The sequence below is a fragment of the Melospiza georgiana genome, chromosome 4 (assembly GCF_028018845.1).
Source record: "Melospiza georgiana isolate bMelGeo1 chromosome 4, bMelGeo1.pri, whole genome shotgun sequence".
In the NCBI taxonomy this organism is placed as follows: Eukaryota; Metazoa; Chordata; class Aves; order Passeriformes; family Passerellidae; genus Melospiza; species Melospiza georgiana.
In genome coordinates, this window is record NC_080433.1 from 22,284,264 (window position 1) to 22,345,211 (window position 60,948).

At 43.3% G+C, this 60,948-nt stretch overlaps 4 protein-coding genes across 5 annotated transcripts in view; 1 reads left to right on the plus strand and 3 right to left on the minus strand.

The window, feature by feature from the left end:
- TTLL1 (TTL family tubulin polyglutamylase complex subunit L1) overlaps nucleotides 1-2,455 on the minus strand; it is a 17,108-nt gene extending 14,653 nt beyond the window's left edge. The window contains exon 1 of one of the 2 annotated variants that reach the window (XM_058023511.1): nucleotides 2,390-2,455. The gene's annotated coding sequence lies outside the window, so the exon portion shown is untranslated. The remainder of the gene's footprint in view (nucleotides 1-2,389) is intronic. The other variant, XM_058023510.1, reaches the window with a different exon arrangement.
- Nucleotides 2,456-20,797: 18,342 nt separating this feature from the next.
- On the minus strand, nucleotides 20,798-23,258 carry MCAT (malonyl-CoA-acyl carrier protein transacylase). Its single transcript, XM_058022409.1, has 4 exons — nucleotides 22,815-23,258; nucleotides 22,631-22,718; nucleotides 22,149-22,366; nucleotides 20,798-21,876 (listed from the first exon to the last, which is right to left on the minus strand). The coding sequence occupies exons 1-4, from the start codon at nucleotides 23,256-23,258 to the stop codon at nucleotides 21,454-21,456; spliced, it is 1,173 nt and encodes a 390-aa protein (XP_057878392.1). The 3' UTR covers nucleotides 20,798-21,453.
- A 254-nt stretch (nucleotides 23,259-23,512) lies between these two features.
- Nucleotides 23,513-33,031, plus strand: TSPO (translocator protein). The gene is made up of 4 exons (XM_058022821.1): nucleotides 23,513-23,578; nucleotides 29,281-29,481; nucleotides 31,173-31,311; nucleotides 32,061-33,031. Exons 2-4 carry the CDS (start codon nucleotides 29,294-29,296, stop codon nucleotides 32,235-32,237), a joined length of 504 nt encoding a protein of 167 aa, XP_057878804.1. The 5' UTR covers nucleotides 23,513-23,578; nucleotides 29,281-29,293; the 3' UTR covers nucleotides 32,238-33,031.
- Nucleotides 33,032-33,877: 846 nt separating this feature from the next.
- TTLL12 (tubulin tyrosine ligase like 12) lies at nucleotides 33,878-60,009 on the minus strand. The gene is made up of 14 exons (XM_058022511.1): nucleotides 59,866-60,009; nucleotides 52,888-53,063; nucleotides 50,687-50,885; nucleotides 49,348-49,507; nucleotides 48,644-48,774; nucleotides 45,850-45,926; nucleotides 41,706-41,822; nucleotides 41,348-41,542; nucleotides 39,719-39,830; nucleotides 38,474-38,625; nucleotides 38,320-38,401; nucleotides 37,811-37,879; nucleotides 36,204-36,342; nucleotides 33,878-34,382 (listed from the first exon to the last, which is right to left on the minus strand). Exons 1-14 carry the CDS (start codon nucleotides 59,983-59,985, stop codon nucleotides 34,231-34,233), a joined length of 1,881 nt encoding a protein of 626 aa, XP_057878494.1. The 5' UTR covers nucleotides 59,986-60,009; the 3' UTR covers nucleotides 33,878-34,230.
- Nucleotides 60,010-60,948: the final 939 nt, after the last annotated feature.

A 60,948-nucleotide genomic window follows, 5' to 3' on the forward strand; every position in this document is an offset into this window, starting at 1 on the left:
CTCAGAGCAGGGTTAGCTACGAGGTGTGGACAGTTTGCTCAGAGCTTTACCCATTTATGCTTTGAAAAGCCCCAAAGACACAGCACAGCTTCTCTGGGCATCCCATCCCACTTCCTCACTAACCTAATGGGGGTAGGGGGTGGTTCTCCCCATATTTTTATTATTTTCCCTACATTTGTTATTATTACTTACATTACTTTCCCAACAACAACACTCCCCGTGCAAAGGAGTGGGGGAGAGCTGGGTTATCACACACCCACAAGCAACACCATCTACTGCCCCTTCTACACGCAACTTTCCATTGAAAAGTAAATTAAAACATAAAAGCACCTTTACAAAATGTAGTAATGTAATTAATGAATGTTAATTCAATTTAATAATAATGCCATTTCTGCAAGTAACATGTTGGACTGGAATGCAAGGGGTCTTCATTTTCCAGGACTAGACATGGAAATGTACATTTGCCACCAAGCTCAGGCCCCTATTGTTTCTTTCTGGGAGGTATAACCCATATAATCCCACACAGACTATTTATCCTGTCAAATCCTACAAAGCCAAAATGTTTACTAACAAACTTCAATTTGAGAAAGTTTAGAACACATATATTTTTATTCATGTTGGTAAGCAATGTGAAATCAGGCTTAGATAGAAGAGAGTATACAAAGGCTCAGGGTCTGTCTTCCTGTGTGTGGACCTTAGTTCTACAGGGCCATGATCTTTCTCTGGGCCTTTCAGATATTACCAGAACAAAAGCAAATGAAACAATTAATTTATTTGTACTGAAGTTGGCATAACCCATCATCAGTGACTCAGTAATACCACACAGCACCTTGTTGTGGTTTTAAAAGTTCTGGGATTAGTCTGCTGCGATACAATTGTCCCTTCAAAAGGAAAAGCATTAAAGGCTACAATGGCATTAACCAACCACAATGTAAACTTTTCAAAAGGCTTTAAACCAACATTCTTCACATCTCCAAGCTACCTCAAGAGGTTCAGCCAAAATTCAAACCTAACATTATACCTGTTTCTCTGACTCCTTGAGCAATTCACATACAGGTAGGTGAGCTGAAATTAAGCCAGAGCTAAACACTGGAGACAGCTTCTACCAGAAATAAAAAAAAAAATTCACAGGAGAACAATTCTTTTCCTATTTTGAGATCTTGGTGCCTCACCTACCCTTCCTGCTACAGAGGAATCAAAGGCAGACTGAAAATTTGTCCTTGGTTTCTGGAGAATTTAATCAATCTCAGATGATGTTTAAGTGGCCTGTAAACAAAATCTTCCAATTTTGTACAAATTGATCGCCGAAACCCACAAACAAGAATGCACAACAAATAATATAATTTTAATACAATTTACTTTTCTAGAGGAATCCTCTAATCTGGAAAGAGGTACTCTAGATAACCCGATGAGATTGCACAAGATAGATGCACACATTCACATCACAAAAGATACACACATTCAAACTTCTGGCCAGCTGAGACCCTTAGTTTACAAAACATCAAAGAAGAGCTGCATAACACAGCCGTAGCCTACATATTTCTATTAAGTCAAATCCTTCACGAAACACCAGAGCTCCTACTCAAGAGACAGCAGGCATGTGACAGAGGTACAGCAGGCCCGTCACTTCTCCAGAACAGGGCCTTTCCTGCCCAGACTGCTCCCACGGGCAGCAGGGAAGCCTGGCAGCAGCCTAAGGCCCAGGTGAGACCTCTGGCTCTGGTACAAATTGATGATCTGAGACCCAAAAGCAGCCTGGTTGGTATCACAGCCACTCTAAGGAGCCCGTGGTGCTGATGATGGCAGACTTCACACCACAAAACAGGGGTGAAGCTGCACCTCCGGCATGCGACCCAGCAACCCCTGCTTCCTTCCAACAGTACAAAATGTAACTGTGCTTCATTATTAAGTTTACTACTGGAAAATCCACTTTGGCTGTGCCATCAGAGGAGGCCAGGAGGGCCTGCTGCAAGATTCCCGAAGCGTTAGGGAGGAGAAGGAGCCCAAGACTCAAAGAGCCACACGGCTGTGTGTGCGCGGGTGTGTCTGGAGTGATGGAGGGGTGCGCATTTCTGTGTGTGCGGTGGTGTGTTTGTGTGCATGTGTGGGGTGTGTACGTGTGCGTGTCTGTGTGGATGTCTGTGTGTGGGGAAGGAACGTGTGTGTGTGCGCGTCTGTGTCTGTGTGTGCATGTGTGGGGTTTGTACATGTGGGGATGTGTGTGGGGTGTGTACATGTGGGTGTCTGTGTGTGGGGTGTGTATGTAGGACAGGTACGGGGCTGTGGAGGAAGGGGATGGGACTGGGGATGTGTAGAGACGCTGTGGGTGTGTAGGGGGGATGTCGGGGAGGGGACGGACACCCACGACCCGCCCCGGCCCCGCGCTCACCTGCCCGCGGGAGCGCGGCCGCCGCTCCCCTCAGCCCGGGCCGTCCCCGCCGGACGCCGCCATCGCCCCGCCCGTTCCGGCCGCGCCCCGGGGCGGGGCTGCGGGGCCGCCGCCGGCCATGTTGTGTGCGGGGCGGGCCGCGGAGCCCGGCGAGGCCGGGGCCGGCCCTTCCCCGAGGGACGGGAACCTGCTGCAGTCCCCGACGGGGAATCCCCGAACCCTGCCCAGCCACTTCAGGGCTGTCCCTACTGTCTGGGGCTGTTTTAGTCTAAGCGTGTGCGACTTGGGCCTGCCCCATCCTCAGGAAACAAGTTCCTAGCAAACATCAGTCCATCAGTAAATGGGGGTTTGTTAAAGGCCATTGCGTGACAAAACCTTCTCGGATGTTTCCAGAATATAAAACCCCCAGGGACACTCGGATGCCAAAGCTCAGGTTCGCATTTGAGCCTATCAGGTGCTAAAATGTTCCTCACCCTACAGCTGCAGGAATAGCTGCTTTTGTACGGATGCTGTTCAGAGGAAGCAGGCAAATTTTCACCCAAAAATTTAATCACAGAACCCCAGACTGGTTTGGGTTAGAGGGATCTTAAAGCCCGTCCCACTCTGCCCTCTGCCTTGGGCAGGGACACCTTCCACTGTCCCAGGTTGCTCAGAGCCCCGTCCAGCCTGGCTTTGGGCGCTGCCAGGGCACTGCCACAGCTGCTCTGGGCACCCTGTGCCGATGAAAACAACGCTGTGGTCAACAGCTCTAATTCACTCAGTGCGAGCTGAGTGAGAAAAATAGTGCCTAAGAAGATATGTTTTAGTTCCTGTGCAAAGAAGCCTGATCTACGTATACAAAAATCCTTCCAAAAAGAGATTATTAAGACACCTGCCATATATGAAGGTCACCAACATTCTGTGATGGGCTTGATACAAAACGATAAGATACTACAGAGTGAGCTCCAGAGATCTGAAAAGTCATTGAGGGAGACTCTGTAAGACAAATTACATGTAATACTTGATTTGTCTCTGAAAGACAAAATTACCCATTAAAAAATAGATACATAAAGACAGTAGCTGAAATAAACAGTTTGCAGTGTGTTGGAATACAGCAAATTCATAAGAGCCTTAATTCCCCAAATAATCTGAGTGGAATAAATATACATTATGATTTCCTGGATGATGCTACAGTAATAGGCTGTTTCAAGGATGCAACTACAAGGAAAGAGTTAATTTAATAATTCATATAACCAGAGCTATTAAATATTCCCTAGTTTAGCTATGAAAGCAGCTGCAAAATGCAGTGTCACGTGCATGGCCACGTGCAATGGAAATTTCCTAGCACAACAATACCTCTGGCAGCAGAAGAGAGCAGCCTTCACAGCCTTCCTTCTATCCAGAAGGTATGTCTGCTGTGGCAGCTGACAGCTAGAAGAGTGAGCCTGCTTCTTCATGCTGGTCAATCCTTTATGTTCCTGCATCTATCAGACTTCAGAGGAAAGATGAAAGGAAGTTCACTTTTTAAATGTATTAAATATTTCATTAAAGACAGAAACAGTTGTTATGTTGGTGATTGTTTTTTGGGGGGGAGGGGGGTTTGTTTGGGTTTTTTGTTTGTTTTTGTTGTTGTTGTTGTTTGGATTTCTTAATTATAAGAATTTTTTAGCTTAATTCAGCAGTTTTTAATTGATGTTACAGTTCCATAGTATTAGATGTTGTTTTGCTGTCTCTCTGAAATTTACACTGACAGTATTACATCACAGCTAATAATAGATGCCGTGGTTTTCAATATTAAGGCATCTCCACTTTTTAACATTATTGTTAAAAAAGGGAAGTGGGGTGTAATTTGAGAGCAGCTCAGTGGTGCTTACTATTATTGTATCAGGAAATGCAGTGGCAGCCCTGGTGTGCTATCTTTGTGATGGAAATGACTCCTATGATGACATTTGGGTATTTTATTTTAAGCTTGAGGCAACTCACAAGGCTACCTGTATGTGCAAAATTCACAAGTGTCAAGAGAGGAACTATTATTGAAGTGGTAAATACAAGAATGGAAATATCAGAACTGATGAATAGAAGAAAGTCGTGGCAAGCAGTGACAGTGCAGAGGTTAATTTACCTTTTATTATATTGTACCTTCGAGGCAATTTTCTTCCAGCATGTGCGAATGTAAACACTGCACAGTCCTTGGCATGAGTTGGAAGATAAGCTTTGTAATGTTCACTTTACAGATGAGTAAACCTCTTGTATGGTGCTTGAAGGGGGGAGACAAGGGGGGGTCTACTGCACAGTGCTGAAAGAAGTGGTTTGCATAAGACACACGGACAAAACACAGGCAAACACTTTAATACATTTAAAAACTTAGCCAGGAAAGTCTTAAGGGCATCCCAGGTCCAGGTGGAGTGATGTATCTGTGTTGCTGTTCTGCTTCTCCTGGTGTTTACCTTCACTCAGAGAGATGAAATCATACTATAAATAGAGGGCAAAGTCCGCTCTCAAACATTACCTGGTGTAGTCTGCTGTTTGACATGACAATAAAGCGTGGAGCAATAGGGGGGTTGGCTCTTTAGAGCTCTTTTGCAGTACACTGTGCTCTCTAGCGATGGGTGATACTGACTGAATCACAACACTGCTATCACCAGCACAAAAGAAAAACACCGAAAGTCCCATGACCTCACTAAACCTTTTGGGCAAGGTGTCAGTAGCGTTTCAGCAGATCTCTCTCTTTAACCTTTCAGTAACTCTGCATTGGCTGTGCTGCCAGGGCTTCTGTTCTCAGCTCCACGCCCTTACCTCAGGTGCCCTCGAGACAGCCGGGGGTGCAAGTGTATTTTTGTTGCTAAGCTGAACTAAGAGGAAAGCCTGCGCCTCCCTGTTTAAAAGTGAACACCACCACATTCCCAAACCAAAGCCCTGCGCGGGTTCCAGCACGCTCAGCGTACTGTAAAAAAAACCCCACACGGGCCCACTGAGAGACAAGGGCAGCCATTTGGAACAGGGCTCCTTCTGCAAAAGGTGTCCGCAGGGCCTGCTCACGCCACTTGGCATCTCCATCGGTGCGGCAACGCTCACGCACGCCGTGATGGCCAGGGGGCCGTGGCGGCAAGGGTGCCGCGGTGACCAAGTGCCGCGGTGATCAGGGGGCCGTGATGGCCAGGGGGCCGCGGTGACCAAGTGCCGCGGTGGCCTCGCAGGGGTCCATCCCACCACGGCCGCTGTCCCAGCGCGGGCGGTTCTCGCCCGGGGCCATCCCGCCGCACGGGCTCCCCCCGGGGCGCAGGGCGCAGTCAGCCCCGCTCCCCCCGCGGCGCTTCCCGCGACGCCGGCAGCGCCAGGGCCGGCGGTCGGAGGTGGCGGTGGCCGTGGCGGCGGTGTCCCGGCGGGGCGGGGCGGCGCGGCCGAGCCGGGGCGGGGCGCGGGCGGACAAAAGGCGCCGTCGGGCAGGATCACCGCCGAGAGCGGCCGGCGCGGGGGGCGCGGGGAGCCCCCTCTGCTGACGCTGCCGTGTGCCCGCGACGCGGCGGGGACTGCGGGCCCAGGTGAGCGGCGGGGCCCGGCGGGACGCGGGCGGCGCCTTTCCGCGCGGGGAGCGGGGGGAGCCCGGCCGCGCTCTCCGGGCAGACCCAGGCTGCGCTCCTGGGGCGCTTCGGGGTGCCGAGGGCTGCCGGCGGTGCCGGGACCCGCCGTCTCACCTGTTCCCCGGCCCCGCGGCGCGCCCCGGGCCACTCACGGGCAGCACCTCCGCGTCTGCGGCTCCGGGAGGCGGGATCGATGCCCTGTAGCGAACGCGGCGGGCGGGGATGGACGCTGTGCCCGCGGGCGGGAAAGCGCCCGGCCCCGGCTGCTTGGCCCCGGCAGGGAGCCGCGTCCCTCCGAGGATGCTGCGAGCACCCGTGCGCTTTGTACTCAACTACGGTGTTCTAAGCAAATGAAGAGCGGAGTGCCTGTACTTTCACTCTTAGCAAAGCAGGAAATGAGCTCTCAAAATAAGTCCAAGATATTTAGCAAAATATGCCAGAGTTACACATAAAATATCCCTGAATAACTCGTTTACCATGTCTGTGTACGTTTAAAACGGTGCTGTTGATGACAGGAATGATCTGCAACAGCAGAGATAGAAAGAAATCTGTACAGCAATGTATACTCAGTCGCGTTTAAGTCATTTCACAAGGAGTGATTTCATCAGCGTGGTGAGTTCTGTGATTAAACAGATTTTGAGGTGTTTAATTGGAAAGTATTAGCCTGAGGTTGCTTCTTAAGGCCATAGCAGAAAGACACACGTGTATAACAGGAAGACAGAGTAGATTACATTGTCATTTTCTGTCACAGATACATGGACAAAGTTATTTTGAATTAAAATATTGTGGACACATTAATTTTTTTCATTTAATGCATAATGGATGAGAGTTGGCAGTGAGTATAATGAAGAAGAAAATCAGTCTTTATGCAAGGTGTTTGATATCTTCTGATGTAAAAATGTCACCTCTGTGGAGAACACAATCTCTCTGAAAAAAAAAAATTAACAAAATTGCCGACTTCTTCTGTTTAGTAGGTGTCTGTAGTAGTTCTTTTTAATGATTTCTGTATCAATAGGCTATTGACCATAACACCATTTAGAACAGACTAAAAAAAAGAAATTTGAATGTACTCAGCTTCTGCAGGGTAACAGCCTGCTGGGCAAAACAAGAGCTGGTGGGAGTAGAATAGGAACTGTGAGCTTGACACAATACAGGAAATCTAAGTAAAACTACAAACAGCATGGCATTTGAATTCTCTGTACTGATGTTCAGAACAAGGACAGCATCAATACTGAGATAAATTTGAGTTCTTTGACTCACAGTCACGCTGTTCTTGCATACCAACAGTTTCTCTCACCTTCCCAACGTGGCAGCAGTGACTGGGATTCCAGAGGCACCTGTAGAAGATGCCACCAAAGGTCTTAGAAGATGATGAGTTTTCTGACCACAAGTCCAGTAAAGTGTCCCCAAATGGGACGGGCTGGAGGTGCAAGGTGACAGTGTGGGTGCTGTGCTGTGCAGTGCTCAGGGGACCAGGGATGGAAAATACAGCCCATGGCTCTCCCAAGTGTGCCAGCTTTTTAATATTATGAATTATCAGGTTTAAATTAAAAGTGTTATTTGGTCCATTAAAGCTCAGCACCTGCCCCAGTATTTTTATAGGTTATGACCTTGGTGGCCAGCATCCTTGAATTCTACATTTAATATCAAGGCATGAATCCCATAATCTATCTGCTGAGGATGCAAGCAGGTTCACTGCAGGTACTTCACCCTCCAAGTGGATGGAGTGGTTGAACAAGGTCTCAAAAGTACATCAGATTTTAATTTTTAATGTGATTGAACACATCTTAAATTTAAGACTCAGATTTTACTATGTAACTGCATTAATAATTATGAGTTTTCCACAAACTTTTTTGAACACCAATAATAACTTTTCTGTCTGAATAGTTTATTTTAGGAGCTTTCAAAATTAAAAAAATCTAAGACACAAAATTTTGGAGTAAATGTGAACAAAGAAACATTTTTCCATTCATAGATTATTGAACCATATATATTGTCATACTTACCTCCAACAACTTGGCCATACAATTCTATAATCAATTTTAAACAAGTTTTTACTTATTACATAACAATCTTGACCTTTTGGTGAGATAGAAAGGTACAAAGGGCAGAAGATGTTTTGAAAAGGAAATGTAAATGTTGGGGCAGAATCTGACTCAATCTAACCTTAAGTCCTTATCAGCAAGTAGATATCCCTGAGATGGGTGGTGGTGTCACAAAAAACCCCCAGAACAGAGCCTGGCAGAATATGTGTGTGGTTTCGGGTTTTTTTACTAGAATAGTTTCACTGTGGTATCAATATATTCTTATTGTCAAGGTTCTTAGCCCTTCCCATGAAACCTCTTGGGAACTCAGTGTGGTGATTTTGATAGAAGCAGACACTCGTTTCTTTTCAGTTTAGAAGCCATTGAAATAGGTTTGTGAGAACTGAAGGAGTCCATAGACTCTTTAAGGAAAATGATACTTTATAGGCTTATCGAATGATGGCTTTTCAATGCAGACATACCTGTGCTTTCTACTCTTTAAAGTGGAAATCTCTTGTTCCCTACAGTCACAATCTCTGTCACAGTAAGGACTGGGGCTCTCTGAGTGCTCTAACAGACAACATGGAAATGCTGATGATACATAAAAATCTTGAAGTTCTTGAAGTCTTGACTCACTCAGAGACCCTTAAACATTTTCAGTAAAGACTGAAATACAAAATATCTGTATGTGCTCTTTGCTGTAAAAGGTTTCCTCCATTTAAAGTCTGCTGTATGCATTTCTCTTGCTACTGAGGTTACAGAACTTGCTTAGGAACACTTTTTTTTTATTTTTAAATATAATCAAATGCTTAATTCCTATTCTCTTTTAGGGTAAGAGAATGTCTGTTACATTCCCAGTGGAGGCATGTTATCATACTAACTTACTGAGCATAAAACCAGAAATTAAGTAAAATGTAAGAAGTATGTGTGTATTTTTTAGATTTACAAAGTGTCCCTTAATAGCTGTTTGAGGCAATATTAAGAAGTGTTTTGTGTAAACAGACTCCAAGGTCATGTTAAGCTGACTGAGAACATGGTAGGAGACAAAGAATTAATTTATCTTTGCTCCTTGACCTTATACTGATTTAAGAGTTCATCTAGCACCCTGGGTTAACTAACCTGCACAAAATGAGTAATGATGACTTAACCTCTCATCTTTCTAAGAGAAGCTCAGGTTGCTGATGGTTACATTGCAAGGTTTTGCCCTGAGCTGTGGTGGTTCCCAAGGCAGGTGTCCCAGTGAGGGAGGGGCAGGATCTCTTGGTGCCCATGGGCTGTGTGCTGCCCATGGCTCACAGTGTCTGGGCTGCCAGGGAAGAGGCCAGAAGTTGAGGGCAACTGCTGCTCATTGACAGAGGTCACAGGAGAGCCTACAGAAAACCAAACAAAAAATACCCGAGATTTTAAAGTGTATATTCCTGCAAGCCAAATATTGCTGTTTCTCTGAAACCTTAACTAGCTCTTAATCTTCAGTTGCTATGTCAGAGACTTGTCCTTGTAAAATAGCACAGAGATTTGTGCTTGTAGCCATGAGGATGATGTCATGTTTTGAAAGAGGTGGCTATGGATTGAAGATATACATGCAAACAACCAAGCCTCTATTTGTTTTTCATTTAAATTTAGTTTGCATGGGCAGCTGGTAGAATCTGAAGCAGTTTGAGATAGGCTTTGATACAGTGGGGGTAAAGGATGAGGGTCCTGTCTGTCAGTCCATATTTATGTAGGCAGGCACTGGGAATTTTGAGCCTGGACACTGGAATTAGATTATCAGTAGTGGTTTTCTGTTTTCATAACCAGTTTTAAAATATAGTAAATAATATGTTGGTGTATTTCTAGCTTTACGGTGTCACATCTACATAAAATATGTCAGGTTGTATGTGTAAGACATAAAGTGCACATAAACTGCATTGATAAGTTGTGAAATACATAAGGATAATATATAAACTATAACTAATGCATTCAGTGCATTGTAGTAAAGAATCATTGTGCCTGTCTTTAAAATCTGTTAACACAGCAAATCTAATTGAACTGACTACAAGTAAATTTCAGATCCTTTTATTTTCCCCAACTCACCTGCTGGCTTGCCTGGTTTAGCAATGTTCCTTTTCCAAGAAGATTTTCTGTTCTCTTTTGCTAGATTAAAAAACACCCTCACAAATAAAACCAACCTGACTATGCAAAGTAAAGACATCATCAACATAATCTTTCTACTGAAGATGCTTCATTATTCAATCAGTCTTGTGTTCATAAATTGCCATAATTTCCATCATATAATTAGGCATTTGGAGAGCTGTTTTTAAAATTTGGATCTAGACGTCTTTTCATCAGAACATTATGTATTTGACTTGAAATACATTATTTATTCTGCTGAAGGCATTTTACCATTGAAACTAAGGTTTAAGCACGCTCAGTCAAAGCTTTACAGGGAAGTTTGAGCTTTTTTGATCGGGTTGCTTGTTTGGAAATGATCTCTGTTGCTGTCATGGGGTCATGCCAATGCCTCCTCAGAGGTGTTGTGAGGTGGACACTTACTCTCTGAATCACAAGCAATTACTCACAAACATGTACAACCTCTTTGGTTTCTGTATACCAAAATCAGTTTGCCTTTTCTTCCTGTATAAATGAGAGAAAGAAGGGAAGGGTGAGATGGAGTGGTGGAAGATTAACACATCCTGCTGTGGAGAAGGATAGACACTCCTCTTGATCAGCTCTGCACAGATCCAGACCTGAGGAACACAACAGGTCCATATTAATGTAGCTTTTCTGTGCATTTCTATATTACACCTGTAAGTCCAGATTTTTTAAATGATGACAGAAATCAGTAAATGGCCTGAAGACAGCTAATTCTCAAGAAGATAATTGCTAAGCTTTGCTCTGAATCTAAATTAGACCCATCCTGTACACCTTCAAGACAGTGACCCTCCCAGACTACCTTTGCCTCAGTACTGCCCATCCTGTAAAATACATTTGAACACCCCTGCTTGCTGGATGGGCCTTGCATTGAGGCAGCTTGGTGGGCAAAGCCAACATACAAGGCTGCAGCTGAGCTGTGGAGAGCATGATCCAACAACTCTTTTTTAGCCTGTGGGAGGAAGGTATTATCATGGTAACAGGTGTGAGGTAGCATATGTTGCACTTTGGGCTTTTGTTGTGGTATTGTATGGTTTGTTTACATGTCTGAGTTCTGTACTCTGTTGACTTATTATAGGTCTTTTTCAGGACGCAGTTTTCGTCTCACACATATATAGACATTTCCGTTGTATGGCCCTGTGAATGTGAAACTAACATCGAGTCTAGAAATGAAGAAAAAAAAAGAGAAAAAGAAAATACTTTTTTTAGTACTTTTTCCTCCTCACTATGTTGTTGTGAAAGCTAAAAATAGTAATATATGTGCAGGAGACAGGTGACCTTTTGTGCTTGGTCTTAATACATTTTATCCACTACAGCACTTGTTTTACTAGATAACTTTTAACAACTCTCTGAACTGTGAAGAAACACAATTAATACATTTCTATTGGCACCCACAGGCTACAGGAGTACACCATGACATCCCTAGATGTTTACTTTGTACATGTGAGCCAAACAGTTGGCTTGTTAAACCTCTAAAAGTCCAGCACTACGTGCTTTGACTGTTTCTCTGTGCAGCCTACTGAGATTAACTGCATCCAGAGAACGGACACTTTAATTGTCCAAGGGAGTACTTCAGCATCCCTGGGATCCTCCAAACCCTGCTCTGCCATTCCCCGTTTCCCATTTATGGATCTGCAGGACGCCTTGGAGCTCCTGCCCAAGCTCTGGTGGAGTTCTCAAACCAGGAGCTGCCCTGTGTCACCCAGGCCGTACTGCAGTAGTGTCACACTGGACCTTGCACCAGAAAGTGACAGGGATGTACTTGTGGGAACGTGATCAGCCCTTGGCCTTCACTAACACTCAGTAACCCTCTGGTCTAGATGTTGGTCTAGATGGGAAATGGAAGATCTGTTCAAGTATCTGCTGCAGTGAATATGGAATGATTTAATGTGACACAGTTTCACTCCGGTGCGTGTATGAATCCTTGGCTCCTGATTCAGAGCTACAAAGCCCTTGGGGTGACTGGGTATCTGGAAATCAGGTATGGTGCTGGAATGCACAAAGTTCCTCTATGGACATCAACCTTTTTTTCCCCTGACTTTTTGTTTTTTGGATGTAAGAGAGAGAGACACAGCAATACATAAAGGAACAGGGCATCTTTTGAAGGAAATACAGCACCTAAAACTACTGTCTCTTTTTAAAAAAATATTATCTGAATTAAAAGAGCCCTTTAGCTCACCTGTAAAATACATTCAGATAGGTGTTGTCTTGGAAGGAAGGCTGTGGTATTTCCCCTTAGAAAGAGGGTTGAGTCACACAACTCCCCTCAAAGATGGTGGATTAAAATTCAGAGGACCTGATCCCAGCTTCTCTTTGTCATGGCTAAAATCACACAGCTTTTCAGAACTTTCAGAACTCTGGACATATTTTAAACCCTAGATTCTAAACATCTTTGTAAGTAAAGCAGAAATGCTACAGATAGAAGGAAAAAAAATCCAGAAGATGAAACTACAAACTGTATAAAACACAATATCTGCCAGCTGACACTGGTCTGTAACATGCTTTTCTCCAGCCACATTAACACCACTGTCCACTGTAAGAGGATCCTACCCTTCTGTAAACCAAACCTATTTTCATTTATTTAGTATCACATTTTTGTGAGTTTGCTTATGCAGTAATGTATACACATTAGTTATGAATAATTTTGCTTTGTGGAAAATGTAAACTTCATCTAAATATTGAAAGGAGATCACAAAGGCCCTAACCTCATCCCAAGTGAAAAATTTAAAGGTTTTAACAAGACTGCAGCAACGTAGCAAACCAAATTCATACCAAGCAGCATTTTGACATTACCTTCTGCTTGGTTTAGTTTAATTTCTGAGAATATTTTATTTGCATTTTATTCATTTGACCTGCTGAGAGAGTGTTTAAAATGAGAAAGAAATCAAGCCAGCAGAACTTCTCTTTGTTGCTGTCCAGGATCACTCCATCAACAAAAGGGATCCATTTTTTAATGATAGAGCCAGGAAGCAAAGAAACCATGAAAAAGCTGGCCAAACCCAATGCCAGATAAAACCAGAGCATCTCCAGAAGGTTGTCATTAAGTTCCTCATCAGGCAGAGCCTTCCACTACAGCAAGTGTCCAAGGACGTGTGTAATTGGAATAATCCCCATCCACAGCTCTGATGTTGTTTGCCTTGATAAACCAAATAAAACAATCCTAATGACTACAAAAACATCAGCTCTGCTCTCCAAACACTGCTCTCTGTGTTACACAAATGCTTGCAATATTAGACACAAGCCACATGTGCTGAAACCTGTTAAATTTTGACATTGATTTTGTGGTACTGGTTGTGAATAACTTTCCCATTGTACAAGCAAGCAGCTCTGCTGATTTTACTGGTTCCTACTGTCTGCTCCTTCATGTGGAAAGCTACTAATGGGTTTAAATCTTTCTTATATTTATTTCTGTGGTGAGTTGCTTGTAATTTCCATGTTGGTAGCCTCCAGCTGAAGAAGATATGTAAATTTGGACCTGAATTAGACTTAGGAAAACCTGTTCAAGTTTGTTTTAGGTACTTTTCTGCCTGGGGTTCTCCATGGGTTAGAGTGATTTAATGCCAGGCAGGTTGTTGCAAACAGCATAGGAAAGCATCTTGTACTAAGTGAAACTACTGAGAAACTATACTTGTCTACATTAGTTATATTTATAGAGATTTTCCAATTTCTGAGCTGTTTTGAGCCAGTATAAAGTAGCAGCCATCTAAATGCTGCTTGTTTGATTTGCTGGACATCTGCTGGGTCACTGAAACTTTCCTTTGACTACTCTTAAAATAGTAATCTTAGAAATACTCATGTTCTGACTGGAGAAGTAAAAAGAGTAACTTTAATAGCACTTTAAACGATTTCCACCTAAACTGAAAGACCTTGCACAACATGAAGCCCTGAGGTTGTCTTTCATGACTTGTTGCAGAGTAAGATGTCTCAAATCAGGAGAAGCCCCAGGCACTTTGTCCTCTCCAGCTACCCCAATGGAGCACCAGAAGAGGAAACCTACAGTAACCTCCAGACAATTCCAGACACCACAGAGCAAATGGAGTTTGATATCAGGTATCACACTATATTAATACCCCTTCTGTCCTCCCCAAGTACAAAGTGCCAGACTTTCCAGAAAACTGCTAAGCCAAGTAATCATAGTGCATACTACTGGAAGTGGAATAGATGCAAGTGTAGATAACCTGTGGTGCCTAACATGGACTATGCAAGATTATGCTGCATTAAATGTCTGTAAGTTTTTATCTTGCACAGGGGCACAGATATGGCTCTTTATTGGAGACCCACCTGTTACAGCAAGCAGCTGAAGAAGCCATTTTTACATAATTCTCCAGGCGCCACTTACCACAAACTAGTAGTGTTGCCTTGGGTTTTTCTTAATCCCATACATACATTTTTTCCAGTACAAGAATCAGGGGTTGCCTTTCTCCCCCATCTGTGAAAATTCCTTTATGTGGTTTTTCTGGTGGTTTTTTGTAGGTGGACTGCCAAGCCCAAGGGGTTTTTTCAGCAGACTCTAGAATTAAGCTCTTAAGCCTACTTACTATTTTGCAGATCTGGTGAACAGATCTCAGCAGAAATGCAAATTAAAATAAAAATGTATGTTTGTATTATTTGTCTACCAGAACAAAATCATGTGTCTAAGAGAAGCTAAATCTAATGGGAAATTTTCATCAGGAAAGCATAACCAGTGTTTAGCATCAACATGTGCCACAGATGTTCAAGTTTCTGTATATCCCAGGACCTCCTGAAAAGCCTTAAGGTTTTGTGTCAGTTTGTACCTGGGCACCACCCAGTAGCTGGAGACCCACACTGCACAGTGGAACTCATTGGAGTAAATCCATTGGATGACAAAGCCAACATTTTAGTAAGAAGAAATATCTTGCAAGGTTTGAAGTGAAGGCAGTTTCAATATTTTGACTTGGTGGGGAAGGGAGTAGGATAATCAAAAACCCCAAACCAGAATCTCATTGTCTTATATAAAGAAATGAAACACCTAAAAAATCAACATGTTTTTTCAAAAGTGCCAAATATGTAACTTCATGTATGGGCCTAAAATACTTAATCAATAAAGTCATAAATAAAGGGAAACAAACCTCCTGCAACATTTCAGTTTTACATTCCCAGTTAGCCCAGCTGTTGGGGGAATTACATTACCTGACTTTTGCAGAGTGCTTTTAGAGAATTGCTGTTGCAGGTTCTCCTCTAACATGCACATCCTGCCTGCCTTGCAGCTCAGCTACTCAGGTTGGCCGTCAGCTAGCCCTGATTGGAGATGAATTTAACAGGAGGCAGCACAGGACATTAGAAGAAACACTGCTTCACCTGGCACGAGTGTAAGTTACCTTATTGGCAGATCCTTTTAATAATCATGTTAGACAAACAAGAATGTTTCTGTACACAAAATAAAAAATTTATTGCTGCTACTGCTGCCTCATATAGAACATAGAAAAGCAAAGCAGCTTGTTTTACAAGGAAAGGTTTTGTAATAATGTAAAGTGTAAGTTGTTTCAACATATTACAGTCATTTAAAGTGGAAAGACTTAAATAGTGTCTTGCTATTTCAAATTCCTCAGAGGCACAGTAACTTTAGACTCAATTTTAAGCACAACTGAGTGATGAGAGACTTGTAGCCCAGTGTGGGATTAACATGCTACTGCATGTACAATAACTTACCCACGCACATCCAAGAAAACATGGCTGGAACTAGTTGGAACTGCCTTTCATCTGCTGTGAGCTGAAGGGTTCTCCTGCATAGTTATTAACTGACATGCAGCAGTGTCCTGACATGAGATATTCAGCTGTGTCTGAAGTCCCAGGCATTCTACCTTATTTTCTCCTTGCTTCTGGGAGGGGAAGGTCACTCATTGCAGACCTAACAGAATGCAGTTCAATTACAGCTGTGTAACATAACCTGTAAATATATGTGTATATAACATTTGTATGCACCTTCCACCTCAGCAAAGCTGGATTCACACCCCAGAGAGAGCCTGTGACACTGCTGTGTCAGTCTTGTATTGCTGTCCTGATTCATCAGACACGAACGTCTCTCGTTGGGTTGTGCTCTATGCTCTTCCAAGTTTGAAACAACCACAAAGATTGTCACTTTATCACTTAATTCTGAACTTAAATTATCTTTAGATTTCAAAGGTCTTCTTCCTGAATATTTAGAGAAATGTATATGTACACATACAGTTTAGGAAGGAACATACTAAAGGTTTTTGTTTGGGTTTTGTTGGTTTGTTTCCTAAACATTGCTATTTTATTTGCCACTTTTTAGAATAAATGTTATATCCTCATACTTTCTTTGTTTAAATCATCAGGGTTGCTATCAGTGTTTTCCAGACATGGAATGTTATTAAAAGTGTTATAAGAAGCTGTGGAGATGTGAGCAGTAACTGGACAAAGCGGATCACTGGCTATGGAGGCTGGGTACGCTCTCTCCCTTTTCTCCCACCTTTTTGTTGGCACATAGGCAACAGGAACACCTGACCCCCTTGTAATGTCACAGAGTGAAGTATATCATGTGGCTTCAGGCTGGGCTTTATCCCTTAGTTTGTTGGTACCCCCTTGGTGCCCAGTTTTTTTTCTCTCTAGGCTGAAATTTCTCATTTAAAGACAACCCAAATCCCACACAACTCGTGGGGTTCTGTTCAGAGGGGAGGCACCTGCCACTATCAGATGTTGGAAGGGTCTCCCTGGGGAGATGAGCAGAGCAGAGCTGCTGCCAGTAGTACTTACCCAGAGGAGAGGAGGATTCTTTAGTGGCTGGAGCCCCCAGTAAAACTGACCCCCCCTCTGCATTTCTGCAGCAGAACCAGACCGTGCTCTCGGGCCCACACTGACCTCCCACATGGGCACTCTTTTAATTTCCTTGCACCCTCTTTTTGCTGCTTGTTATTGCTAATGACCAACCCCTTTCTTCCCACAGACTTGCAGGCTTCCTGTCAGGTGCCTCTGCCAGAAGCTGGTGCCTGCAGCCTTGCTTGTTGCTGCCTTTTGGTGGGCCATGAATTATGGACTGTAGAATTAGCACACACAATTACCACAGGAGGTCATTGCTGGACACTGACCAACATCACTAACACCCCAGTGGTGGCAGCTGGTTTGTTTTTCAAATTTACACTGATAAAAATCTCTTTAATATTTAAACCTAGGCGAGTGCTGGGTCACTGCTTTTTCGTATCTTTTTTAAAGAAAAAACTTTTAAAATAAGGAGGTTGTTGCTGGATAACTGCCTGACTTGCTAGTTTTGAAATGTGACTCCAAGCAATTAGAAAGTCTGTCTTTTTTATGTTTATTTTAATGCAATATAAAGTGTCTATTTCCTATAAATGAGTTTGTTAAAGAGATTCTGGATGTGAAGAAAACTGAAGGCATGCTGGCCATCCTTTAAATTTTAACACTGTAAAAGCAATATAAAGATTAAAACCATGATACTTTTTTAAAATTAAATTGTTGCTTCAAACCTTCTGCAGTGCTGTCTGCTTTATTTTCCAAGACTCTGCTGTCACACGTTAATGGCAGTATCTTCTGCCCCTTTTCAAAGTAAAACTAGGAGCTGCCCAGAACAAAAGCCCAAGAGCTGATGGATTCTGAGAAGGGATTTTCTCAGAGGATGTCTTTTCACAAGGCACGTGCTTGGGGACACTGGAAGCCTGAGGGGAACATGAGCACAACTTAGAGGATGGAGATGGCCGAGGTGTCACCCTCCATGGGTGGCCATTAGGGCACAGCTGAGTTTTTCCTCTCTCAGCGTCTCCCATTTGTGCCTGGTGTTCTCTCTGTATCTGTGAGTGCATCTTCTCTTTTTGCTCTTGAAGCTGGTTTGCAGTATCCAGCTATAGACTCTCAGTGAGAGAAAACGAAAGTGCAGCTCTGTGGTTTGGATATTCCCCTCAGCACAGGGGATGCCTGCTTTTTGCCCAGACAAGCAACTCCTACCTTTAGTGTATTTTTAAAACAGGAAAATACAATATTTAATGGATTTGTGAGCTAAGCATTTATCAGAGAAGTTGGAGTTTCAAGTTCAAGTCTCTGTTTTAAATGAGACAAGGAATTTAAACCCCTCTTTAGTGAAGACAAATGCCAAATCAAGCCAAATTTAAGTATGCTGAGAAACATGCTTCCTCTCTTTAATGAATGGTGCCTAAATCCCATTATGATGCTAACTGCCTATCTCAAAAAATGTTTCTGGGAAAAATAATGAAGCTTCACTAGACTATTTCATTTGACCGTTTCATGCAAAGGATTTTGAAATATCTTTGAATGACTTTAAATACAGAGCAAAAGGAAAGCAGGGAAAGAAATATAAAGGGTGATGTCTCCAGCATACCCCAGAAATTCAAGTAGCAGCAGCAGCATATATTCAGTGTCATGTTTTTTCAAAATGCTCTCAAGCTGATGTGCCCTTCAGCAGGAGGTAGGCAAGTTTTTTCTAGAAAAGCACAGTTCACACAACTGGAACTGGAGTCACACACAGGCCAGAGGCTGGCCCACATAGCCAAAAAAACAGACTAAAGTTTTATCAGTGAATTAACTGCTCTATTGAGCTCTGTTAGCAATGTGATAGAAAAATATTTTAAAGTTATTATTTAGTAAAGGGTAAAATTTAACATCAGGAGGGTCTAATAAATGAACTATTCGTATGTAATAAAAGTACCAGCCGTGAAAAAATTGACTCTTCCCAGCTGAATCAATTTAATACTATCAAATAATTATTTCTAGATAAATAACCTTTATGCACAGGGGAGTAATGAGGAACAGGAAACTCTTCACTGCCTATTTTATCCAAGAGCTGTGTGGGGTGATTCTGCTTTTTCCCACTTTTGTGTTGAATCACAAGAGAGGGGAATTTCATCATCCAGCATGCATGGAGCATAACACAGTCTCAAGGAATACAAAATTCAATCCCAGCAAAGAAACAAGTGAAACACAAAGCAAATGGCATCCAAAGCCACAGCAGTCAGCACCAACTGGAGTAGCTGGGAGCAGTTGGTGCCAGGCTCCTGTTTCACCTGTGGAGCACAGTTAGTTAATCCTTTGGTCACAGCCCCACAGTGACTCAGGAGACCCAACGTTAATTCTGTTTTTTTCGCTGCACACTTCCTGATATGTGACAGCATTTACGGCACTTGATTTTCTTCCACATCCTGTTATGCTTGTTCATAGGTGAAGGAGCCACACTGGTTTGTCACCTCTGAAATACTCAGTTTCCAGAAGCAGAGGGGATAGAGGAGCAAGTGCATTAAAGAAATGCTTTGAGATCCAGGATCTGTAATTATTTGGGCACTTTCTGCCCAGGCACAGGCAATGTTATTGCACACGTGAGGTGAGGCTGTGCTGACGGGCACCACACAAAATCAAGCCCTGAACACTCTCCATACAGAGGTACAACACCTCCATCACACTTCCTCTGCTCCTAGGAATTGCAACATCAGCACAAAAGCATGATTCCCTCTGGCTTCTGGTTCTGGAGACACAAAGCTCACTGAGGAGCAGCCTTGGCTCAACCACTGCACAGAGGAAAAGCAAACACCCAACAGTGGTGACAGGTCCTTCTTCCCACTAATTAAACAAGACCCACAACATTGGAATGCTCTTATGATACAGATTTCCCTTCAGCATTCTTCAGCTGACAAAAGTGCAAAGGTTATCAATGGTTTGCAAACAGGAGATTTCTAGCATGGATTTCCCAAAGAGCTTTAATTCCCAACAAAGTGTACAACAAAGTGAAATGAGGGGGGAAAAAAAAGGCAAAAAATCATGGCAAGAACACTACAAATAGAAAACAGGTCTCCAACATTTCCTCAGAAAGGTTAAATAATTAAAAAGAAAGTCCAGAACTTTCAAAGCACACACTTAGTTTCACCTATCATAAAAGCTGGTTTGAAAGTCAACCTTGCATTTGGTCCTACAAGGTGTGGTCAGAAACTTCTAACACAGGACAATCCAGTGTTTAATAATATGAATGGGATTTAGTTGCAATATTCTAACCAATACTTCTAACTGAAGATTTTGGTATGCTTTTCTGAATAATTAACACCTTACCTGTAACACAGGAACCTTCACTGAAATAATTTTCTTTACAGTTTTTCCAAACTTTAATCTTCAGCCTCTAGCAGTTGAATGGTGAAGCTGAAAAACTCTGCAGTACTTTACTAATTGTTAATGTTTACACATGCTAAAAGTGGAATTTGTACTGTGAGGGCAGGCACAGCTGCCAGCTGCAGTCCACAAAAGAACTGTTTAATAATACAGCCCTCTTAGCAATGATAATAAGGGCCAGTGTTTTTAATTCACTCTCCCTGTCATAAATGTGAAGTTACAGAATGATTGGTACTGTAATTGACAGTTCTCCAGCATTTCATAATACATTATTGAAGATACTGTCAGTCATTTGATTTAAGTAATATATCCTATTTTTTTTCTATATATCTGTTAAATACAGCATAAAAATACCAAAATAAAAAATACAAACTGGGTAATGGGAAGCTCTTTCCAGAAGGGTTTGGGACAACCTGCTGATCTCCAGCTCATCATTTCCAGCTGCCAGGAAATGTACATATTTTTGTAAAGCTTTTTTTCCTAGTGAACATTTCTTGTGTAACTTAGCACAATCAGTGTGGCATTGGACAACTGGAGGGCAAGTTACTTCCATCCACATGTGGACAGAGCCAATAATGATGCACCCCAAAGCATTAAAAATAGCAAGAAAAGCTTCAGTTTATTTATAGTTTAACTTTAAGAAAATAATGTTTCTAGTAACATCATCTGCCTCACTCAGCTGCTACCTGGTAATGTTGACACAAAGTAAGAGAACTTTACATAGATGAATACCCCACAAGCCAGCTGAGTAAGAAAACAGGAACATCAGCACACTGAAAGCCTCGCAACAAATGGCTCCTCTAAATGCACCCTCCAGCCCACGGCAGGGCCCTCCACAACCTGAAGCCAACAACCCCTGCATTCCTGCAGATCCCTGCACCAACAGCCAAGGCTACCAACTGGAACCTGAATCCACACCCAAAAAACTCCCCCAAAAAACAACCAAACAAAACAAAAAAAAAAGAAAACCACCCAAGAGGGAAAGTTGCTTGCAGGATTGAGGCCAAACTGTGCTACTTGGCCTGTTCATTGACAACTTTGCAGTCCCAACACAGATGGAAGAGCCAAACTTTGCTCTCCCCTTTCCACACCTGAGGAATTCAAAGGAAAATGTTCCTTGCAATTTTGCACATAGTGAGTGCTCTTTACATCATGAGAAGCCATGAATGTCTAAGGCTTCCTCTTTTGGGAGCACAAAGTTTTAAACTAGAAAAAAACTGAGTTGTGTGGATTTTTCTCAAAAGGTTATTTAGGTCTCCGCTGCTTCCTCATCTTCCAGAGCATCTACATGTTTATATTGTTTCCAGGCCTTTAAATTACATTGTTTGAGAATGGCTCCCAGTTGATTCCCAGGCCCCACTTCATACGTGTAAGGAAATTCTGTTCCTTGCTTTCTTTCGTACACTGAGTGCATGGTCTGCTCCCACAGAACAGGTGACACCACCTGCTTCACTAACAGCTTCTGAATGTGCTTTGAGTGCATGTACTTTTTGCCATCGACATTGGAATACACACAGAGCAGCGGTTTCTGAATTTCAATCGATTTTAGAACTTCAGCCAGTGGCTCTACTGCTGGTTCCATAAGTCTGGTATGAAAAGCCCCACTGACTGGAAGCATTTTTGTACGTTTAAAATAATATTTTCGGGCATTCTCCTGCAAAAACTCCAAAGCCTATAAAAGAGAGAGAGAAGTGAGTCTTGCGCAACAAAGGTTTTCTCAGTCACCCCATAAGAATCACCTCATCAGACTTACTGTGATAAAGAAATTCCTTTCCCTACCCAACAACTGAACACATGCTGGAAAAAAAACCACCCCACGATCAAATACTTTTGTTTGGACAAACTAAGGCCATACATAACACCCACACAGAAGCGCAAAGTAAGAGTTTTTTAAAAGCTAAATGCTCAGTTCAAAGGAAGGAATAGTTTACCCTGAAGCAATACCTGTAAGTGTCCTGCAATGACTCTGCTGTCTGGAAACAAATAGTTTGAAACTGTGCACACGGGGTTCTCTATACCCAGCGATTCACAGTGTTTACGGGCTTCCAGGCAGGCAAATTTGTAATTTGCCTCTCGCCGGCCGACAACCGAGAGCATTCCACTGGGGACAGCTTCCGACGCCCTTTGCATGGCTTCGGCGCGCACCTTCACCGCGTACAGCGCTACGGAGAGAAACAGAGAGGCGGCGTAAATGTGAGCGCGGGCACCTGCGCGCAACAAAGGGCAGCTGTTCACTCGTCGTGAAACGTCAATGCTTTTAATGCCGTGTTACACGCGTTAAAGCGAACAGTCGAAGTAGGAAGTAAAATTTCTCCTCTAATTAAAAATAAGCGAGAAGGACACAGTGATAACAGGCAACGCTTTGGAAACAGCACGGGCCCGGGCTGGGAGATCCTAGCAGGGAGTTCCGCACGTCCCCCGGGCACCTTCGGCAAAGTCCAGGGCTCCAGCGAAGACCAGCGCCGCGAACTCCCCCACGCTGTAGCCGGCGGCCGCCACGCAGCGCTCCACGACCTGCGGGGACAGAGAGCCGAGCGCCGCCTCAGCCGCACCGCGGGCAGGCCCGAGGCGCCGCCGCCCCGACCCCCCGCGCCCTCCGCGCTCCCTCACTTCAGGCTGCAGGTGGTTGAGCTTCTCCACGGCGGCCAGGGAGGCGACGAACACGGCGGGCTGGCAGTGCTGGGTGCGGTCCAGCGCGTCCCGCGGCCCCTCCAGGCAGAGGGAGAGCAGGTCGTAGCCCAGCACCTTCTCGGCCAGGCGGTACATGTCCCGCACGCCGGGGTACTGCTGCAGCCCGCGGCACATGCCCACGAACTGGCTGCCCTGCCCCGGGAAGAGCAGCACCGTGCCCTCCCGGGGGCACCGCCGCTCCTGCCTCGCCGCCGCCGCGCCCGGTTCCTCGGCCTCCACCGAGCTCTGCAGGAGGTCGCTCAGGGTCGCCGCCCGGTCCCCAGCGCCGGGGCGGGAGCTGCCCCACCGCCGCGCAGCGCCGCGGAGGCCGCCGCGCCCGCTGCAGCCACCAAGCCGCCATGGCGCCGCGGCCCAGCCGCCCATGGCCGCCGCCCGGGAACGGGCGTTGCCACGGGAACGGGGCGGCCCCCGCCAGCAGCCGCTGCCGGGACGGGGAAGGAAGGGGGAAGGGAGGGAGGAAAGGAGGGAGGGAGCGAAGGAGACCGGTCGGACCGCCCCGGCGCTCACCGCCCTCAGCCCCGCGCGCCGCCCTGGCCCGGCCCGCGCCAGGCGCTTCCGCCCGCCCAGCGCCGAGAGCCCGCCCCGGGGCGGGGGAGCCCGCCCGGCCGGCCCCGGGGGCGGCGCTTGGCTGCCCGGGCAGAGCAGGCGAGACCGGCGGCAGCGGCAGCGCGGCACGGGAGGAGGTAACGCCGGCGCTGCCCGCGGCACGGCTCGGGGTGGGACGGGACGGGGAGCCCGAGGGGCGGCGCAGCCCCGCGGCGGTGCCCGGCTGCTCGCCGGAGGGGCCGCCCGACCCCGCCCCGCCCGGGTCCCGGCGCTCCCGCAGCGCTGCTGCTGCCGGGACCCCGCCGCACCCCGGGCGCCCTCGGCTCCCCCGCGGGTCGGCGGAGAGGGTTGAGGGAGCGATCCCGCACTGCTGCTGGCGACAGCCTCGTGCCGGCCAGCCGGGACCCCCGGGCAGGACGGGACCTGCGGTGCCGGCTGGAGACGGGCGGGGCGGGCCCGCTCACGGGCGGACAGGACGTGGGCAAACACTCATGGCTTTTCCGTGCCGGGGTTTAGCGTGGAAAATGCTTTAAAATAAACAAACCAAACCACCAAGCTGTGAAGCTTGCTCTTAATTTCGATCCGGCACACGAGGTTTTCAGCGGCTGGCAGAGGGGCAGAGCCCGTTCCTCCGGTCCCACCGGGCCGGCAGCTCTCGGCACTCGGGAGAAGTTTTCACGCTGCTGTTTAACTAAAGGTATCTTCCTTCAGTGTCGCCGAGGAACTTTTCTTTAAGGGTGAAAGAAACGGCTTTGGTTTTCAATTCCAAATTTTTGGGTGATACTTATAAATCAAAGCCCAAAAAGCACTGTGATGTTATTGGAGCGTTCAACGCTAAGATTATTTTTTTTTAAAAGCGAAAGTTGGCGTGCTGGAGTTGCAATTGTGTAACGACTTTGCATTAAGTAAGGTTGTGAAACAGTATCAAGCATTGAGTCAGAGCAGCTCTGTAAAACAGACTGTAAGTACGGCTTGGGAGAAGGAAAATGTGTCATAGCAGGGAGTTATGTTGACTTTTTTTTTCTCTCACTTTTGTATTCTCTGTGCTATTTTGTAAGAGTATTTCTTCCATTTGCGTCAGCCTCCAGGTAAAACACCTGGAAGTGAGCTGCTCAAGTTAGCTGAAATGTATTGGCAGGTACAGAGGAGATATCTGACATACATGTGACCATATCCCAGCCCGTGGCTGCCTCTACTTGTAACATAAGCATCAATGAGAAGAGATTGAGAGTAAATGGCAAATTCTCCCAGCAAAAATCTTGCTCCAGGATGCATTTCAGTTCCCTGTATGTGAATAAATCAGAGATTTATTTGCACAACTTATGCTCTGCCATGTTGAAATCTCAGTGGGGAGGGAGATTTTTTGTCTCCATCTGTATACCTTACATTGTAGTCTTCAATAAATACCGTCTTTTTAAAAATTCTAAATACATATTATAAACACATATTATACACTTATTAGATATTTATATTGTTTATATCCTATAACATTTATTGTTTTAAGTGTCTATATTACTTGAGATTAGATAGCCAGCTTTTTTTTTTTTTTTTTGTGGTGGCTGTATTTTTTGTCATAAGCTGAGATATAAATTTGATTTTAGTGTTGCAGCTTCCCAGGAATTAAATCCACAACGCACATAAATAGTTTATCAGTATAAATTAAGTATGTTGTCTTTAATTTTTCAGACAGCTATCTTGGGAAGAAGCCTTCTTCCTGGGGAAAATCTGCCTCTCAGACCTGGGCAGAGCCATATTTGCCCTTAAAAAAAAATGTATGGTAGAGGATGAAAGGGAGAGTATGTGTCTTGGGGACTCCCTTCCATGGTATGGTCCCAGCTTTGTCAGTCCATCTCCAAACACTGGGCACTGGGAACCCAAGGGCTGCCAGGGTGATTTAGCTCTGCTGGGAGTTTTTTGTTTGTGATTTTAATGCAATTTTAAGCCCCATGTGATTGGACAGCCAGCCCCAAGCTGCACATGGATGGAACTAGTCAGAAGTTTTATCAGCACAAGGGTGTAAGAAAATGGGATGAAAGCAGTTCTCCTTTCCTACCTTTCTTCTCCTTCCTGCTGACAGAATGCCTCAAGGAGGGAAAGGCACCTGTCCTTCAGAGACCTCCTCAAGGCAAAGAAGTGTTTCAGTTCATTTTTCATCAGGCTGAAGCAACTCAGCTGTTCTGTCATGATATATCTAATCCCACCTACAGAGCAGCCCATCCCTTTCTTTGGGTGCACAGTGTTTTTTCCAGAAAGAGACATAGAAAGCTTCTGGTAGCTTTTTCTTCATGTTATGCCACCACAGAAAAACAGCAGAGAGAAGCCCATTAGGTAGCAAGTTTAACTACTGCAGTTTCCCCCCATTTATTTCTCCTTTTACTTTATGTAGCTGGAACTAACTTTGGGTAAGTCAGATATTTTGAATACTTAGAATAATTATTCTAACATGTATATAAAGCAAAGTAGCCCTCACTGCTCTGCTGGAGCTGCCTGAAGTCACACTAGGGCTAAACAGAAAAGGGGCAGCATGATGAAGAATATATTGCAGGACAGAGATAAGAAGTGGAAAAGAAGTAAACAAGTTAAGTGTGTGTGAGAAGAAAATGTTTCCAACCTTGGTGGTTCTTAGAGGCAGATATCTGCTGGGTACACTGCAGATACCATTCACAGACATCCAGCATTCTTCAGTATGAAGATGAGGGTGCAAGAATGTTGTGCAACTCACCCTGGAGCTGCAATACAATTGGGAAAGTAGTTATTATTTCTAGGTTGAGTAATGCTACCGCAGCCAGTGGGGCTGTGTTAGCAAGTCTGTGGTGTTCAAGTTCTCACCAATTCATTTCAGATCATCAGCTGTACACGGAAAGGAAGGCAGGGCTGATGAACCTCTGTGCTCACATTACTTTTAGAAAATGTACAGACTCTCCAGTGCACCTTGCCTTTTACTCATTCTCTTGCTAAAGACCTACATCAGGTAACCAGACACAGACAGATGTGGCTTTTCCCATGCTGTTTTCTGAGTTACCTGTGCTTTTTTATGGAAAGTTGATACCAGTATTTAATTTCTTGGGAATGAAAACACAAGAACTCCCACTGCTGATGGACAGCTGCGGTCATGCTGCCAGCACACCTTGCTGCATAGTTTCATTCCTCCTTCTTGCAAGATAGAGTATTTTGCCATGCTTGGGAAATCCTGAGAGATACAACTGGAAAATACAGCACATAATTCATTAATAGCAATAGTTGTTAAAAGACTGGGACACCAAAATTCAATTCCTGCCAGTATGTTCAATCTCTTAATTTCTATTTCCACCCCTTTGCTCTGCATGAGTGGCTTCACTTGTCTCTTTTCTTTGCTTTGCACCTTCCCTGTTTCTATTTGCCTGTCTAGTTTTCTTTCTCTTAAGAATTATTTCAGTGTTCTTTCTCTAACATGCATGGGTACATCATTTATTCACTAATGACTGCCACAGAGCAGTATTGTTTCAATTTTATAGTATTTAGCACTTTCAGACTTTGTTCCCTGGGAGGAAGTTGACAGAACCCTTGACAAAATCTGTTGCTGATTGCTGTGAGGAGACCATCCTTATATTGTTAACATCCAAATAAAGCATAAAGCCCGTTGGGTTATTGCTTATCACTTTTGAAAAAATAGTATTTGGCAGCCACTCTGGAGTTGCACATATCACAGCATGTGTAGAGAGCTAAGCCTGGCCTCCCTGTAGGCAAAGCAAAAGGGTTAAAAATTAGTGAGATCTTATTAACTTGCAATTTTTAACTTAACCTTTGGGAATTACTCATCTGAAGGCAGCCAAAGAAGAATCATTGTGCTCAGAGCTCTTGTTCCCATCACACCTTGTTGCTCCTGCACATGGCACTTGCTTCACATCCCAGTAAAAGCTGAGCCTTTCATGCTGTCAGTGGGGATGACAAGTAGTGCACACAGCAGCTGGCAGCCTGCTTCCTTGGGAAATAACAGCACAGATCTTAGTGCAAGAGAACAGGAGAACTCCTCTGCTCCTCTTAAGATGCTTCTCTTAAGTGGAGTCCACTAGGCAGAAGTACGGCAGCAGTGAGCCCTGCAGATTTTTCCTCCCTCCCTTGTCCATCCTCTACCCAAGACCCAATTGGTCCTATCACAGCAGAGTACCACATTGCACTCCTCTTCCTCCTTTTCCCCAGCCTCAGTTCTAAATTCTTCCCAGCTTGGCTCTTTTCACCCATTCAGTCTTTTTTTGGTTTTTGACCATGACTTGTATCTCTGATGGCTTTGTCTGCTGCCTTTTTGTCTGTATTTCTATTCATTGCCCACTTCCCCCAAGCCCACAGCCCAGGCCTACCTGGCCCTTCATGTTTACCCCTCTCAACCTGTCCCTCCATGCTCAGTTTGCTTTCAAAACTCTGCTCTGCTTCTATCATCAGGATTTCTCTCGATCCCATGCAAACTGCATTGTGATCCCAGCCACTGAAATCTCACATTAAATCTGCGTGGGCAGAGCCCTGAGTGCAGGGACAAAAACCATAATGCAACAACTTTCTTGCTGCCCAAGCTTACCCTGATCTCCGAAGAGAAATTCACCAGGTCAGAGCTGTGACAATGCAACCTCATCTGTGCGATTTCCTATTGGTTTAAGCACATCTGTCACAAGTAGGATTTCCTCTTCCCCACTCCCTGCCTCCTCATCCCAGCAGTCATGACTAAAGCAATAGAAGCTTTGAAATCCAGGGAAACACAACAGCCAAGACAGTATCAATATGGCACTTTTCTCTGACAAGCATCTGAAATGCTCATTGACCTAAAACTTTATTTTCTCTCCTGGGCCTTCTGCAGTTGCTCTTTCCCCACTGCTGCAATCTCAGAATCTCTCTCCTGAATAACAGATGAACAGGAATTGGGTGTATTTGCCTACTGTATATTTGAAAAAACATCTTTCAGTTCTGCCCTTTTTTTTATTGTAGCTCTAATGTTTACATTTCAGTAAACTAAGCACAGCTCTTCTGGAACATTTGGCCTCTGGCCAGAAAATCTGCAATTAAACTTTGTCCTCCTTCCTTGCTTGCTGGTTTTCCTGCTGCCTGTACCCTAACGAAAGCAGCATGGCCCAGCAGAGCAAAGCATTACTTAGCCCTACTTCTGTAGGCAAATTTAATGGGCTTGGCAGCAACAATTGCTGCAACTGATTGAATGCTTCATGAAGGAGCCAAAGGTGTACTCCCCATGTATCCAGATCACCTTCCTTGTTTAGCAAAACACCAGTTAAGTACTTACCTTCTCAGTGTCCTCCCTGCTGTTTGTGTTCCAAGGCAGCTTCTCAGGTGGCTGCTACTGTCACATCCCTCTGGCTCCCGCTGAGCATCCTGCAGACAACACCTCACATTATTTTGCTTGAGCACAGGAAAGCACATGCTCTTTTCTTCCTTGGCTCTGCCACTTCATTGAGGGAATGGGCTTTTTGGTGAATACAGAAATACACACTTCTTACTGCATTTATTTATTTTCCAAGTGCAGTTCATATAACATTCAAACTGCTTTATTCCTGTGCCATACTTATTAGTGAGGATATTTCTGTAGGTAAAATTCAGAAATCTTCATGCACTCAGCTGAGAGAGAAGTAAAGGCCCACTTCCCTCTGGCTCCCACCTCCCCAGGGACAGATTCCTTTACAGGTACAGGTAAGATTATGGTACAAGATCCATTCATTTCAGCTGCAGTCTCTCTCAGTGACAACACTGGGCTGTGGATGAGATCTGACATGCATGTTTTTCAAATCTGTTAGAAATGGAAACTTTTGCAGTTGCATTTTGCAAGTTCTCTGCCAATCAGTGTTGGGTTTTTTTTCAGGTTCACTGTCTCAATGGAAGTGGTACCAGCCTGGGCCCCAGCAGTAGGTTTCACACTCCTGCCACATGCAGGAGGATTGTTAGGAGGCAATATAACCAAAAGGGAAATCCCAACATGGTATCAAACTCTACAGAAGCCATCCTGGTGTCCACCTAACTGGATGTTTGCTCCTGTTTGGGGAACTCTCTATACATCTATGGGGTATGTTTTTCACATTGTATTAAGGCACTGGCCTGATCTCAAAGTTGCATTTGGTATAATGCTGGACCAGAGGATATGACTGTACTCCTGTGGCTTTATGTTAGTAAGGAACTGTGTCAACCTGCTTCTTTAACAGGTAAAAACTTGTTTTGGGAGTCACGTGTGGGTTTGATAGGACATTTTGTATGCAGAAGTACCTGCATCAAAAGCAGCAGCTTGAAAAGCTGCCATTAATTTGTTTTCCTCATTCATTCTGAGGGGAAGACATGCCAAGCTGGAAACAGCAGAGCAAGGCAGCACTGGGATTTCTTCTAAGTATATCTTTCAGTAGTTTTAAGAAAATTAAAAAAAAGGGGTGGGGGAAATTAGGATAGAACTGTTCTAACAGAGCTCAATAATGCAATGGATGAAACTGAATGCTAGACTGGCACTCCCATGTTCTCTAATTTTGGTTTCATTTTCTTTCCAGAAAAGCTTTGTAATTTTTATAGCCTCATGTCCTGTCCCTCCCCTCCAGACCTCTCTTTTCCTTTTCCTCACAGACTGTACTTTTTAACTTATTTAAGTGGAATACTTCTGTATTTGAAGAGTTAACATTTGAATGAGATCATTACTGACCTGTGAATAAAAACATGCCTTGTATCAAGGAGAAAAGAGCTGGGTGGCTTTCCCAACTCCCTTCAAGCTGATTGCACAATCTGTAACCCTGTGTCTGGATTCCTCACCACAAATCTGGGTAGCAGGTTAAATACCTTAAAGTCCAGATTGTGACAGTTTATAACTTATTTTGGTAATAGCAGAATCACTGTATCCTAAGGTGGATGGTCTTGCTCATGTATTATACATGCAGCCCAGTGGAAAGATCACACTTACTACCAGCCTTCTCTAATCCATCATGCATACACATTCCTTGAATGACCAAGACATTTCATTCCTCCAGAATCTCTTAAATATATGGAAAGCCACAAATAACTAGCAGCAAGATTTAATTAGCTTACCTGTCTTTCTTGACACTTCATTTCTTAGATTTGTACATACAGTATTGGTCTGAAGTTGAAGTCAGGTGTATGAACAAGTTGAAGTCCACACTGTGCTTTGGAAATCACTTAGGAAATGAAGTTTCTAATGCTTACCCTCCCCCAACTTTATTCTGTTTTCATTATTCTCTGCAATCAAACTGCCAGAGTAGCAAAGCTGCATTGTTTAGTCCATGTGAAAGTAATGAAAGTGACCAAAGGGTTCTCCTTCTCCCCCTGCTCCCCATACTGAACTGTGCTTTGGGATCCCGCTCAATGCCATTCATTTCATCTACTTAAAAACTGGGGTTGGATTTATTTCTAAAAAATCTTAAAAGCACCACATCCCAATATCAAAACAAAGTTTCTTCAGTTTTTGCATCTTAGACTTGTTTCCATTTCAACATGGTATTCTTTTTAAAGACAAATGCAGTAAGTTATCTGCTTCTATGCACTTAAAAGTAAGAATTCTGGCATGACTGGAATTTTTCTCTCTCCGTGTTATCCAGAGCAGCTGATCAAGTCTGTGCTGTCAGTTACTTTGTCAAGTAAGGCTTAGACCTCTCAGTCTTCCAAGTTAATCTAGACCCTGGCACTGAACTTATTTCATGGATCAAGAATGTGTGCTAGCTTTAAACAGTGTAGTGAATGACACCTCCCCTTTGCTTTCTGCAGATACGGCTCCTACCTTGTGTGGAAGGAACTGGGGGGCTTCAATGAAAAGTCAGTTGTTCCTCTGGGTCTGTATGCAGGGAACCTGGCACTAAACTGGGCATGGACTCCAATATTTTTTGGAGCTCACAAAATGGGATGGGTAAGTGGAACACTAAGGTATTGGCATGAAAGGTTTGTGTCATCATCTTTTCTTCCTGAAAATGGGCCTGAGTACAAAATATGGCTTTTAGAACTTTTCTAAAATTCTCTTTAATGCATGCCAGCACCCACCTAAGAGAATTTACAGATTCTGCCAGCCTTTGGTAAAAGCTTTGTGTGACTACAAAACAAACATTTATACCTTATTGCAATTCCTAGGTTTCTCTGGCAAGCAGCAGTGATAAGCAGCTTATTACAACATTATTTAGGTGATCAACACCCCTTTTAGAATAGACTTTCTGCAGCTCTCTGAAGAGAAACCGCTCAATTCTCAAAAATAAGAATTGCTAATGCAAAAAATAACATAGCAGTACATGTAATTCTGTAACAGGGAAAGACTGCAATCCATCACAGATTCGTTCACACCTCATCTCTTCAGGTGGCATGAACAAACTGGACAGGTTTGCTTGCTCCAGCTTACTCTTGGAAGTATCTCACTGCCCACTAAAGAGGGTATGGGTGAAAGAAACTTCATTCTTCCTCTCTGCTCCCAGCTGTAATGCCCTTTCTTGTATGGTTTTATGACTCAAAGTGGTTTGTAACTCAGCAGAAATCTATCTTTTTCTGCTGGCTGGTTTTCTGAGAAGGATTTAAAACACAGAGGGATAGAATAGGTGCCAGAGCTAGGTGGAAAGTGACACACAGGAAATGCAACAAGTAAAACAACACTAATCACCTTCTGTGTTTCAGGGGTTGGTGACTCTCCTGCTGACAACTGGTACAGCAACAGCTACCACTGCTTCCTGGTACAACATCAACAAAGCAGCAGCTTATTTGATGATTCCTTATTTAGCCTGGCTAAGCTTGGCTTCTGCACTCAATTATCGGATCTGGAAGGACAATCGCAACAAGAAAAGACCTGAATAAGCAATTTTCAGCCAAAACCATCTTTTTTTCCATGATAATTTTTTTATATAAAGTTACGGCCTTAGTTTATTATTAGCTGAACTGGTTCAGCCCTAACTTTGGTATTTACAAGTAGACAAAACAAATACAACTTTACTAGGCAAGCCATAAAGGGGTGTATGCCTGACTGGGTTTTATAGCAAACTAAAAGAAAGTCTTGATTGAAAAGTGGTGTCATATTCTAGTATTATATGTTACATGACAACAGCATTGTAACCATTACCAGAAGAAAGCAGGGACTCAAACATCCTTACGTTCAGAGGAAGAAATGCAGCCACACACTTAACAGTTTCCAGAAGGTGTTCCTAACAGTGACAGGGATGATTGTGGCCTGAATCTCTCATATTTACCACTAGACACAGTGCTTTTGTGCTATGATATGTCCCACTACAGCCACCAGATATTTGTCTTCTGGCCATTGTACTCTGAAAAACGTTTAAGACAATTTACAAACATTTAACAATTTGTGCCTTCCCACTTGGAAGAACTGTATGTGCATTCAGCTAAATGTATTAAACTACATGTAAACTTAATAACCTTGTTCCTTGCTGGTATTGTTTCAAATTGTTTTGAGCAGAAAAACACTGAAGGCAGAAGGATGCTACAGCCTCAAAGACAGCCCCTTCATCTCATCTCCTCCTTTGCAATGGCCAAGACAAACCAGGAAATTCAAGCAACTGTAAAGAAACTGTGAGAACCCAATCACAACATTTCTTTGATCAAATTTAAGTAAGGAGCCCAAACCAGTTGGGGTTCCCCTGAGCAGCAGGCCAGCACAGTGTGAGCATCACTTCTGGATGTGCAATCCTGCTCTCCCTTCTGCCCCACCTCCACAGCACTGAATTTTCCCAAGTTTATTTCTCCAGCCTATGCTCCAGTCAGTGGAACAAAGCAGGTTCCTGCAGATCAGCCTGAAATAGCCTCAAATATTCCTTCATGTTCCTGATCATGATGGACAATGCACTGCATGTTTGCAAGCTGGAAGCAAGGTTTAGAACTCTTACACAATTTTATAGTTGTACTTTCCTCTCGAGCACATCATAATTGCTGCAAACTAGCTTAAGTAATTCCTACCCATACAATATATATGTCATGGCAGGCAGCAGAATTTTTTGCAGCTTGCACATACAATAGCTAAATTTCAGCCAAGTGACTCTGATTTGAGGAAAGAGTAGGAATGATTCATTTCAAATGGGCAACCCACTGCCAAATGCCTCTCTCTTATGCCCTAAACTTCAAAGTCCCAAGACTGTTTGGGCTTCTAGCAGTTGTCAAAATTCCTTTAATTCTTTTACGTTTCTGCATTCCTGTGCTGCTCCAGACATTGCCTCCTGCTCACATCCTCAAAAATCTGGTTTCTTTAAGGGGCAGGTTAAGGATTACTGCCATCAGAACAAGCTTCCTAAATGCTGTGGGTTGTTTTCTCTCTTTTTAAATAAGGAAAATGGGATGATCCATAAAATCTTTAGTCCCATTAACCCCATAGTTCACTGCACTGAAATACCCTATTTATTACTATTATGATTTCCCACCCACCAGAATGTTTTAGATCTTTGTATAGCAGGGGTAGATAAGAAAGAGATATACAAACCCCAACATGATTCAGTAAATTATAGTTTTAATGTTGACACAAGGAACTTGTGCAATGTTTCCCAGCAAGCAAGCAATCAGGCTACCTGAAAAACAAATCCTACTCTGAAGTCTCCAATATTCAATAAACAAGACACTTTGTCAACACAGAGCTATGTTTTACAGAAAGAACAAAAGCAAGACGAGGACAATGCAGACAAAGGGATTATCAATACAGTATATGGCATATTTTTCTGAGACAATTTTTTTTCCCCTGGTGATCAGTACAGAAAAACAGTTGCATCAGCAGCTCATAGAACTGAAATATAAATCCTGCTGTTAAGCATATCTGACAAGGAAATTGATGGAGTCAAATCTCCTGTGGTTAGACAATGCGTGTCACATGGCAGTTGTCTGTTTCATCCAGAAATAAGGTGCTGAAGACATCATTAAAAAAGGTAGGGTGGTATTTGCAGGCTCTGTCACAGTCAGGATTAAAGTTCACCTCCAAGATCTGAGGCTGCATAATTCTTTTCCCTGTCAAGGCAAACACAAACATTGCTGCTTAATATAAACTCTACAGAGATCCCAAATCACTATTTTTCTTTAATTCAGAAATTATAGAAAATTATTGGAAAAAGCATCTTTTGTGACACAAACTGCGAAGCCAGCAGGGTGTTTTTGTTTCAGTGGGTTGTTTTTTATTGGAGGGACAGAAGTATGTTCTACCATCATTATCCAGAGGACAATTATCCAACAGATTCTGGAACTACTGTGCTAATTCAATGCCTCCTCTGGAATGAAAATTTGCAGCCATTCAATATCATCTCCCTGAATCAGCTGTTTTGCTTGTCAATCTCAAACATCTTCAAGAAAACTCTGCTTCTCCTTTCACATTTCAGTACAAGCCTTGTTTTCTTTAAACCTCCTAGATATTTAGCAGTCCTGTTCCTTTAACTGCAGCCACCCCCATTTGCCACTTCATACCACTCCTAAAGGAAGTCAGGAAATTTAATTTTCTTTTAAAACTTCATCAGTTCTGAATCAAATGCATTCTGTGCAGAGAAAACCAAAGGATTTTGTTTAAAGTCTGGTGTTGAGATTGTTAAGTTAGGGAATGGATAAGTGAATCCTTCTGATGGATAAGTGAATCCTACTGTGCTTTGCACAGGAGCAACAAATCTCTTTGTCCACAGGCTGCCCACAGCTTTACAGCATTGCCACTGGCACCACCCCTCACTTTCTAAAGGCCAGGGACCTGTGCAGCTCATGTTCAGCCAGGCATGTAATGTGAGGCTGGTTCTTTTACTGCAGTAGTTGTCCTCAATCCAGTAACATTTGTGAGCTGCTCTGCTTATCCCATTCAGGACACCTCTGGGACAGGTGAAACAGGATCCAGTATGGACATAGCAAAGCACATTCAACCCTTGCTCCACCTCATCTCAGCAGCAAAGGCTCCATTTTGTATCTCCTGTTTCTCAATCATGTCCCTACGTGAAGCAACTCAATCTTCACAGCATCAGTCCCTGCAGCAGCGGCCATGGGGCACTCACCCAACACACAACATCTAATTGCTCTGCAGGCAAATGGGCACAGGCAAGCAACTTCTCCTGTTCCCAGAGAACCCAGTACCACACAAAGAGAGTGTGCTCAGCTCTTTTCAATACTCCCTGGGGTCTTGGTGCCTCTGCTACTTTTTTACTTCTACAAGGAACACATGTCTGAGTCAGGGACATTTACAGAACATTTCTGAGCCTCCTAGTGAGACAACAGACTATTCTGTCTGGCAGACTTTGCAACCAGTCCTCCATCCTCCACAGCTGCCTGGAAGAAAGGCTTCAGGTAGGCAGCCGTGCTGTGGCACTAACATGAAGCAGCCTCACTCATGTGTTCTTGCAGAGACTGGTAACAGCTGAATGTCAGCCCCGAGAACATCAACAGCACTGAAATGGTGAATGTGGTCCCTTCCCTGTCACAGTAAGTCACTGTGCACCGAACACTGCTCCAAGCTTGGAAGCCACAGGCAATTAGATGTCTCCAAGAATTTCATAGAGAGTTAGGTATTTCAGACATTTGTTTGGGGTTTTTGTGTGTGTGGTGGTTTGATTGAATTCTTTTGGTCCCGTCCCCCACCCCCCTGTTGTTTTGCTCTGTTTTTCTCCAAACAGAGAACAACAGCAGCAGGGAAACAAGGATGCAGCCCAGCAGCTGGCAGCTGCATCACTCCTGTTACGCAGCATGGCAGATGCTTTCCCCACAAATTTGCAAATTCAGGTGTCAGTGGGAGGCACAGAGAACAGACTTCTGAAAAGGTCCACAAACATAAACAATTCAACACTCAAATAAAGAGCTTCTCACCATCTCTGCTGGTGTCCCACTTAAGCATCAAGTCGATGGCATATATTGCTCTTGAAGATGGATAATCGCAGATGCCAAGAGGGGCAGGCTTAGATGTAGCAACTTGGAACAATTCAGCAAATGCCTTAAAAATACTTGCCTAACAACAGAAAAAGCAGTGAATTCTGAATGAGCAGTGACCTTCCATAAAACCAACACATGTTTCTAATCACTTCATGCAGTGTTTGAAGGGTTTGTATCAATTGCACTACACAACAGGTGAAAATCTGCATAGTACTGGCTTCCAAATGTGCATTTAGACCTAATGCCTACACAAAGAAAGCACCAGGCAACATCCATGGACTTTTCTGGAGAGCCAACGAATACTATGGAAATCCTAAAAATAGTGCATTTAACATTAGAATTAACCCCCTTCTCAGGCATTATGCCAAGTATTGCACTTATGTGTAGAGGAGGGGAAAAAGAAAACCTAGGAGAGTTCTGTGAAAACCAGCAGTACAATTGTGAAATTCCTGGTTTTTTTTCCTGCCCATTCAGTTGTAGTCTTGCTTTGTTTTGTTCTGTTCTGCAATGAAAAATCTTCTACCCATTTATACCCCTAAGAAAGGTGGGGGGGACATAGAAATTTGAAGAATGTATTACATAGGTATTTTGAAAAACAGTCAGATATCCAATCTGGAAATGAAATAAACCAGGAAGAACACAGAGATGTGAGTTTTAGCATTGAATTTATGCTGCAGTGAATCATTCCCTCTATTTTCTGTACACTGTACTACTTTGAGTAACCTACAGGGTGTATTTTTACATCTCTTTTTTCACCCCTTGTAGTCTCTTTCAGACTATTTTAAAACCCTGTCATAGTCTGAGTATACAAGGATCTAGTTAAAACAAATGTGAATTAATCTAGGAAATCAAGTCACAGATGGAAATTTATGCACTTTTGAATGAATATGCACATATAGAGGCTCAGCTATCATTCACTCTGTTTCTTCCAGCTCCTAATAAATATGGAAGAATGAAAGAATTCTGTTTTGTGCATGTTTCTGAAGTAGCTCTTTACATTCAGCTTTTTCTTTCAAGCACAAATCACAGGAAAAATGAAAATCAATGAGAGGGCCCTCATGTGCCTTCCTGCATGTTTTATGGAACTGTAGTATTTGGAGCTTCCTTTTTACAGTAAAGAGATGCCATGGTATGAGAGAGCCATCTGTGCTCTTGTGAAAAGTCATCTGTGCAAGGAGCAGGGACAGGGCCCTGGCAAGGCTTCTAACACAGAGAAGCTGGGGCAGCAGCAGAAAACTCTGCTTGAGAGTAGTCAGGACTGGCTGTATTGCTACGTCCAACATAAAAAATTATCACAGTGTGATCATGAAGTAAAATTTTCAAATTAAAAATACAATCCTCTAACAATCAAGTATTTGAGGGCAAATTACACAGTTTGAAGTAAAGATTAACATTATGATCTCCTTTGTGACACACATGAAATATGTCTTCTAAGAAAAAAAATCCTAACAACCCAAGACTTCTGGAAATGCTGGTTTGCTGAGTATAAAAAACCCAAACCACATAATGAACATTTACATGAGAAAGATGAGTTGCTGACTTACTTGCACTGTTGTCCAAGGATATTCAGGATATTGTTTTTCAAATAGAGGAATAAAATCTTCACAGTGCACCTAAAACAGTTCAGTAACATCAAAGGCTGACTTGGTCAGGAATGACAAGAGAACAGAGCATCAAATATATTTGCTATTCATACAAATGCAAGTAGAGAACTAGGGAATTAAGACAGCTCCTGAATACCTTCCTTGTTCCAGGATTTCTTGTAAAAGATCACACTAAGGCTTTGACAATGACAAGGTGTTGTTTTTTTATAGTTCTTTTATTGTCTCTCTCAATGTGGATTCCATTCAGAACATAGGTTTGTATTACTTTAGGTAACCACAGGTGACTGGGGCAAAGAGGGGAAAGAGTCTAGGAAAGTATTTGCTTAGGACTTTAGGTATTTTGAACACCCTGTTGAAGTGGATGTGAAACAGACTATTTGCTAACAGCAAACACCAGAAGATTTTCTACCAACAGAAAGGTGAGGGAGTGTTTTGGGCAGTTTGCTCACCTGTTTCAACGTCGCACCAGGAGCGTAATTCATGACGGTGAAATGCTTCTCGTAGTCATCCAAGTCATCAAGCGAGAACACCCTAAGGAACAGAACAACTCCTCAGTTGAAGGGCTCTGTGTCAGCAGTGCAGCCTGCGAGGGGAGGGCAGCACCTGTTGGAGAAGCGCAGCCAGAACACGTCGTAGCTGTAGAGCCGCAGCGGCTGCACTGAGCGCAGCAGCACCACGTAGCGCACGTCGAACTTCACCTGCCCCACGTCCTCGCGCTCAAACAGCACCGGCTCCTCGATGTACTTGCACACCACCTGCAGCACAGCACAGCTCAGGTGAAATGCAAGTGTCACACACCTGCAGCACAGCACAGCTCAGGTGAAATGCTAGTGTCACACACCTGCAGCACAGCACAGCTCAGGTGAAATGCAAGTGCCACACACCTACAGCACAGCACAGCTCAGGTGAAATGCAAGTGTCACACACCTGCAGCACAGCACAGCTCAGGTGAAATGCAAGTGTCACACACCTGCAGCACAGCACAGCTCAGGTGAAATGCAAGTGTCACACACCTGCAGCACAGCACAGCTCAGGTGAAATGCAAGTGTCACACACCTGCAGCACAGCACAGCTCAGGTGAAATGCAAGTGTCACACACCTGCAGCACAGCACAGCTCAGGTGAAATGCTAGTGTCACACACCTACAGCACAGCACAGGGACAGCTCAGGTGAAATGCTAGTGTCACTGCACCTCAGTGACTTAGGGCAGCCCTGGCTGCATTTCAGCTTTTCCTCAGAAAGGTGCACAAATAGACAAGGTTGTTTTTGTTCACACTCTGACTACAGGGTGTGGAACCATGGAGGCTAGGATGTTCTCATTTGTAAAAATCACAGATTTCTAACTGGTGACTTTGCTGTTTTGCAACAATTATGAAGCAATTCTGTGTGCATTTCTGTACCCCATAAAACACATGCAGTCCACACGTCACCAAAAAATGGTTCTGAAGCGAGCTCCAGAGGTCACACACAGTGAGGTACAGGTGGATGTCACAGGGTCCCTGTAAAAAGCTCCATAATTCATCTCCTGTTGGCAAGGGTGGCCCTTTGTGCCACTGAGCAATAACACCAACCAGGGGACAGAAGCAATCATGTTCCCAAATTGATGAGCAATGCTAACTACAGCCAGGGCAAGTTTTATTCTTTACATAAGGCAACATCAGGCTCTGAGTTTATCTCTGCAACAACTGGAGTTTACCAATTTGCCACTGAATCTACTCTGAACTGTATGCTTATGGCCAGCATATGTATTTTGAAGAATAAATTTCCTTTGTATTTTCAGACCTCGTTCTATGAAGCAGTTTTTTCAGCTCTGCTTTTTAAATCCCATTCAAAACCATGCCCTCTCACCTTTGGGCTGCTTTCCCTGTGCCTGATGATACTGTTCAGGTTGTTGGTGATGTGGGTATCCAGGCTTCTGGCCAGGTTCCATGGTTTGCATATCCAGTGATTATCTTCTCCTCTGGGAGAGAAAGTGAGAGAGCAATACCTGTAAGTATCCACCTCATTCATCCGGCTAAATATCCATTTGGCTGGATACATGTCTTCTCCTGAAAAAATACTTTAGAAAGCTGTGGGCTACACTGCAAGAATTAAGACTTCTGCTGACAACTGGGAGGAGTAGGTCTTAGGAATAAGGGAGAGAAAAGGCAGTGGTACCTTTCACATTTTTTTTTTTTTTTTTAGTTAGGGCCTAACTCTGTCTCACTGTTTATTTCCTTATACTGCATCTGACTCCATCAAAAGGGGAAAACAACCCATCAACAGCATCACCATGAACATGCACAAGCAAGTCACAGTGTGGAATTGTTCTGCCAGGAGCCTGAGAACACTCTGGCAGGGTAGTGTGCAATTTTCCAAGTTGGTCCCTACTGACACCTCAAAATCATTCACATTAAATGACACCAGAACTCATCTCTTTGAGAAAAAACCACACAGATGATCAGCAGCTCACACTACAGGAAAATAAAACCACACCACCATTGTCTCACTTTCTAGCCTCCAGATACCTCCTGGGGCAACATTCTGAGATATGCTTGAGAAAATCCAGCAATATGCTGGTCTTTCCACCTATCTTTTCAAGTCAGGACAGGGTGATGCTTGATGTCCTTTCCTCAAACTATTAAAGTATCATAAAGTGAGCTAAAGATAGCATTTAACTTCTGTTTTGTTTGTTTGAAAATCCCTACCACCTCCTTCCCACTAAACTTACATACACACTGCATGCACGGTCCGTCCTTGATGCTGAAAAGGAATTAAACCAAAGGGACACGTGGCAGATGTGCTCTCTCCTGGTCAATGCCAGTCCATAAGACATTATGTGTAGCAAATAATGGCCAAATGAAACACCTGGCAGGTGTCACCATAAAAAACAGGCATCACCAAAGCAGCAACCTTTCAACCACAGTACTCCATGCCAGACAGAGCAGTAGCTAATGCTCTCTCTCTCTCACAAGAAGAGAAACCATAATTTCCACCCAAGGGAGCTGCACCAGCAGAAGTGTGGATTTGAAACCCTAAAGCTCCACAACTGCTCCAGTCTAACACTAATTTTACTTTCATAACCTTACAGAACCCAAGTACTTTAAGCATTTTCCATTCTGGCTTAAGTGCAAGAACAACTGCTACTGTTCCCTTGAAATAAAATCCCACATTTGTTGCAAACACATTTTGAGGTTCTGTATATCTGTTAAACAAAAGAGGCAAGATCCTGACTAGGAAAAGAGCCAAGGACTTCAACTATGTATTCAAATCACAGCAAAGTTTCTGGGTTTCAAACTGCATTGCTGAATTACTTTTACCTAAAATAAAAACCTAAAAAGTCTCCACTTTTGAGGTAAAATTCACTTGAATATAAATGCAGCAAGAGCTAAATCATGGTAGCGCAACAGCTGCCAAGACCACAATGTGGGCTCCTGGTCTTTGAGGAAAGTGAGATCAAGACAAGACAAAACCTGGGGAAAAAGAAACACAAGTCACCTTCTGTCACGTTGCTGGAAGCAGCTGATGAACTGAGGCAATTCTGTCTCGAGGTTAAAAGTCCGAGGCAACCACCTGGGCCCATCTGGTCCTCCAGCTCGTCTGGCAATGGATGCCAGGCAGTCTTTGACAGTCAGGAGGTTCTCACATGGGAACTGATTCACCATTACCTCAGGCCTCTCCTCACTCAGCTTCCTACAATGCAAACAAGTGCTTGGTGAAGGGGGAACACTGGGGAGGCCTTTGGGAACACAGTTTTTACAGCATTAAAAAATGTAAACTGGGAACACAGTTTTACAGCAAAGAAATTTAAAAAGAAGTATTATCAGGGGAATAATGAATCCTATAATTAATAAACCTATAGTCTTTGAAGTGTGAGAAGTTGTAGAGGATGTCTGCCTCTCCCTCGCTGTCTGTGAATACAAAACGGGGATGTGTCAGGCTGTTGAGAACTTGAGGAATGTCTGTGAAAACCCTAGAAGAAAGAAGCACACAAAAGAAGAAAAATGTCAGTTTAGTTCCTGAAACTGATCAACTAATGCTTGAATAGAAAAAAAACTTTTATGTTTTTCCCGTATACACTCTCGTATACACTCTCTGTGACAATCTCTTCTTGATTCACACAAACAACATAAATTGAAGTGGGATAGATAAAAAACTTGTGAGAGATTACCTAAAAATTATCTATTTTGAGATAGAGATGACAGCTTCATAAAAATAACAGTTCAGAAGATGATGACTAAACCCCTGACACAGAAGCAGTAACATGAATTCACTGTTCTACATGAAATATCCAGAAATAAGAGTGGCCTTGTGAATGCCTTCACTCCTGAAAGAGCTCTAAAAATCAACTTGCTGTCACCCACATGAAAGAAAGTCATAGGAAATCTTGTCAGCTTAATTCTGTAGCTGCAGAAGATTATTTTTGTTTGTTCAGAACTCGAAATAACCCAAACATATGAAAGTAGGTACCTTAGGTATATGCTGGGAATACAGAAAACTTTGAAAAGCTTGATACAAATTCCCTCTCAACCTCATTTAAAATCATACAAAACACCAACCCAAACCTCACATACATTTCAGAATGTAACTAAGAATGAGGTAAATTGTTGTGTAGCTTAGGAAACTTCCCTCTCAAATAAAACCAGTGACTTGGATGCTAAAATAAGCAGATAGAAATAATGGTTATTTTGATGACTTATAGCTTTAAGTGAGGCCACTTAATTCAGAATTCAGCATGTTAACTCAAAAAGCAAGACTGTTTTTTACATCATTCTCATGGTAAGGAAACATTTGAACAGAATAAAAAGACACTAATTTTTTCCATGAGAAACTACTCTATTCTTCCTTCTCTCCAGATCTATTCTTATCAGTTGTAGAACTTTCCTCTCCTCCTCCACTGCTAACCAACTGGAAAATATATTCCCCTGAGAGACACTTCTCTAACTTCTCTAAAAAGATGAACTGCAGAAATAGCCCAGTCACAGGGGGAAATAAATTCTTTAAAAAGCAAAGTATGTAAGGTGCTTTGCATAGCTCCATGTGTGAGATATTACAATATTTATACTATTTGTGCTGAAGCCTGTAACTGAGAGAGCTGACTTCACTCTGGATGAAGGGAATCAGCCTGTTGAAAGAAGCCACCAGTCCTTCCTCACTGTTGCAAGAGAACAAAATTAGTATTTCCACAGAGTCCCAGTAGCACTTCTTCCTGCAATTTGTGGCTTCTTGGCTTCTCCTTGTAAGTCTGCACACAAGGGGAAAGTGTAATACCAAATGTACTGGATCCACTACAAGTGCTGCCAAACCCACAAGCTCCCCTAACATCCACTGGTTTGGAGCAACTGTTAGTCCTTGCTGGAGCAAGAGGAAATCAAAGTGGTGACCTAAAGATAAAAGGCCAATTATAAAATGCTGTAACAAAGTCCTGAAGCACCCAAAATCTACACACAAATAGGCAAGAAAGAACACATGCAGCACAAGAAGTACTAAAATTGAAGTTGTTCAGAAAATGCCAAACTGGTTCTTTACAAACACACCCTACAAGTCACCATCCTGTCCCAGAGCACTCAGGATTACATATTTGAAGACTTGCTTAAAATGCAGCACAAAAGAAACAGGGGAGCTCAATTTAGCTTTAAGTGCAAGAACATCATTGCAATAAGATGAGGGAGGTTAAGATTAGAGAGGCAATAAAGCCATTTCATTTGTTCTAAGGTAATACACTGATAATGCCACAGAAAGATACAGACAGGTAAGGAATGCACCAAGTCCCACTGTGGCTTTGGCAGAGGGCAGAACACCTCAACTGCAATCCTGTGTTATCAGCCAAGCTATTCTGGACCTTTCAGTCCAGTATCAGTGGCACACTGAACTAATGAAGCCAGCTAACCATGCCTCCCAAATGATGGGTCTTTTCCCCTGAAGTTTTTTCCCCTGGTCTCACTGAAGTCCTGGTAGGGATGCTATGAACTCTGGGATTAAAGATGACATTCAGTGAAATTATACAAGTAAGATAAATATGTTTAGATTTTACTTAACTTGAAACTTCAAATATCTAAAACTAAGAAGCAGTTATGAGAATCAACTCCCACAGCACAGAGCTGACAAGACCAACCAAAACAAAGAGTTGTCTCATAACAGCTCTTTGGACGTTTTAAAAACAGTAACTGATGTAGCTGAAAAGAAACATGAAAGAGAAGATCAAAAGAAACAGAGATGATCAAGCCCAACACCAACTGGAAAGACTTTCCCTAATAAATCTGTCTTTGAAGCATTTAGTTCTTAGATTCTTTTTTTCCATTCAGCAATCAGCACAGCTGGATAGAACAATCTCCCTAGGGCAGCAGTTATTATGCTACAAGCCCTAATTAAACCTATAAATTTGCTGTATCAAACTACATGTACTCACTCCCCTGCTTTTTAGAGCTCAGGTTAAACATTTATTTGATCTTCCACTCTCTGTCTTAACTCTGCTTGGATACAAGATGCTAAGAGTTTGTTCCAGGTTCTAAACTTTGCAGCCTAAATTTCTTCTGAATCCCCTAAAACAGCAGCAATCCACACAGGAGAGCACAAACATTATTAACAGGCTACACCCATCTAGCCAGCTCCACATGTTCCCATCTGTCTGCCCAGGGTGACAGCCCTAAAACCTTTAGGGAAAGCCAAGAGCACTGGAAGGCTGCAGCTCCCACTCAGTCACCTGGACTCTGAGATGCTGCTCTACCTGTGGAGGAACATTAGTATACAAAATTCAGAGCTGAGAGAGACCTTACAGCCTCCTGTCCAGATATGAACAAGATAAAGGAAAAGGGAGGGAAGCCCTTAAGAGTACATTGACTGGGTGTGGATTAAATTTCTTAGAGGAAAAGTAGGAATAATTTCATGTGCTTCCCGCTCCTTCCCTGCCTAATGTGAGTGCCATTCATTTGAAATGTAAGATACAAACTAAAGAGGTAAGCAGTGATAAATATGTGTTTCCCAACACCCTAAGTATTGCTTTCTGCCTCTATCAGAATGCATCTGCCTTTGACTCCTGTATCTGAGTACATCAGAATGAAAAGCATCAGCTTTTGCTTATCCTCACAGTCATGTAACCAGAGATTTCAACTACAAATGAAACCTTGACTACCACTGGCCTCTCCACAAGAAGTGACTTCTGATTCTCAGTAGTTCTCCTCAAGTAAACTTCATCTAGGGAGTAACAAATCAACACAAGAAGCTGGTGTGTGAGTACACCTACCAAATACATTTTGGTGCAACTTTAGCATTTAAGCAAAAGGTTTCAAGCAACAACTGTGATCCCAGTGTCAGACTACAAACACCCCAGAGAGCAACTCACAGCACATGCTAAGCAATGGTTTGTTCTGGAATAAAACCAGTAACAAGGCAGCCTGGCCATGCAGCACCACTGTTTTTGCTCAAAAAAATCCCTTATCTTTGCAATGTTCTTCCAGCTTTCTTCTGAAATGGTTTGACAGCATACAGCTCATTTTTGTAGTAAGCACATGCCCAATTTAAAACATGCCAGGTTTTTATAGGATTCTTGTTTGGTAATGCCATCTGAACAAGGGGAATAGTCTACTATATATTCACATAGCACAGAGCAACCCCTGTGGCCATACATGCTATAATGCAGAAGACAAGTCTTTAGTGCCTCTTCTACACCTTAAATCATTCTTAGAGAAAACAACACTGTGTAACTTAGTGTTAAAACATGATGCAACCTTTCTTTCACCAGAAGGTGGCACTTACTAAAAAACAGAAACAAAAAACCAAACTAAATTTATTTTTTAGAAATTATGTAAGTGACAATTCGTTCACTTTAAAGAATAAATCCAAGAGCAGTAACTAGTAAGTCAGAATTTTAGGCAAGTGGCTCCATATAAACCCACCTTTAACTTGCCTCAGTTCAAAGATGGAAAAGGCTGTTCAGCCTGAAACACTGCAATTACTGCACATAATGGTGGTAAGAAAACATTTTGTTTGTGGATACATACTTGAAAACTTTGTCTTTGGCATAAACTGGTGGATTGATCGCTACAGGAAGTTTTTCCTTGTTTTCTGCTAAAATTGCCTAGAAAACAGAAAACCACAAAAAGTTAATTCCAGGCAGAATGAAAGAGTCCATTGCATATCTTATTCCATTCTCTTTGGTGCAAGTGAATTTCAGCAAAGTTACAATTCCATTATGTTGTGTACTATGTTGTTCAGAAAAAAAAAAAATCAGTACAAGAACAGAGGTAGAAGGAAATCCTAACAGTAAAAAGGAGTAAGAAATAAGGCTTCAAAAAAGGAATAAGAAATAAAGCTTCAAGACCAGAGCACACCAACACTGCTGAATGACCCTGAGAAATTCTTGTTTCCTAAACATGAAAAAAAATTCCTCAAATCACAGCCAACCATATGCAATAGAAGACAAAGTTGTTGTATTTCCAACAAAATGGAAGACTGACCATTTAGTTGTGATACTTTGTTACAGATGACTAAAAAAATTATAGGATGTTGGAAGCCAATTCTGCTCCTGTGAAAATGAGCAAAACGTTTTTTGCAGCCCTCAGCAGTAGCCATGCCTGCAATGTCTCTCTCCATCCTGTACAGCCCCCCTCTGACTGCTAAAAGGAAATGCACTTCTGCATCCCTGCTGATGCTCTGCAAAAGGAAGCAGCTCTCAGAAACTCTGGGACAGGAGAAGTACATCTTGAGAAAGAAAAGCAGCTGCTGCTGTGCAACAGCTCTTTGAATTCCAGCTGATCCAGACTGTCATAAATTGCAGTGAGGTGTCTGTCCAGCCACATATGCACTTCTTTACCTTTAAGGTTGGTATAGCAATAAAATCCTGCATAAGTGGAAAGACAAACAAAACCACAATGGTAATCAAAGATCTTAGACACCACCTTCTGAAAACTTGTGAGAGATTACCTAAAAATTATCTATTCTGAGATAGAAATATGCAAGGCAGTTTAGCTCTGACAGCTTCATAAAAATAGCAGTTCAAAAGATGATGACTAAACCTCTGACACAGAAGCAGTAACATGAATTCACTGCTCTACATGAAATATCCAGACTGGGCAGGAACAAATACAAAATAATGGTTGCAGTCACTCCAGAAAAAGAAAGGAGCCTGTACTTTTAAGGTGAGAAGATTACAACTCTCAGAACAGTACCAGAGGATGCATTACTGTGTTTTTTGCAGCTCAAACCCAGGGAGCTGTTGAAATCTCCTTAGTCCCATGAGATACTTCCTCCATCCCAGACATTCCATTAGAAGCTGCCTCCCCTGACACGTGCTTCTGCAATCAGTGCCCCATCATCACCCACAGCATCATCTAAGTTAGTTACAGCCATTGTGGTCCGTGTTGGAAACCGGAATTGGATAACAGAATAAAAAACAGGTATCAAAAAGTTAAGCCAAAATGTTGCTGAGTTGTCACAGCAACTGGGATAATTTTACATATAATGAGAACTGTCAGCAACATGGTATCTCTTTCTAGCTGTATCACCTTTCTAGCTGTATCTCTTTCTAGCTGTGTCGCCTTTGGTGTCTAGGGATGTGGCATGCCCTGAGCCCCTGCTCACTGGTTTGTCACTAGCTGAGACTTTTTCACTCTAGAATGTCTAGCAGTAAATGAAAGCTCTGTTGGTTGGTTCTAGCATCAGTAGAGCTCTCATCTCCCCTCAACAGCTGAGTGGCAAAGGCAGTTTAAAAAGAAAGCTACCTTGAAAAGATGTTTTTAAGGTAGAGTGGTAAAGGAGGATTCTGGACTTGTTTGCCACACAGCTCCTTAACTTGACTCGATCATACCAAAACAGAATTAAAATATGCAAAAGTTGCCTTTTCTGAGACCAAGGCTCTTTTGCCAACAGAATACATATAAGACAAACTCTGGGTGCATTGCTGTTCCTCTGTTACTGCAAAGTACAGCTCTTCCAAAAATGCAAAATCACAACCAATCCATCTGCCTTAGGTTACAAGACAGCCCAGCTATTATGAGTGCACAACTTTACCTAGCAGAAGCAGGTTAACTTCACTTCTGACTAGATATTGTTAATAACAAGCTGGATAGAGCATTTTCTGCCTCTCATCCACCATAAAGAAACACAGGGTTGGGGTTTAGAAGCTGTATTTTGAATGCTATTAGTAGCCAGTAGCATCCTCATAGGTATCAGTTTCCTCATTTTTCTAATAAGTCAATCTTATGTAGACATTGTTCATGACAAGGAGATTCCAAACATTCATTTCACATCCTTAAAATATCCCAAACGTTTATTAGAAAGGAAACAAACTGAATCAGTACTTTAGAAGAGTGCCATCAACTTAAAAATGTTTCTGCTCCAATATTTATTAGTTCTAAACCACAACACAGCCCAGCATCCAGTCTGAAAAATTAAACTTATCTTACAATAATAAAACAAATCTTTCTGCAATGCAAGACTGAACAGCAATGCTACAATAACAAATTCAATCAATAAGCCTATTAGGCAATGTATCAAACATCTACCTGGAAGATGGATGCCTCATATGAAGTACCTTGTAGTGTGCTTATAAAAACAGCCATGCAATACAGCAATAAAATATTAAAACTTGTTTATGTTGCTCAGTATTTAAATACTTAAATATTATGTATAAGACATTTCTTGTCTCACTGTGCATTGAATTGTTTTTTTATTTTAATAGGTATCCTTTGAATCAGTCTTTAAAAAGAAGCAAAATCAGAATTCCTGCAATGCTTTTCTAGACTCTGCCTCTTCTTAGAAGAGATAAGATATGGAATTAACCTGTTAAAATCATACCTGGTAATGCTCATCTGGTGGCTCTGGAGTGGAAGAGCTGACATCCAACACTTCAGGCAGCCAGGGTAACAAAACACACTTCCTGATCAGGCGATCCGTCTCCCCGTGAGCGTAATCACGAGTGACCTCATCTGCACCAAAACCAGGAGAACCTTTAGGAACTGCCTTTCATTTCCCACTGAAAATCTTCAAATGACAGCTGCACAGTCAATACCAGCACAACTTTTGTTATTTCAATGAAAAATTAGAGATAATTAATGAAACATGATAAAAGAAGTATTATTTAGGATGTTTATCTTCATGTGATGAGGGTGGCCCCTGATTGAGATTACAGGAATAAATCATTGGCCTGGTGTTTCCCAACTTTCAGAGCCTGACTTTCCAACTCAAAGCTACAAACACAGATTTTAAGGGATTTTTTTTAATCCCTCAGATGATTGAATTTGCAGTTTCACTAAGGTAGTGATGCAAGATCTAAATTCTCTGTCAATAGCAACATTTTTGGACTGCTAAAAGGTCTGTATCCTAAAATACAGAAATATTAGACAAAGAGAACTTTTATATTTGACAGCGTTACAAGAATGCAGCCATTTTGGTCTTGAAACATTTGTTCTACTGTGAAATGTTCAATGATTTTGTAAGAACTGGCCCATTTTCTACAGCAAACTTTAAAGAAAACCCCAGCTCCTCAGACACACACTCACCACCAGTTTCAAGGTCTCTCAAAGGCCAGAGAATTGTGTAAGCAATTTGTTGAGGCATATAAAACAGAGGTGCTGCTGCAAAACTTGGCTGGTCTGAATGCTGAATGCGTGATCCAAATTCATCCATGATGTACCAGACAGGAACCTTCTCCTCTGCAGTCTGCATGAATAAACAGAGGGGGACATCTTGCACACATGGACTGCAGGAAAAGCTCCATGAGACAGAGGCACTGGCAGCACTCCTACACCACTTCTCAGATTCCTGCTTCAGCCTCCTCTTTCTTGTGCTACTGCTATTGCCTACCAGACCCACTTTCCCTGAACCAAACCAGCTGCTTAAGACAGCTAAACCAGCAGAAGGCTGCTTGGTAGGATTAGTTTTCCTTCAGTTTCTCTCAGAATCAATCAGCTAAAAAGTGTGTGAAGTTTAAGTGTGAAGGAGAGCAACACTGCCACCTGCAACAACAGCTGGCTGCAAGTGTGGAAGCTGCATCGTCAAAGTGCCCCCTTCCTGCAACACTCATCATGAAAAAATCCTGAATGAGAGAATAAACTTTAAATTGCTTGGCAGCACTAATGTGGCCTTTTTATGGAGGCAGAAATGGAGCAGAGAGAGTAGACTTGAGATATTTCCTAGAAAAGTGAACAGAAGACAAGTTCAGCTACGGGATGAATTAATTGTCTTCTGGAAAATCACTTTTCAAGTAGTAACAGATAATGCCATTTCACTCACAAGTTATTCATGACAAATTGAGAAACAAAGAGATAGGATAGAAAGACTCAGAGATACTGTTCAGATTTCTCTTTCATTTAAGGAAAAAGTCACACTGAATCCCCTTCTCAGGGATTTCAGACCTGATTCTACTGTGAGTTAAATTTGAGCTTAAATGATAAAGATGACCAGTCCAGAGAACAATCTCAAGACCCGGAGCTAATAGGGGCAGTCTCCTCATGCTCTCACTTCTCAGGGCTAGCCCTGCCCATTCTGCATAGGGCTGAGGCCAGAGAATTAATCTTCCTCCTTTTTAATTCAAAAGACTCAAAAAAACACTGGAGCTCCAATGCAAACGGTACAATTGGGTTTTCACCTGCACCCCAAGGGCTGTATTCCCTCAAAAATGGCACACGTGCACTTGAGGCATTTGAAGGCTCAAGACACGTTTGCACAGTGCTGAAGGACTACAGAGGGCAGGGTGACCTTGCGTGGTCTTACCCACACACCCTAAAAGCAGCATCTGCTCTCCTTCCAATGACAAAGAACACCTGTAAGGATCTTTGCTAATATTTATGTATTGGAACATATCCACCCCAAAATTTTTAGCATCCCGCACAGTCTTACCCCTTGAGAGAGCTGGTAGGTCTGGCTGTACTTCCACATCTCCTGCAGCACGTGCTGGATGCTGCCCTCGTCGGGGATCTCTCCATGGAAGGCGATGCCCATGAGGTTGGCCATCCTGTGCAGCAGGCCGGGCACCTGGCGCAGCTGCTGCCGCGCGTGCTCCGCGCGGAACGTCCAGGCGTGGTCCACGAGGAACACGCTGCAGGAGAGTTGGGGTGGCACCACAGCCCGGGTGGGGTTACACCCAAGCCTCACACTCACACACACACACATGCTCTGAACAAATGCTGCCTGCCTTTCCCTGGAGATGGTGTGATAGCTAATCGGCTCTTAGTCACTAAGTCACTCCCTGAGCACACACTGGGGCATTGCAGGAGCAACTTTCCAGCAGTAATTTACACTCTGGTTTTGCTCTAGAGAGCTTATGGTGAGCAAACTTATGGTGAGAAAACTTACTAGTGAGCATTTCCATGAAAATGAGGAGCAGATAAAGAACAGGCACTCAGTTTATGAGCTTATTCCCTTTAAAAGCCAAGAACACAAATGCCTTCCCTTTTTATCACTAGGAACTCTACTGCAACAACCTGACATTCTTGCCTTAACCAGGAAAACAATACACTCTTTTGAAAAATTACTTGAGGTCCTTGTTAGCCACAGGGTTTGTGATATCTACTGTCATCTGTAAAGCCAGGTGGAGAAGTCTGATCATTAGAAGCCTGTATGTGCTATTAAAAGAAAATGAGCAATAAATTTTGATTGTTTCCATTTGTTTTGTCTTTTTTTTTCTTTGGGTAGGGGTAGGGTGTGTCACCAAATTATTTTTTTAAAAAATTGCATTGCTTAAAAAAATTACAATCTAACCTAAAATAAAACCATACGTATCTGGCACAGTTTCCCTTGACAAGTTTAATCCTTGCTTAGGCTGCATGACTTTTAGAAAAAAACACAGTTTTTCAAACAGAAGGTTCTTCACATTTTGGTGATATCACCTGACTGAACAATTACAGAGCAAAATCTCAACTCTACTTGCTAGCAAAATCCCCACAACACACAAAATACCCTCCACAACACCTACATTTCAGGAAGCTAAAAACATGTTAGCTGTCACATAGGGCAAATATGGTTGAACAATTATTGTATCCCAGATTCCACACACACATGAAACCTCACTTAATTTTAAAATTAAAGACTCCAGAGAATGCTAAGGTCAAGCTCTTTCAAAATGTTAGCAAACAGGTGTGGTGGTGTTCCGCTCCCACATTCAAACACCTGAATGCTGCAAAGAAGCACAACATTATCACAGGAGCTGGTTCTGAACTTGATAATTCAAGTGTATTCTCAGATTTAGAAAGGTGATTACTTAGGTTAAGGCAGGGGTATAAAGGCACATACCTATGAATCTTTGTTGGTTTTACTCATCAAGCTTAATTTAATTTTTTAGATTTTGCATGTTTACCAAAGATCTAAAAAGTATGAATGGTCTCACAGAAGTTTTACAGAACTGAACTTAGATCTCCAGCAGAGATGACTTCATCTCACTGTTTTTTATTAATGTATGACAAATACCCTGTTCTATATCTGAAACCAGTAAGAACACAAAAAGCAGTACTATAATATAAAGTTGTTTCTTACACAACTTTATATTAGTCTTATACATGCTTCCTAGTCTTACACTCATGACAGATAAGCTGATTGTTAGCAAGAGAACAGTAATTTAATATATTAAATTCCACACACATGCACATGACCACTCTTGAATTATATTTCAGCCAACTGAAGGAAATGGAAGCCCACAGAACATTACTGTGAGTACCTTCTTGGCATGAGGAGATCACAAGTATTTCTTTAGTTTTTTTTCCACAGGCACACAGTCTTGCAGATACAAAGGTTTGCTTTATTTTTGCAGAAATAATTTCAAAGTTGCCTTTTCCTTATTTTCTCCCTGAGTTTACTAAAAACCAACTTCTAAGTATCTTCCTGCATGATTTAAAAAGGAACCACATTAAGATATTTGTGCTCCCAATACCCTATGAAGCAAGGGGTGCTTCATAGATGCATCTTTCCTCAAACATGCAGCTATGTCTTAGAGGTGGAAAAGAGGATTTCTGAATAGGTTCCAACAAGTCTCAAGGCAAGTCACTATTATTTTAGGGTTTCACACTACTCAAAGGCTGAACAATATTTTCAAAAACACAACTCACCTATTGGGATTAGAGGCCTGAAGTCCATTCTCATTTGTTACAATAACTTTGAAACAAGGTTCATTTCCAGGATTTGGTTTCTTTTTAAATTCTTCTTCCATTTCTTCATCAACTTCTTCCTCATCATCCACCTCTTCTACTTGCATTATTCCAAAGTAGTCACCAGCATCAAATATCTGAGATGGAAAGTGCAGAAAATATCATGCAACTGGATAAGATAGAACTCTGATATGCACAATGAGACACCTGCAGACATTTCTTCCCTGTAATCTGATGGCATTTTTAACCTAAGAGATTAATGAACAACAGTATTTATTCTTTCACATTTTAACAGAGCTGTTTGTTTGGGAAGTTTCTTCAGTCAATACTGGCAGGAAGCTTTGTTGGTTTCTTTGGCAGCAGCAGGTCTACTAATGATTGTCTATCAGTTTAACATCTCATTAAAAATTTTAGAGGCTGAAAACAGAATACCCTTGCTCAACCTTTGCTAAAATCAGTAATTTAAGACCTGCAAAACCGAGTGTTACCCAGGCTCCACCACCATACCAAAGTACATTAAGGTCCCTGAAGAAAAAGAGCTTTTCCCAATTGAGTTCTGAACCAGTTAAAAAATCTCAGCCTGCTTCTCTCTCTTCTTTCCCTATTAAAGGAACTATCAGTGCTCACTCACCCCCAGGTAAATTGGGAGATTCCTTATACTGCTATATATAACATTAAGTTTCATACACTTATGTCTACTAAGGTGCTGAAAGGGGTTTGTTTACATTCTTGCCCACTCTGGATGCAACAACTCCATCTAGAACATAGAGAACTGAGGGCAGTCACCACACAGGGCTCCCTTCCCAAACAGTGGGCTTGCACATCTGGCAGAACTAAGACCCTGCTGACAACTGCCATAATTTCAAAATGAACATATGCTTTTAGGAAGACAAAAATAGGTGAAGCCTCCAAAGACTTGAAATTTTTCAGAGAGAATTATTTTGCTAGAATCACTCACATACTACCTAATAAACCAGGCATGGGCAGACAGATGATTTGCCTCAATCTAATATTACTAAAAAGTAGCAGGGAAGGAGAAAGGTCTAAAGTGTGAGCTCTCAAGTTACTGGTTCAACACTCCAAACCTGCAATGGTTCAACACACAGCCTGAAATGCCACATTATTGAAAATCATTACTTCTATATATTGACAACTTCTTAGCTGTAAAATGCCAGTGGCAGCAACAAGCTTTCATTTGTTCAGGTGAGTGTTTCTACACGACAATTATTTTTGCTAAGCCTCAACGGGAAGGTGATGAAATCAACTCCACAACTATGAAGAAAGGGCACCTAAAAAAAGCAGACAGTTGCTCAAAGAGGGAGTGTCCACCATTACAGGGAGAAAGTCAGCAGGACAGCAACAGCTACTTCTCATCTTAAGCCACAGTTCACAGATCAGATCCAAGGGGAGAAGTATCTGAAATTCCCTTCTGAGGAACAGGAGATGGTATTTTCCTTTGGCATGGTGAAAGCAAAGGGGAGGGGGCCATGTTGGATAAAAAAAATCATAGAATGTCTTGGGTTAGAAGGGCCCTTAAAAGATCATCTTGGTTCCATCCCTGCTGCCATGGGCAGTGATGCCTTCCAGATGCTAACAATAGCTAACAGCTATTAGCTGTTATTAGCTAACAGCTCCTTAGCACACAGCTTCTTAGCTAAATGCTAAGGAGATGCTAACAGTATGTTGGTTAATACATATATCTTTTTAGGGTAAAGAAAATAACTCTCCGAACAAACTTATTAGAGATTAAAGCTGCACCTATTTAAAAAAAGAATAAAATCAGAAACTCAGTTTCTTTCACTTCAGCAGGTATCAAAATAGCAGTTACAATTTATTTCTAGTTTTCCAGTTGCTAGAAAAGGATAACATTACTCAGTAGTAAGCAGTATCAAAACCTCTTGCTGTTCTAATAGTAGCTTTCAATGCTTTTTAAAGTCTCTGCATGGTTGCCTTGAAAATTTGTAGTTATTGAAATTCATGTAGCTGCAGGCAGGTCCCAGCAAAAGGAAGAGCCCTGCCCTGTGCTCACAACTACTTTTTGTCAGATTGGCTCCCAGCTGGGTGAGCTCCCTGGTCAGGTTTAGGGCACAAATGCTAATCCCAGCAAAAGCAGCGTGCCAGCAAACCAGCGTGCCAGCAAACACGTTCCTCTCTTCCCTGAAATGACACTTCAGTGCTCCTGCCTGGATCAAGGGCCACCCTCAACAACCTCCTTAGCCAGCAGAGAAGCGACAGACAAGTGAGTGGGAGCCATCAGAAAATGGAAAGTGTAAGTGGGAGCCACTTGGCATGTGCTGCATCGTGGCCCTGTGTGTGTTTTCCACACTTGGCTTTTGTCTTGAGGAGTTTGTGAGAGGGACAGGAGGCCAGCCATGGCTGACTCAGCTTCAGCCTCCTCTCAGGACAGGCTCCACCCGTTTACCAAACACCCGCAGTGAATATTGAGTTTCTCCACAACACTAAGGGGAAGCTGTTGCGTTTATATTTTTATTTTTTTGTATTTGATATCATCTCAAGACTGAAAAATGAAGGGATTCCGAATGCCCTAAGCCAAAGTTTGGTCTTTCCCTCTGACAAATTATCAGATACATGAGGCTGTAGCAGTTGCATTTAGCAAAAAATCTCCAATTTTAATACCTTTACAGAATTATGCTTAATGAAAAATTTCTTCTAGAGAATTTATAACCACCTAAAAGTGAACTATGTGTACACCTCACCCAAAGCAAATCATACTTCTCGCAGCAGCAGCAGCTCAAGACCACCTTAATCAGTGGTTTTTTGTGAGGGTTTTGCTGTTTTTTAAACTCATAGTCGATAATACAAGCAGTTCAGCAGTTCACTGATGGGTTTGGCAGAAGCACCTCGTTGTCAGTGTGGATACACAGACAGTTTTGTGTGTCCTCTCTTCCTCCCTCCCTCTGAGCCAGGCTGTCACACTGAACCTATTAACACAGCAGCTCCATTAAGGGAATATTAAGTAAGCTCCTTAAGCAAAAACCAGCTGGATAACATCACACCACCAATCTGAAAAGTAATCTCTGGCTTGAAGCAGAACAGGGAGAGCTCACATCAAGTATTCCACCAGTGCAACCACTAACTTCTAGACAGCAAAAAAGCACCAACACATTCCAGTGGCACAACTGCTTGCAAGCAAAACATGTTTGGGCAAAAAATCCCTCCCTCTGCATGTTCAGGTAGAGTTCCAACCCAACCAAGCCCAGCAAACCACAGAACTTGATACCAAAGCAGGCACATGTCATGACAATTACCACACAGGCATCTCTAGCAAATTCCTTTAAGGCACACTGCAAACTGCTTTAAAGGCCACAGGGAACCTCTGAGCAACAGGCTGCCTTCCACTGCTCTGGAAAATAAAATCTCCCAGTATTATCATGCTGCATTCCTTCTGGTAATTAATTAAGAGCCTCCATTTCTAACTGGGATGAAACTCTAAGCAGTCTTTTGCCAGCAGCATCTGAGGGCTACAAAAATCTCCCTGCAATACAGAGAAGCCTGCAAAATAACTTAGTGTATGGCTGGAATAGAAAAAGAAAAGATTATGAATAAATTAGATGCAGGCACTGTATTTTCCAGGCTTATAAACATACTATACAGCTTATCCAAGAGCATAGGAAACATCCACTACACTAGAAACACAATTTTAGCACTTATAGTGAATGATTACATGTGCATACATATCATTTTTCAAGTTTCTGCCAGAAACACAAAAAGAATTTCCTCCCAACAGATGCTGAATGTTAAATGCAAAACGAATAACTAAAGGCAGGTTTACCAACCCAGCAGTAACACCATGTTTTGAATGAGCAATCCAATTACATAATGCTCTCAGAAGGAAACCTGCTCCAGTAGATCCCAAGGTAAATTAAAAAAAAAAAACAAAAACAACCAAACCCTCCACTTCTCACAGGCTTTGGTGTACACAGTGGAGGGAGGGTGCATTCACTCTCTATGTTGAAATACGTGTGACAGTGTTGAATAACAGCTGCTTGGGCTGGGTTCTAGAGGTATTGATGCAAGAGATATTTTTATCTCTATTATAGATGCAAATTTTTCAAGTTCTATGCTAGAAAGTTTTAATCTTTGCAACAGGTTAGGACAAAGGAAAAATTCCTCCCATGTAACACATGTCACAAGGAAACTCATCCTATGTTCTACACTGCCCTGGGGTTTTGTCCCCTAGGTTATACTTTATTACCTAGATTCCCAAAACCATTTCACCCCTTCCCCTCTCCTCCTTTTTTTCTTTACTGCTGCTGCTCCAGCCATTCTGCACAGTCCAGTTCTAAGTCAGCTCCTGTGACTCTGTCTCTACCTCCTCAAAAGGTTATCCCAGTCCACAGCACTCCTCATAGTAACTTTTCCTGGATACCCCAATTTTCTCCATACCCTTCTGGGCAAAAATCAGAAGCTGCAGCAGCAGAGACAAGCACTCTGAGCAGTTTGCTTTATCTCCCAAAGCTCACTGAAATAATTAAGTCTCTTTTTCCACACACACTGGGACATTCAGTACAGAAGAGCCAGCTCAGCCACTACTGCCAGTAAAATGAAGCAGCAGGAGCAGTCTGCTACCTTAGGGCACGTGCTTTCTTCCTTCTGCCTTTCCTCATCCCAGCCTCCATAAAAACATCTCTCCTCACTCTATTGTCCTACCTTCTCAGTGTTACACCCTCCCAGCAAAGCTGCTAACAAGCAAGGATCTCAGCCACAGGTCACAAATCTCAGGCCTGCATTAGGTCACAGCACAGGTTCAGTTTGCTACCTCCAGCTTCACACTGGCATGTGGAAACATAACAGCTCTCAACTCTGGGTTTTCTATACTGCCTTCTGTTCCATCCTCTTCCAGGACATCCCTTCTCATACCCTCCTACCTAAGCAGAGCAGCAGATATTCTGGGGTGGTGCTCCCAGGGGCCCCAGGAGAAGGGAAGAGACGAGGATCTGACTCCATGTTTCAGAAGGCCTGATTTATCATTTTATGATATATATTATACTAAAACTATACTAAAAGAATACAAGAAAGCTAGCCTTCTGATGAAATCCTAAGAATAGAAAAAGAATGATAACAAAGGCTTGTGACTGACCAAGACAGTCCAGACAGCTGGACTGTGATTGGCCATTCATTAGAAACAGCCACATGAGACCAATCACAGAGGCACCTGTTGCATTCCACAGCAGCAGATAACCATTGTTTACATTTTGTTTCTCAGGCCTCTCAGCTTCTCAGGAGAAAATATCCTAAGGAAAGGATTTTTCATAGAACATGTCTGTGACAATATTCCTGCTCCAAGTTCCTTGCATGAGTACTTCCTGAGGCGGGTGTAATTCGACAAGGAGTTTGTGGCTGGGCATATGCTTGAGATAGTATAGATTTTCAGTAATCTTCTCTGTAATAAACACATATTTCTGTTATTAATACTACCACACAACAGACTGAAAGCAGCAGGAACATAATCAGACCTTTCCCGACTATAAACACTCATATCAAGACTTGCAATGCTTTTCTCCTGTTCCTACTTTGGAGCTGAGATGGGGAAAAGAAGCACTCAGGTAATTAGAAATTACTTTACCTGTACATGGGTGTTAAATTGCAGTTCCCTCACCTTCTCTACCATTCTATACTACCAGCTCAAACTTCTCACCCCATCTCAGCCATTTCTTCACTGCTTATCCTTAGCCTTCCAGCAAACCACCACTAGTTGCTTTCTCCAGTTCTCAGATCTCTTTCTCTCCCCAGGACTAGAAATTCACCTCACTCACATCTTCTTCTCCAGGTCAGCTCCTCCAGTCTCCCTCAAGACCTCTCAATTCTCCAGACGAAAGGTTTTGGCTTACCTCTCTTTCCTGCCTCAGCTCCTTGTTCCTTTACTGCCACAAATCAAAGACAGCTTTCCTCATCACTGAGGCTGGGCTGCAGATGTGCAAACAGAAAAAAACTGTCTAAATACAACCCGTGTCTTTACAATCTGTTTAAAATCACTCATTTTCTTGTCTTTGTTTCTCTTCCCTTTCTCACCACAAAGCTCCAGGAAGCAAGCAGATGGTTGCTGCAAAGGTGAAAAGGGATACTCCACCCTGCAGTGTGCCTGTGCCTCCACACTCCCTTTAGCTCAGGGCCAGGGGCCAGCTTCACCTGAAGAGCACTGCCCAAGCCAGGTAACTCATGCACACATGACATGAACTGGCTGAGCTCTGCACAGTTTTAAGTGACTGACCACGTGGAACTGAACTGGAAAAAAAAATTAAAAATCAGGCAAAAGCCAATGCAAACCATAATGGATTAAGATATGACACATCCTTAGTCTAACACTACTACGGTTGCTGTTTTTTCTTAACTCTCTTTAGCATAAAAAGCTGAAGGGTTGAGAACACTATCCTGCATTTGGCTGGGACAGAGATAATTTTTTTCTTTGAAGCTGCTACAGTGCTGTGGTTTTTTCGATTCATCACCTCTCACCTCAATACTGTATCGCTAGTTACGAGGTTATCCAAACGCTTCCAAACTTCACGCCGACAACAAAAAGACGAAATCAGATATGTACAATACACCTGACGTCTTTTACAGCCCCGAGCTGCAGTCTCGGTAACACAACCCGCACCGTGCCTTTCCCGCTGTCCCCCTGCTAAGCAACACCGGGACTCTCCTCTCTTCTTCGCCCAGGGCTGCAGGGGCTGCCCTCAGCACGGCTCTCCACGGCCACGGCCACTGCCACGGCCGCAGCTTGTCCATCTCGGGGCCGCCCCCTCGGCGCGGCTGTCCCCGGCCCGGGGCTGCCCTCCGGGGCTGCTCTCTCAGCGCGGCTCTCCCCCCGCTCGGGGCCAACCCCTCAGCGCCGCTCTCCCCCGGCCCGGGGCTGCCCTCCGGGGCTGCTCCCTCAGCGCGGCTCTCCCGTGCGGAGCCGCCCCAGCGCCGCTCACCCACCTCTCCGCGCAGTTTGCGGCTCAGGCTCTCCCAGTACTGCGTGGGGACCCGCGATGCGCGGAGCGCGGCCCCGTGCAGGGCCACGAAGGCCGCCAGATCCTCCTCGCCCTCTCCCGCCATGGCCGGGCCGGAACGCGCCGGGCGGGGCCGAGGGCGGGCGGGGAGGCGGGAGCGGCGCTCGGGGCGTTCCCGGAGCTCTGGAGGGAGCGGTGGGAGCCGTGGGCCCCGGGAGCGCCGGGGTAGTTTCAGACAGCCTGGAGGAGAAGGGCCCGGAGGAGGCTTTAGTCTGCCGAGCAGATGCGGGTTCTGGTTCTCTTTTGTTCTTCTTCTGCCCTTGAGCGTTAATAAAATTCACAGTGTTTGTGGTGCAGTGCTGGCCATAAGATGTTTTTTTTTCCCCGGTGTTTTAGGGGCTCTTCTGGAAGGCCCCAGCCATAGCCCCTGAAGTGGGCTCCGGGTGGGATGTGAGGCATGGCAGGCACTGATTGCTGGCCACAGCCGTGGGAATTGCTTTGTGTGAGTTGTGATGCTCAGGAAAAACATAGTGTGAGTCATTTATTGAATTAAAGCTTTTTTATTTTGAACGTTGACAAGGAATTTTTAACATGTAAGCCTGACTTAAACATCTGTCAGTACAAAAGGGAGTGTGTTTTTTGCAAACACCTGTAGCGGAGTGCTGGCTTCTCGGTTCTTTCATTGGATGGTTTAGAAGAGATTTCTGAGAAAATCTCTTCCTTCCAAGATTTTGTGGGGAATAGCCTAAACCAGTTTAACCTGAGGCTTTTTAAACATTACTGGCAGCTTTGGTCTTGCCTCAGGTATGGTTGTAAAGCTCCAAGAGCGAAGCCAGGTATCTGACACTGCTCAGAGCACAGGTCAGGGCTTTGCTGTGCTGTTGCTGCTGCTGGGAGCACCCACACCGCTCCCTCTGCGCATTATCTGCTCCACAGATTGGAAATTCCTTTTCCTGCCAGCCCATCCTCAAATCAATTCAACTTCGGTGCTGCTTGCACTGGCAGTGCAGCACTGTGCTAGGAGGAGAGTCCTACAGCCCTGGAAATAGTCAAGTTCAAGAAATCTGAT

What these genes read in the sequence shown, in the direction of transcription:
- MCAT (XM_058022409.1), bottom strand. Translation starts at nt 23,258, where the DNA reads ATGGGCGGCTGGGCCGCGGCGCCATGGCGGCTTGGTGGCTGCAGCGGG. An exon ending in TCAACCACCTGCAGCCTGAA is followed by an intron (nt 22,719 to 22,814) that starts GTGAGGGAGCGC and finishes CTGTCCCCGCAG; the next exon opens with GTCGTGGAGCGCTGCGTGGC. An exon ending in TCATTGCAGGACACTTACAG is followed by an intron (nt 21,877 to 22,148) that starts GTATTGCTTCAG and finishes TCTCTTTTATAG; the next exon opens with GCTTTGGAGTTTTTGCAGGA.
- TTLL12 (XM_058022511.1), bottom strand. Translation starts at nt 59,985, where the DNA reads ATGGCGGGAGAGGGCGAGGAGGATCTGGCGGCCTTCGTGGCCCTGCAC. An exon ending in GCCAAAGACAAAGTTTTCAA is followed by an intron (nt 41,823 to 45,849) that starts GTATGTATCCAC and finishes TCTTTCTTCTAG; the next exon opens with GGTTTTCACAGACATTCCTC. An exon ending in TTCCAGCAACGTGACAGAAG is followed by an intron (nt 39,831 to 41,347) that starts GTGACTTGTGTT and finishes TTTCTCTCCCAG; the next exon opens with AGGAGAAGATAATCACTGGA.
- TSPO (XM_058022821.1), top strand. Translation starts at nt 29,294, where the DNA reads ATGGAAGTGGTACCAGCCTGGGCCCCAGCAGTAGGTTTCACACTCCTG. An exon ending in ACTCTCTATACATCTATGGG is followed by an intron (nt 29,482 to 31,172) that starts GTATGTTTTTCA and finishes TGCTTTCTGCAG; the next exon opens with ATACGGCTCCTACCTTGTGT. An exon ending in GAGCTCACAAAATGGGATGG is followed by an intron (nt 31,312 to 32,060) that starts GTAAGTGGAACA and finishes TCTGTGTTTCAG; the next exon opens with GGGTTGGTGACTCTCCTGCT.